Source organism: Telmatherina bonti (genome assembly GCF_933228915.1).
Source record: "Telmatherina bonti genome assembly, chromosome: 4".
Taxonomy (NCBI): Eukaryota; Metazoa; Chordata; class Actinopteri; order Atheriniformes; family Telmatherinidae; genus Telmatherina; species Telmatherina bonti.
The window spans coordinates 10051679-10123767 of NC_136622.1; the positions used below are offsets into that span (position 1 = coordinate 10051679).

The window sequence follows — 72089 nt, forward strand, 5'->3', positions numbered from 1 at the left end:
TGGTAGTGTGTGTGTGTGTGTGTGTGTGTGTGTGTGTACGAGGGCTGTGTCAAGACTTTCAAAAAAGATAAAATATCAGTGGAAGTTATTTCGAATATGAAAAACACGAGGAGCCAAAAAAAAACTAATCTTTAAATATCAAGAAATAATTTTAATAAAGCTACTGAATAAAATAGAAGAGAAAATAGAAGAATAAATACTTTTTATATATTACTGCTTTTTCCGTCACTGCTAATGCTAACACTTTTACACTCATTGTACGTGTGTATAGCGATACAGGCTGTCTATTCTATTCTACTGTATTCTATTTAAGGTTGAGCTGTTTTTTTCCTTCGAAGCAACGTTTCAACAAAGCAGGAGTTTGTTGGTTCAGTCTTGAGCGTACATATTTCTGACTGTCACAAAGTTACACGTCAGTTTGTCAGAAACATGGAAAACAAAGAGAAACACATTTGTGTTTCTTCTGTCCTGCCGTTCTGCTTCACGCTGTGACAGATTAACCGCACATACTTCGGATTTCTAAGTAATCTAAGAACAGTTGTCAAACAACAGAGGGGAGAAAAAACTTCTGCACAGATGATGTGTCCAGAACAATGTTCTTTATGCTTGCAAAAACCGTCCCAGCCTCTGCGTCCTGAAGCCAAACTGGGAGCTGGTTCCATAGAGAAGGGTCTAAACAAAGGTTTTTTTTTTTTATAAAACAGGACAATTTATGCAAGACTCGGCACTGATCTTTTAATGACAGCAATACAAGTCATTCATCTGTGGGTCTTTACTTACTTTTTATGTACTTCTACATGGTTGATCATCCATAAAACCTTGTGCATATGCCCAAACAAACAGACAAAGAGGCTGTGTTCTCTCCATTCAGATTGGCAGCTAATATGAGGCAGTTCCTGTTATGGTGTATGGACTTACAGGTTTTAGCCTGATGACTTGGGGTTAAGCAAACAGACCTGCATTGGATCTCCACTCGGTCCCTGCCAAACCCCTATAAGTATGGCACGTACAAAAAACAAAAACACACACTTTTCCACTTCTCTCTTTATAAAGTGTACCTCCAGCATACACACAACTACTTTCTGTGGTATCTGTGGTAATGCCTGGCTGGAGTTATATTTTTGGACAGCTCTGTGATGAGTTGGAGTGATAGCCTCAGTTGATGATGGATATCTGCTTCTACATGGTTTTCCTTCTGACTCATGCTCTCTCAGACTTGTTTACTCTGCCACAATGTGGAAATGCAGGCATCTCTGATGACATGGATCTGATACTGCCAGGCTTTTCTCCACCAGGCTGTGGACATCCTGACTGGGATCTTCAAAGTTGTCATCATTTCAAGCGAAGAGCATTTTTCTGAAATTGTTCCACAACTTCTGCGTTTGCACCCCTCATGACCTTCACTGCTTAACGCTTTTCTATATTTTTAACATCTGTTAAACCTTACATTTGTTCACTGACATTTACTTCCATCCATCCATCCTTTTAGACACAGTTTGTCTCTGACTGGTGAACGTTTGTCCATCTTTACATGTGAGAGACTGCTTCTCTGTAAAGCTCCCTTTCTATCCAGTCACATTAACAATCTGTTACCAATTCAACTAATTAGATGTCAAATGCTCCTCTAATTCCCGGTTCCTGCTTTTTAAAGGTGTGTTGCTGCAATAAAGTTGATGATGAGCTTATATCTCAATGAAATGGCAAAATGTCTCAGTTTTAACATATCAGATGTTGAAACTGAGTATTTAGTAGTTAGAAAACTTCTTAGAACACTGTTAAGAGTTGATTTTTAACCCTTTATGGGGCAAGTGCCTATTTTTGATCACATTGTTTTCTTTCATATTCAGCATGAAACTCTTTTCTTTTTTTTTTTGTTAACAACAGAACGGAGGTCTTGGTACATACCAGAAGGACCATTTTAGGTCCAATTTCAAGGTATTTCATTGAGTTACTTAACCCTATAAAGGGTCCACACTTACAGTTGCCGTTAAAAGTCACTCATCACTTTTAGCAAAGTGTAGAACTGAATCTTAAGTGTCAGGGTCACTACAGTACCTTAAATAAATTTTACCACATCGCTTCCAAGTCCATTGGACCAGATGGAATGGAACCATTTCATCTAAGAAACATCTGAAAGAGACATCTCAGTGTATTGTTAAATCGACAACGGGAGAGTACCTTTGATTATAATCAGCAAAATTAGACAAAATATTAGCAATGCACAAAAACTGTGGTACCTTTTTCCCATTAATGTAAATGTTCTTGTCCACACTTGGAGCAATACTCCTAACATGTCTGCCATCATTTGCACCAACTAGTCCCGGGAAGCCAGCTGTTCCCATGAAGGCAGGTTTACTTCTGTAAATTTAGGACTTAAATATCTCGAGGACCAGAGTCATTCTCATACCTGAAAAAAACAAATAAATAGCTTTTATTCTTAAGTTTGAGAGCAGGACTAAATTACACAACTTCTCAGCATTGAAGACTAAGCAAAAGGACATGTTTAATTTGAACCTAATTTCCATGTCAAGTCACAGGTCAGGCTGCTCCGTTTTCTGTGAAGCCGTTAGACACGATGATCCGTTGCTGCTGTTTCTGTCGCAGTCTGCAGCAGTGTGTGTTGGAAGAAGGACCAGGGAGAAATCTCAGGAGGAAGGTCACAATGCAATTTAATCTAGTCATAAACTGCATTCAAGTAAATTGCATTTCAGCTCAGTTTTGATTTTATTTGTCTGTACTTAGGCTGTTTATATTCTGCTGCTATTGATGAATATACAGCTGGGTTCTCACCAAGTGCAGAAGGATGGAGAATAAAAAGTGTGTGTGTTGGGTGGGGGGATAGTGGACCTGAAGGACCACGGTTGGTGATCCCTGGTGTAACCAAAAAAAACTTCCCCAATGCACAAGAAGTAGTTTTCAATTCAATCAACTGAAAAAACTTCCACTTATAATGTGGATAAGAGTCTCTCTTCTCTGATCTGGAGGTTGGTTTTTTGGGATGTAAAAAAACATAGGTGGAGTTGACGATGAAGGGAAACTTTGATAAGCAGATCTTTCTCGTACAAGCAGCACTGCTGGAATCTCAGGCTTGTTCTCTCTAAATGTGGCAACAGGTGTTGGAGAAAAAGACATGTTACGGCCTTGGTTCTTCTCTGCACCCCCAGCGACTGGCTTTCCGACTGGCTGCGCCGCCATTCATATCCTGCATGATATATCATCTTTGGCTGCTACCTGGATGTATACTGTCATCTTTATCAGGGGAAATTCACCCTAAATATCATGCACTATATAATCTCCATGTATAATACGAACCATGAGAGTCATTCAGTCACTCAAATTGAGAAAACCCCAAAATGTCTGCAGCCAATTTCCAAGTAATATAAGCAGCAGCTGTTGAGATGTTTGTTCTAAACCACATGGCACAAAAGGATTCAACAAGAAAATAATAAAATCAGTGTCCATGGAAACCCGAGCTGTGGTTGTTATGAAATGGGACATATTGTAGCTACCAAGTTGTTAACTTGTTTTGTCAGTGTGTGTGGGGAGGGAATACGTTATTTATGTGACGGAGACGTCAGAGTGAGCAGATTTTAAAGAAGATAAATGCAGTGAAGATGACGATGAAGATGTGAAAACAGTGTATCTGTTGCTCAGACATCAGTCTGTGGTTTCAGTTGAATAAATCCAGACTTAAACTGTTTCTAATGTTTCTGTATTTTAGAAAGTTCTTTAAAATCATTGATCATACCAGAGTCTGAAGCTCATCAATCAGGAAGCCAACACTCCGACATTCCAGCCCACACGGCAGTCAGCCAGAGGAATCCATGGGACTATGGTCCAGACCAGAAGACTTGGTGGATCCATGGATTTTAGGATTGGAGCATTCGCTGCATTCTTCTATGTCTGTTTTCCTCTGCAGATATCTCATTTTGTCTCTCTCTTTCTTTTCTTTCTGCTTTTCCATCTCTTTACCCTGAGTCTAGGTGGGTTTCTTTACATCCTGAAGGTCTCAAACACGCCACATGTCGGCCCAGCAAAGTTGTTTGTTCCTCCTCTCCTTTTTCATCCAGTTTGAGTGATGGATTGTCTTTTCTGTCCCACATAAAATAATCTGTTTACATAACTATCATAATCAGATATCTGGGAATTAACAGATCACTGTAAATAATCTGTATTTATGAAATGTCTTAGAGCACCATTTTAGTTCCACTCCTTAAGCAATTTTTTGTGTGTGGGACTTGATGAAATAAAAAATCTAATGTTTATTTATTTGTAATTAATTAATCTGTATTGATTACATTTTATTCAATTCTGTCCCTAAAAACAACTTTTTAAAAAAATGGATTTTAGTGGGTGACTGAATCAAAAATAACAGACACAAACATGTTCCCATGTTCGCTGTTCCCGACCCGAATCGACGGCTAATTCGGCATCCATCTTGCATCCTACCTGACCTGTCAGCTCTCTCCAGCCAGCAAAAGATGATCTCACAATGATTCTTGTTTTGTCTCTTTCTATATTTCAATCTTCTTGCGTTTCTTTGCTGAATCAGCGACGTTGTACCAGGAAGTTGTGCTGACAAACATTCTGCACTCTGCCATTAAATGCATTACTGTACATATAAAACACAAACACAGACACACCTTTACTTTTTTTCCCAAACACTTTGGTCCTCTTTAAAACCCATGAACCAAAAACAAACCAAAACCTGCGCTTCATGAGACTAAAGCTTGTTCCATCCTCCATAACGAGCTCTTGAAGCCGCAAGAACGTCTGGGCCATTCATCCTCCACGAGAAGCTTCGTCTGCTGTTTTATGTGAAATGATTCTGCTATTTCACGTTTAACGAGAAACTTCGTCACATGTTGAAAAAAGTTTGTATTTTCTTACCACCTCGATCAGCTGTTTAATCAAAACAATCCGTTTTACCTGTAATAGCAAAAATGCAGAAGTGGTAACTGTCCGCTGTCCAACCAGAGACACAGAAACATTCAGTCTGCATTATTTGTGACAACTAAAGTCCACACACACACACACACACAAACATAAACACACACAAACATAAACACACACACACATAAACACACACTCACACACACACACCTCTGCAGTAGCTTTGCCTTTATCTGCCGTGTTCTTGACATTGTTTATCATCAGGTTTTCTTCCTCTGAATGACAGACACTAAGAAAAATCTGTTCTTGTTTGTTTCTCCAACAGGAAACGTCTATTTATTTTATCTGTAGAAAAATGCTTGATGGTTACTTTCTTCTTTACTCTGCGCATTATGTTTAGATTTTTCGTTAAAGTGCATTCCGCATGTCCACTGCAGTCTCTTGTTATGCGTTCAGTAATAGCAGTTGACTGGGGTGGTTCCTGTGGGTGATTCCCCTGCTCAGCGACAGATCACACCACATTCATCCTCTCTGTCATCCCAGAAGTCCTGCAGTGTGTCTGGTTTGGCTGTAATCTGCACAACACCACAGAAATCTGCGGAGCTCCCTTCAATCTGTTTTGTTAGAAGCTAAAATAATGCGTGAGGTTTTTCCTCCCCATGTTTGGGATAAGGACCAGCAGTCCTTTCCACTTCATGCCCCACTGGCTCCCAGTGACAAGTGTTGTGTTTTCATAAGGTAAAAGGTGGCAGCACATTGGGAAAATGCTTCACTGTAGGCTGCTCTCCACTGGTGGTTCCAACTGATCAGATTTATTTCTTTTCCTTTTTCAATGGTGTAGTTATTTAGATTTTTAATCCTTTTACCTCTAAACAGTGTTCTTGTTTTATGCGTCTTGTTAATTTTGATTTTATTTTTTGTATTCAATAAATAGCTTTAAACTCTCCCTGTCAATTCAACACATCAGAAGCACATCTTCTATTTCCTGGGGCCCTACGCCCCAGGTGTTGTTGTCTGGCATAACGTCAAATAAAATATTAATTTTCATTCCAAACTTTCTTTTTTTGACTCCACTATTCATAATACCATATCACTCCGAATAAGATAATAAATGTAGAATCAAAGCATTTTTTAGCTCAGAAATTATGATTAACTAAATTAAGACATTAAAAATATTGCTTTTTTTTCACAGAACCAGGAATATTTGTCACTGCACAATTTCCTCCTACACCGATTACAATGATGCACACGGTAGACTTTTGCTAATAACCTTACAAATTTAGTGCCATGTTCAGCAATCTTTCAGACCCCTGAAGTGACTCTATTTAACGAAAGTAACATTAACAAGTCAAGTGACTTTTTTAACCATTGGTCCTTATGGTGATTAACTTGAAAGCTCAAAATCTCTCTGAGCTGTGAGCAGCAGCGGCTGCAACGTAAGCGTCTCCCTCATCTAAAAGAACACACAAGAAACTTCAGCCTCATGCAGCATCAAGCAGCAACCTCCGGCGGTTAAAAGTGAAGCCTATGCGGAAGTGCATAAAACTGCAGTTCCCCCTTCATCCACGAGGGGCTCCAAAACAGAGCAAATCTCCATAGACTCCCGTGTTAAAAAGGCCAACTTCACAGCAAAAATAAACATGTTTACAGCCTGGTACAAAAATCCATTTTCAGTTTAATAGGTCAGGTTTACCTTCATGACAACTGTGGGGGGAGTGAATTTTTTTCTAACCCGCACGTTTTAAAGTAATTTAATCTCGAAGTTTGGCAAATTTAGGGGCGTGTCCTTTTGATTGACAGGTATCAATCTCTGGCTTCAAGTCAGAAGAACGTAGAACAACTGCGGTTTTTAGCCGGTTAACAACGTGACTTAGCTTTAGCCCGCTTACCTCTGTTAGCTGGTTAGCTCCTGTTATCTCGCGGTTAGCTTGGTTAGCTTTTAGCTACAGAAAGCTTGGAGTTCGCTCGATGTCAATCATCCGCCATGACGCTCACGGCTCCCCTCTCAGCTCCACCTCTTTGCCCATATTTGTATTTTCAGGGGGAGACAACGCGCATGACTCTGCCAACATGGCGACGGTAGGAACCGCCCACCGAGCTTCAATTCAGCTCTTCAGAAACCTATGGGTGACGTCATGGAGACTCCGTCCATCTCTTTATACACAGTCTATGTGCAGCATCCAGTCAGGGCTGGCCACCCCTCCAATCAGGCTGGCCACCCCAGGTGTTACTTTGCGGAGTACGTTCTCGTCAATGTAGCCTCGTTGATGACAAATATAAAAAATACAAGATGGAGACTTGAGAGTTTGATTTAATCAGTTTATCTACAACACATAACTTGAAACCATCATCCATTCATGTTCATTAGCATAAAATCAGGGTGCATTATTATCACCTTTTCTGTTATTTATTCTTTGTTTTAATATATATTGTTGTTGTAACCTATTAAAACAGATCTTCTAAAAATCAGACACTGGATTTCGGTGGGATCACCTGTATACATAAAGCTTTAATACATTACTTAAATAAATACCGCAAAGCACACAGAGCGACCAATGTTCATGTCAGATGATGATATGTAGACGCAAAAAGTACTTGTTAAAACACAACAGAAAAGAAAAAGAAACAAGATTAATAACATTCATAAGAAAACTTTAAAAACAGCAGGTTTTTTTCTAAAATAAAAAAAACACTGGATAAGCAACCTGCAGACTACTCGTGCAAAGCAACATGGCTGCTGCTTGTAAATATTTATGGAGTTGTCATGGAGTCCATCCTTGCCTCAGGATCCTGTTGAAAGTGTTTCTATCAAAGCAGCCAGACAGACACTGTATCATTACAGTTCCATGCGGGTCGCTGGAATAACACCACACACAAAGCAAACAGTGGAGCCTGCATGGCTAAATATAGGAGAGCAGGACTGGGCTGGAGGCGAGATGGGGAGTGCACATCCAGGTTGGGGCCTAAAGACAAAGAGAGCTGGCTGGAAAGGGCAAGACAAGATTAGCAAACCAACGGCCCTGTTTCTGATTTAAGGTTTTCCTCCCTGGTTCTGGGATGAAAGGAACTTCTTGAGCCTCTGAAAATACTCAGTTTCATGGTACTAATGGTGTGTCTCAGGATTGGGTCTCTGCTTTTTGTGGATGACGTGGTCCTGCAGGCTTCATCTGGTCGTGATCTCCAGCTCTCGCTTGAGCGATCACAAACTCTATCAGCACCTCTAAATCTGAGACCATGGTCGTCAGTCGGAGTAGGGTGGATTGTTCTCTCCAGGTCGGGAGTGAAGTCCTCAAATGGAGGAATTTAAATATCTCAGGATCTTGTTCACGAGTGATGGAAGGATGGAGCGTGAAATCAAGGTGAATCGGCGCGGCGTCTGCAGTAATGCGGACTCTGCACCAGTCTGTCATGGTAAAGAAGGAGAAGTTCTTGATTTACCAGTCGATCTACGTTTCTACCCTCACCTATGGTCACGAGCTGTGGAACTGAAAGAACAAGATCTCGTATACAGGCGGCTCAAATGAGCTTCCTCCGCAGGGTGGACGGGCTATCCCTTAGAGATAGGCTGAGAAGCTCAGTCATCCGGGAGGGGCTCACAGAAGAGCCGCTGCTCCTCCGCATCGAGAAGAACCAGTTGAGGTGGGTCGGGCATCTGGTCAGGATGCCTCCTGGACGCCTCCTTGGAGAGGTGTTCCAGGTATGTCCCTGGGGGAGGAGACCCTGGGGGAGACCCAGGACACGCTGGAGGGATTATATCTCTCAGCAGCCTGAGAACACCTTGTGATCCCCCCCGCGCCTTCGCAGCTGATCGCGGCAACACCAAGTGGCAACCTCTGGTGGTTAAAAGTGGAGCCTATGCGGAAGTGCATAAAACTGCAGTTCCCCCCTCATCCACTAGGGTAGGGTTCCCCATTGCGTGGCTCGCAAGCCACATGCAGCTCACTGACTCTGGACTTGCGGCTTGTGAAGCAGCCACTGGCTTTCTGAAAATGTTATCTAAACAAGTCATAATGATCCTCAACGGTGCAGTTCTCTCCACAAACAAGAGCTGCAGGCCGTTTGCAAAAACGTTGCTGTCGTAACGGCCCTAACTGACCCTGTCAGAGTTCCCAGTTTTGGCTGATTTTTTTTGGCATTCTCATGCAACTTATATTGTTGCATAAGAATGCCATTACTCCGTGCAATATTTAGGATAATGATTTCTTGCTGAAAAGCTGAATTCTACTGATTTGGCAACGCAGCAGGATACGTAGCATGGGAACGCTTTTTTTGGGGGGGTGGCAGCTCTCCTCATGTCTTAGTATATTAAATGTGGCTCTTGTTGATTTAAAAATTAAGGTCACTGCACTAGGGGTTCTAAAACAGCAAATTCCCATAGACTCCCAAGTTTTTTTTACCAATTTAGTTCATTCATTCCACCTGTGTCTTGTTGTGTTTTCTGTATATATACTACTTGGTTTCAGTTTTGATTTGTCGGTTCATTGTTTGTAGTGTCCCCTGTTGTTCCCTCAAGTTAACTTATCATAAACATCTCTGCTCTGTATTTTACCTCCCAGTCTGCATTTGGATCCTCTTTACTGCTTCCATGACAGTAATTATATGCAGAGGTGATTCTATCACCGTTTTATTGGGATATATTGTCTCATAAATATTTAAATAAAATATTCATGTCTTTGTTGCTAAAACATTAAAATCTTCTAATTCAAATTTTGGATTTTCTTTGGAAGCTTCCACTATTTTTCCATTATTTTTTACTTTCATTTAATCAAAGAGTATAAATATTATTTAAACTAAGTATGCTGTCGATCAGTCAGTCTCTAAGGGCACATTCACATCAGGCTTTTTGATTGGTATCCCAGTCCATTTGCTTGGAAAGTCGCTTCGTTTGGGGAAATGAATTCTGGTTCAGATCAAAAAATTTGAGCCGAGTTCCAATCTAACTGAGTCTGGCGGACTATCCTGATGGATGGGCCATCACTGCGCCAACAGCTGTTGACAGGATATATTTGCAGCTAAAGTGTCTGGAAGTGCTGTTTCAGTGCAGAAATGGTTCCCCATGAAGCAAAAAAAATATGTTGTGATATGGTGGCCATAGGATAGCCAGGATTTAGCAGTGGGGGTCCACAGTCACCCGGTGGCTACGATGATCCTTTGCCATTGAAAACCACTCACTAGTTCACATTAGGCAGTGTTCACACATTATCAACTTGGGTGCACGCAACTTTTTCAGTGCTGAGTTGAGCTGGACAAACCTTTTTAACTTATTCTGACAAGTAGAAGAAGTAAGCTAAGTGTGGAAATGTTTCTTGAACAGCTGAGTTTGTAGCTTGCTTTCAAAAGTAGATAAAGACTCTGCAGATTCAATTCAATTCGGCTTTATTTGTATTGTTCAAAGACAGACCCAGCTTAAGGTGATGTGGTTATGTGCATGGCGTCGCCCAGTGACAAAAAACTTTTAAAAAGCTGAAAAAGTTTAAAATAACCTGGTGGCTAAAACCAGGTCAGGCTGTTAGCCGGCTAAAAACCGTGGCTGTGATACATTCTGTCTTCTCGCAGCGGCACATCTGGTACTTGTCAAGCAAAAGGACACCCCCCCACGTATGCCAAATTTTGAGATTAAAATACTTCTGAATGGATGACCCTAACAACTCACACACATACAAATACACACACACACACACACACACACACACACACAGCTGTCATGAAGGCACTTTCAGGGGTTTGTTACTTATATGTCCATGTTGAATCCAAATCCAAGTGAGGAAGATGCATCCCTTCAAACTCAAAAGCAATGTCTAGACTGGTTGGCAACCAGCTCACCAGAAAGGCTTTGACAGATTTAAAGATTCGGCAGGAGAAAAATGTTTTGGGCTGTAAACATGTTTATTTCTGCTGTGAAGTTGGTATTTTTAACATGGGAGTCAATGGGGATTTGCTCTGTTTTGGACATACCACAGGTGAGAGGTTGACGAGTTCTCTGATTTGTCACTGCTGCTGTCCACCATTGCTGTGACAACAGTAGCTCTTGCAGCACTCGTGCAGCTGTCGCTGCTTTTCCTAACTGAGGGGCATTCTTTTGTAATGCTAAACAACAAAGGCTACTCACGCCGTGATCTTAACGAAGGAGGGTGATTATGGGCATGCAAGTGTTTTGTTACAGAAGAAAACCAAACCCACCAAAAATCACTTTCTCTTTCTTATTGATGATGATCTTGACCATTCTCAACTCTCATATTAAGACTTTTTTTCATCGGATGTCCAGAAACTAAGAAAAAAAGAGTTCAGGTGAGTCGACTTCAGATCACACGTCCGAAAAATGAGAAGAAAAATGATCAGAGACAGGTAGACAGGTCTCGCAACATCAGACGCCCTCACCCAGGCAATCTAGCCGGGGTGATCAATTCCCAGCTTGCATCCCAGTAGCTACCCACGGATCTGCCCTTTTCAGCCAAAGCCACCATGAGGCTTTCTCTGCCGCCTCGCTAGCGGATCTAATGGCCCTATTCTTGGCTGTCCCTGTCACTGACCTGTAAAGCCTCTACAGCCTACTTCTGGGCTCGCAGAATGTCCTCCAGCCCCTGCCCCTGCACTCCTCCACGAGCTCCTGGTACTTTGAGCGTTTCCTCTCATTGGCTTCCTCCATTTTCTCTTCTCAGGTTACTGTCAGTTCTAACATGATCAGATGTTTTGATTCATCTGAGAAGATGATCGTGTCCGGCCGAAGGGATATTTCCACAATGTGTTGAGGGAACGTTAGCTGCTTGCCCAAGTCCACCTGAAGTTGCCAGGTGGAGGAGGCCTGTTGTCTTATGTAGACCTGCCCTGGGTCTTTCTCCAGCTTTAACAAAGGAAATTGCCTTCCTTGCGACATGTTGGTATTTGCTCGTATCAATGGCTCAGTGACTACTTTAAGTACCTGATCATGGCGCCAATGATAGCGACCATCCGCCAGGGCCTTTGAACAGCCGCTGAGGAGATGTTCCAGTGAGCCTCTTCCTGAGCAAAGGTGGCATGAAGGTGTCTCACTCTTTCCCCACACATGAAGGTTTGCTGGGCTCGGAAGGACATCATAAACTACTTTATCCTCCTTATTTATGCAGGTAGTGAGTGTCGGGCCAGGGGGATCGCAAACACCAACTTGTGGTATTTTGGTGTTGCGGTTCAAAAAGTTTGATAAAAACTTCAATAGTGGACATTTTCAAGAAGTCACTGTTTTCAACCCCCATGCTCATACAGAGGATGTATATGAAGGAGGCATAGGATCCATCCATCCATTAGTTATGCAGCCATGGGGACGAGCGTCTCTTGTGCTGGAGTCTGCATGATCCAACTGTTCAGGTTACTCTCTTATAGTTAGAGGTTGTCTAGCCATCCATTAGTTATGCAGTCATGGGGTCACTTGATGCACTGAGTAGTACCTCGCTCCTTTTTCCTAATGTTTAAATACATAATACAGTACTGCCCCCATTAACATATTTCTCCTTTTTCTGTAGGTCTGCCTGAATAAAAGCTGCTGTACATGTTGATCTGTATTTCCTGTCCCCTCCACTCCATCAAGCTGAATTGAAAACTGAAATAGGAGGCAGTACAGTAGATGGGAGTGGTCTGTACAGCCATTAAATACATTTCAGTTGTTTCATCGTTTTTTCTGTCCCTTTTTCTTTGTGCATATCAGATACTAATCACGACTGCCCCTACCATTTCCAGTGGCACTACACCATTTGCATCCATTGCATCTTGGGTAGGCATCCCATAAACTGACCAAATAACACATATAAATGAAACAGAAGATGAAGCCAAATAGGCCTTTGAATACCTTCAAAAGGCAGCGTCAGCATCTGTTTCTTGGCGCCATTTGTGTCTTTACCGTCCAACAATTTAACTTGTTGCTGTTATTGTATTAACTGTTTTGCGTTTGTTTTGTTTTTTTCTTTTACTTTGTCTGGACTCGTAGCTGCTGGGTTTACTTTCTTTCATAGTTGTGCAAGCAGAGGCCAAGAGGGTCACTGAGCAGGAGAGAGAGCAGCATGAAACCCAAGTGGGTGAAAGGAGAACACATCGGGATGTAATCCAGGGATTTGTCAGTGTTTATTCAGCAGGGCACATTAGTCTTAACGTTCCTTCACAGCCCAGCACGTAGTGTCCTGCCACACCAGCGCCGTTGTTCAAACCCACTCTCATCTGTAATTAGAGAAGTTGGGCCTTTCTCTTTCCAGTGGGTGGTTCAGCAAATGTTTGATATGTGACTCAGCCTCGTTTATCAAAGGCACACACTCCACAGTCCTTCGCTTGTTGTTTTAGTTTGTTTGTGTTTGCCTCAGACCTGGAGCAAAGCCATCTATATTAGCATTGAAAAGCCTGTTGATGTTCTCCTTGAACAGCTGGATCGTGTTTGATCAGTTCATGATTTAGTACAGACGTGTTGAGTAAACATTGACTTTTCTCTCCTCATCAAGACATACATTACTCCATCTATTTGTTTAAACATATTTTCTTATTGCACATAGTTCATCATCAAACTGGTGACCGAGTGCTGCCCAATGTTGCTTGTATTCTTATTAGGCATGATTGAATGAGTTTTTGTTTTGATGGCTATTTATTCCAATGCTTCATCATAAGTAAAAAGCTGGAATGTGGATTTTGACCGTTGTACCCTTTTGGTCCTGCAGGTATTTTTCACCAGAAATGGGAGGCCCATGGGCCTCTACGCCACCATGAGAAGGTGAGAGGTGCATGAGCTGAGAGTGGTTTGGGCTTTCAATGCCCTGTAAAAAAGCCAGGGTGGATGCAGACACAGCATGATTTAACAGACACTGTACAGTTCGGACAAGACTTTACATCATTTTGTCTTTTAACCGAATGGAAAAGAAGAGTTTGGATTAATTCATGTTCTGAAGTTGAATCACAGAAGTTCCCCAAGCTACGTATTTACACCCATATCATGATTTCTAGGCTATGTTGTAGTTTTACATTCATTTTATATGAATACATTGTTAGATTCCTAGATTCATTGATAAGACAGTGCCTTGGCTCTACTGTGGTGTTTGTGCCATGTTCATATCTTGATTTGTTCTCTTGCAGTGATAAAATTCCAAAGTTTCCCTATTTTTTCCTGTTCTGGATAGTAGTATGCTGAATTTGCCGCGATCCAGATCTAATTTTGGTATCTTGTAAAACCTGTTGGGAACATTTCCAGATTTTCTGGGCAAGCACCCTGACCATTTATTGTGGAGTTACATGCATATATGCTGAAAATGGCCCTATCTCACAATGATGAAGAATCCTTTAAATAATTCCCGGCTTCAGAAGGGGATCCGGATCATTTCAAAAGTTTAAGCTTGGACCAAGACCAATCCTCAGAAAAATAAAGTAACTTGCCAATTAACTTGTGTGAAGCTGCAATCAAACAGACTGAGAAACAAATAAATGTCAGCAAAAACACAACTTTCACCACCTCCTTAGTGGAGGTGAAAAGATGAGCATGGAAAGATTGTGGTAATGTGGGAGTTGCTGCATGATGCTGTCCATTAATTTTTAAAGACAACAGCTTAGAGAAAAAGTATTTAATGAAACTTTAAAATACCTGAATCTATAAAAACACAATCTTCCTGTATGTCTACTTCAGCTCCAAATCCCCTGGTTTGAGCAAACCAGTTCTGAAGAAAACACATGCTGGTCTCACTATTCTATTTTATTCTATAGTCATTTGGCAGATGCTTTAATCCAAAGCAACTTACATGTGATAAGAGATCAATTAACCTAACATGTATAACATGTAACAATCAGAGAGAACCAATGCATACACTGGGATCACATGGAAATTCCACACAGAAACACCACTGTTCCACCCGCCCCCCCGAGCCGAGGTTCAAACCAGCGAGCACTGCGCTGATACTGCCTTCATATCACCATGGTAGCCACATCTGTTAGTCAGGTGCCCTTATTGGTCCAGACCAGTTCACATCAGTCCATATTGATTTAAATTAATCCAGATGTGTCTACATCAATCCAGATTTTTCAAATTGGTCCAGATTGGTTCACATCAGTCCATATTGATTTAAATTAATCCAGATGTGTCTACATCAATCCAGATTTTTCAAATTGGTCCAGATTGGTTCATATCAACCCACATCAGCCCAGATTGATTCACATTGGTCCAGACCTGTCCACATTAACCCAAATATGTCCAAATTGGTCAACTTTAGAATGCCGACATAATTTTGAGGACATATAAAACCATGTGTTTTATGTCACAGAGTAGAAAAGGCTCAGTCCAGTCTTGGAGTTGTTGAAGCTCATCCCAGCAGCTCCTGGTGGACTGTTCAGGTTTCAGCGTACATGATGGAGGACAGGACTATTACATCAAACTAAAAACTTCTGAGTGACATTTAATCTCATGCAATCTGGGGCTTTTAAATTTCTCTCATGAAGTCTGACAAGTTTATTTAATTTATCACAACCCCTTCTTTATCACTTTCTCTCATGCGCCAGGTCTCAGCTGGTTTCCTTGCTCTCTCGTTGGATGATGACGCCCCCCTCTGGAGGATCAGGGACCTGTTGCCCCCCCACCTTAGAATCAGACACACTTGGTCAATCCAGAGGGAAATTGTTGCATTGCAGTGCTCCTTAAAACAGTTTTCTACAGCGACACACAAAAAGAGAAAAATAAACAGGAAAGGGACAACAACAATAAAAGTAAGGAGTACATTAAAATACAATACTTTAAAAGACATTAACAAATAAAAGAAATATTTACAAAGGACTTTGGTTCAGATCTGCAGTGCCGTGTTAAAGACTTTCATGTCCACAGGAGAGAAAAACTGATGTAAAATACAATGCCGTTGAATCCTCCTGCACTGTAAAACCTAACAAGTTGGATTTACTAAAAAAGAAAAGTAAAACCTAATATTTCTTAAAACAAAAAATAACTTTTCTTCCTATTTTTGATGGGTTGGGTCTTAAATGCAGTTTTCTCCTGATGGATATACATTTTGGAGGCAAGGCAGCAAAGGAAAGGTAGATTTATGACTGTTTTACACATGTGAAGCATTAATCCAGCCTTCCTCTGCCTCTGGTTCAGTAAATCTTGGTCAGGGCAAAATGAAACAAGAACTAGAAGCGTCATTTGTTTGTGTAATTGTAATCCAGTGGACATGGGGAGTCATCATTTGTGTTTATATATGTTTTCAAACTTTGTTTACCTGTGTTTGGTGATCATCAACATTTTACTGAGCTGTTAGCTAAGATCCTGGACTTTCTGTCAATATCACACATCTATATTACAGACCTGACAGCTGTGTTAACCCCGTAATCCCCAGGGCTGGTGGGAGGGGCATGAAAACATGAAAAGCTCAAAAGTCAAGTTAGTAATGAAAAGTTACATCTTTAATAGGCTATAAATCTGAATAATGTGCCGCTAAATGTGCATGGATGGAAATTACTGTGGAGTCTGTAAAGGTTTATCTCACCTGCTTATCTAGAAGCTCAGAGATTCTGATTCAGCTTTCTATCGATTCATTTGATGGCTAAAAAAATTCATCAGGATTTATTCTCTCTGTGTTTAACAGGAATGCAGATTCACACAGTATTAAAACCACCCTGCTGATTTGTTACCTTTTAATACATCCAAAAATGTTCATACTTGACAGATATAGTTGATTTTATTACAATAACCTCTAAAATGAGCTTTACAAGAACTATTTTAACTGTTACTGTGTAAACAAAAACCAGTGTTGAAAGCTATTTATTCATTCAGTGTTTGGAAACTAAAAGAAACAGCATTATATTCATAGCAGTCATTTTAGAGGGAAATTATATTATACTATGCGGCTACTTGGTTATGGCGTTCCACGTATTCTTTGCCTATTAGTATCTTGCACCCTGCTGTGAGCTGCTGGATGGATACTGTGTCCTGCCTGGTGTGGTGGATCTGAGACTCGATGACCCTGATATTCAAGGCTTGCTATTGTGCTACCATGATTGGCGCCAATGTGCTGTCCTCTCATTGGTAGGACTTGTTCATATCAGCCACTTTAGCACTCTGTTGGTGGTTCATCTCATGCAGGGACTTTTCCTCCCATGATGATTCCTCCGTTTGTACTCTTGTGAGATATTCCTGTATATTTAGACCAGTGGTGCCCAAAGTGGGGCCCATGGGCCAACATCGGCCCGTCAGCACTTTGCTTTTAGCCCTTAAGTCATTGTATAGATTAATGGTCTACAGAGCTTGATGAAAAGACACTTTCAGTGTCATGAACCCCAATAAGACCAGACTCAGAGGGACCCTGACTGACCTTGTCAGTGAGCCAGCTGCAACCCAACATGGAGACTGGTAATGTCCGAAGATCAACTTCATGTTTCCCACTAAGTAACAACAACTTGCCTTGTTCCACATGTTTCTGGTTGTTGACACGTTGCACTTGGTTGCAGTTTAGTGGCTGTAAATATTTTTTCTTGCCCCTCTAACTATGGCTTTATTGTTCTATTGCTATATTGATTTTTTTTTTTTATGTAACATTTTATTTGCCCAGATAGGAAAAACATATACTGTATTTGGTATTGAACAATAATTAAAGTAACTTTGTGCATTTTCTTGTGTTTTATTCTTAAAGCTGCAGCGTTTGGCCCTTGGAGGCAAAAAGTTTGGGCACCCCGGATTTAGACAAATGTCTTTTCTTTCTATGTATTTATCAGCGAGGAACACAGATAAACAGATGGTGTAATTCAGTATGATGGTGCGGTTGCAGATGACAGTTAGCAGACTCCTGGGTCTCCATCCATCAGTTTGTAAAATGTCTGCATGAACATTTAATGTCTGATGGCTTGTTGTAAGCAGAAAATGTGACTTCATTCTGTAAAGGAAGGAAATGGTTGGAAATTCTGAGGATAAGTCAGAATCTCTGTTATTATAATTTATGTTTTACAGAACATGTTACTGCAACAGTGTCACATTTATCTTTCTTTTCTTATGATGATGAATGTGCCTTTATAAGTGAACAAAAGTGAACACAGGGGGATGAAACATGATAAGTTATACTAACACACAAAGAGAGAGTGGGATATTAAACAAAAAGGGAGCAGGGAAGTGTATGATTTAGGAAAAGGACGATGCAGATAAAGTAGGGGTCAATAACAGAATTTGACTGGTGGCCAAATTCTTTGTGACAAACTGAAAGCCTGGCCAAAATGAACTGTTTTTTCCTTCCACACAAACATGTTTCATGTCAAAACTATTATATATTGTACAAAAAAAATGTAATTTAATAGTTGTTTATTCAAAATCAAATGAATTTGCTAGAGACAGTTATTAAGGTGCTTTGGCTCCTCTCTGTCTGATGTACCTATAACACCTGTAATGACATCAGACATCACTCCGAGTCTCCAGTTTCAGCATCTTTCATCTGAGGAGCGTCACAGCAGCGACGACTTGGTCGCTACTGCCATCTACTGGTAAGACAGCAGCACTAACCTGACCTGAGTTCAGGTGAGTCAACTTCAGATCCCACGTCCGAACAATGAGAAGAGAAATGATCAGAGACAGGTAGAATCTGCTGGATGAAGCTGTGCGGGTTCCCGTGTCTGGACCGACTGGCCATCTGTGTGTTCTGCAGAACTGCTGTTCCGCGTATTCTTTGCCTGCCAGTATCGTGCACCCTGCTATGAGGCGCTGTAATGACCTCTCTCTGGACTACCTTCCCTCTCTTTGTTATCATCCTCTCACATTTCTGCAGTTCCAATGTCCCTGCTGTAGATCCTGCTGGTGTGGATCAGTGAGTCCATGTCTCGCTCACTCCTACCAAACAGGATCCACAGGAGGTGACTGATGGTGGCCCCATTCCTCAGGCGCCATCCATAGCCAGTCTTGTTGATTAGTTGGCTTAGGGGGTTCAGACCTCTACAGAAGAGGTCATCTCCTTGGTATGTGCCACATTTGATGGAAACTTGTGCAGCTGGCTTGAAGTTGGCCTCATTGCGTTTGCAGCAAAGGCTCTTACACTGCTGTGGATCTTTTACAGCTTCAGACATGTCAGGATCCATGGATGCAGCATTGAGTCATGGGCTTTCTGGTAACCAGTCATCAGAGGTTTGTCTGGCTTTCCAGTCCCGGGCAACAGTTCTGTCAACCAGCAGCTGGTGATGGAACATATAAAACCTGAGAGTAGGTATCAGCAAGTTTGTGTCGTTAATATTTGTGACAAATTTTTCACTTTCTGCACATGACAGCAAACCTTGTGCCCCACAACCTAACATGGGGTTCTGTGTGTTGCAGTTTGGGGTTGAGCCACTGGGTTGATTGAGCAATCAAATAGAGGATGACTGCAGGATGGCCCAAGTGTGAGGCTTGAAACTATCAAACTTCCGAACGAAAAAGGATGAAGTGGTTTCTGGTGGATTCGTTTCACCACTTTACAAAAACACATCATGCTCAGAATAAGAAATAACTTCATGTGTAAATAAATAAAAGGGTTGATTTTACAAATGCATCTCTCTGCATGATTGTGTTCACTTTGACAGCCCTAATAAATACTTGATAAATGTAGGATATATTTGTGACCCCATGGCATTATCTTAGGACCCCAAACAAAGCCGGGATCCCAAGTTTAACAAACACTGCAGCTGTTAAAGTTGACCACTGCATTAAAATGAGCAGAAACAAGACAGATATGAATAGAACTATTTATTTTTAACCATTCAGATCATTTGGTCCCCTGCTTTTAAAAACAAAAGAACATTTTATTACCATGTTATAAGCATTTAACAGAGTAGAATGGATGGTAGAAACTAAAGTAAATTATAAGTTCAGAAAGGTGGAGATGCTGAGTTTCTTCGTGTCAATTCGTACACTGCTCATCCCAGAGCAGCAGATGCTTTCTGTCCATAAGCGTGAAGGTGGTTTCCATGACAACGCATTAAGAAATGAAAACAGGAAGATTGCAGGAGGCACCTGCGTCACGATTCGGCTTAATTTTAAAAACTTTAATGTAGAAGTTTAATTCCGTCTAAAACTGGGAACAGCTTGCATGATGAGATCTGAGTTCCCACTCCACATGTCTGCATCTGGAATCCTCCTGCTTCAGATGTTCTCCTCCTCCTCCTCCTCTTCATCCTCATAGTATCGGTTTCGTTTGATCAGCTCCTCCACTGTCAACATGTCTCCCTCCTCTTCCTCTTTATCTTTATCTTCCACTTCATCGCTGTCCCAGAAGCCCACATCCTGGGAAGACTGACTGGCCTCCACCCCACCCTCCGGAGACGAGATGGTGGTCGGCTCTGTTGGACTTTCCTGACCCTCCATGGAGATCACCCCCCCGTCTCCCTCCTCCATTTGCTCCTCATCTTCAGCATCACCTCCTGCTGTGTCCAGGGCTTCTGTGGTGAGATGATGCTCCTTCGTGTCCTTCATCTCCTTATCGTGTTCGTCCTCCTCCTCACCTGAACGGATGTCTCTTGTGGGGGTGTGCTGGTCCAGCTGCAGCTCCATGCTGGGGGGGTCATGACTGAGCTCGTCCATGGCGGGAAGGGGGCCGCTGTCGGCCTGATCAGGCACCAAGAGGGGCTCGTCTGGCTCCTTCAGAGAGGAGGTCTGGTCCAGACGGGGAGAGCAACCAACCTGCTGGGGGGGTGAGGATAAAGAGTCCCTCTCTGGGGGCCACTTAGCTCTAATAGGCTTACTGGCAGAGCCCGCCTCTGCAGTTACTGGGGCTCCAGAACTGCTGGGTGAATCCTCTGGCTCTGTCCGTGGGGGCCAGGAGATCTTCAGCCTGCGGGTCTCTGCCGGTCGGTCGGGTTTCTCCGACGGTCCCTGTCCCAGAGACTCCATCGTAGCCGTGAGGACGTTGACTTTAGCCAGCGGGGAGTCCTCCACACTGGGGCTCTCCAGGTCTGACGACGGGCTCCCCATCTTTGGTTTTGCCCCAGAGCTGCTCTGTGGGGACGTTCCTCCTCTCTCAGCTTTGTTCTCCCACAGCTCTTTGTGAGGTCGGCGACCGAAGCCCTCGTCGTAGTTTCCTTTGGCTTTGAAGAGCTGGCAGAAGTGCGGCTTGCAGTAGACATTGTTGTGCAGAGATGCATAGTTCGCCAAACTAGACAGGAAAGAAGAGAAAGAACATTTAGATAGAAGTTAAGCATCCTGAAAAGCTTTTCTGTGATCCTTAAAAATGAGCATCCATCCATTTTCTTAGCCGCTTAGTCCAAGTAAGGGTCACGGGGAATCTGGAGCCTATCCCAGCAATCACTGGGCGAGAGGCAGGGTACACCCTGGACACGTCACCAGACCATCACAGGGCTTAAAAACTAACATTTCAATGTTTATGCAAACAAATGAGTAAAATCATGACTTTAAAAGTACGACTTTAATCCCTTTTCTTCTTCAGTCTGTAAAAGTGTTCATCACAACACAGATCTGTGCTCCGTCACACAGTCAGCAGGTCTGAAACAATTTATTCACATTTAACCACAGACAGGTTTTCAGTGAGACGGACGTGAATGACCCAAGAAAGAATGATGTGTAAATGTTAAAATGTAATATTATCATGTTTTACAGAGTTCATTGATAAGATTCAGTTTGTTGGTGTAGTTTCCTTCAAAACAAAAGCTTAGTTTGACGCTCTAATCTTTCACTGTAAACCACATGACTCCACGGGATCAGAGGGATTGAGTTGAACAGTTCAGGGAAAAAAAACATCTGACTTAATGGAAATATGCATCGAAAAAACAAAACAAAAACAGTGAGGAAATAGTTTCATTTTCCCAACAATCTATGGAGGAAATATTTATGTAACGAAATGAGGGATAATATTAAATAATTAAAATGATATGCAAAAGAATATTTGGAAACAATGCGCTGTAAAAATCCAGGATGGTAACATGAGACAGACTCCCATTTTTCCTTTTTCTTTTCTTTTGTTACAGGAACATGAATGTTAATTTGTTGATGTATAAACACGGTTACAATTTTTTAGTGGAATATTAACTTACTTATGTACAAGCATAAAATAGTAAAAGAAGATTGGCTTCAGAAAGTTTGCACATCTACCCGTTTCTTTCTATGAACCGTGAGAATTTAAAGGAAAGTCCTGGAAATTTTCAGTTTGAGTAATGTTTTTCTTTTTTATGGTGTGATTTCTGTTGCCGTTATTCAGTATAAGTTATATCTATTGCAATTTCCTCTTTTTTTTGACAGTTTTTGTTGCTTTGTTTTCTTTTATTATAATCAAATAAAAATATTAGGGGTGGAACTTCATACGTTAATTACAAATAATTAATTATTGAAACTTTAACATGTTAAAAAAAAAAAAGACATTCAATCACAGAACCTTTGTCATGGCACAATTTCCTGGTACGCCGATTCCACCGATGCACGCGGTGATTCTGCTACTAATTCAGCTGCATTGACAGACCCTTCAGTAAGTCTATTTAAAGACAAAACGAGCATCAATAAATCCAGCGTCTCTTGGCGACTAACAATAAAAGAACGTGTAGTTTTATGTTCAGCTGCGAAGCTCCCCATCTCTCTCCCTCTCCCACCTCCCCCGTCCAGAAGAACACACATGTAGCTTGATCCTCATCCAGCATCGAGCTGCAGTCACAGCAGGAGGTGATCACCTCTGCTGCATGATCAGACAGAAGTTGGCGCTGGTTGATTCGTCAGATATTAATGTCTATTAATGAAGAATGTGGATGAAAACCTTTATAAAGTTAAAATTACTTTAACACGTAGACTTAATCAGAGAATAAGTGGAGCTGCTGCTGTAAAAGTATTTCAAATGACACTGAGTCTGTCCAGTTTTATCCAGGTATGCTTTCTATTTCCTTTTTACTGTTTTAAAATTAAATGCATTTTTCCAGACATTAATAGAGTTAGAGTTTATTATATTAATCTCTCTTTCTATGATTTGATTTAATAATCTCTTAAAATCCATTTAAATCCATTGGGGCAAATTTTATCATGCGATTAAAATGCAATTAATTACAAAGCCTGTAATTTTTTTTTTTATTTTTTTTTTTTTTTTATAAATCAAGTCCCACACCTAAAACCTTCTAAACCAACTTGAAACAGGCTGGGTCCTCTTTCATTCTGGTGAGAGGCTCTGAACAGGTGTGAGCATGCATTGTGGGGCTGACTCCGGTGGGAAAGAGGTTGGCCTCCCGTCGCCTCTGGGTGGGGGGGCGGGTCTTAACTGTTGTATGCAGTTCAGAGTCCTGAATGGACTACCTGGATGGAGTGTCAGAAAGCACTGCTTTCAGGGACTCCCTGCTTGGGAACTTGCAGTAGGACAACCCTCGACGTCTGCTGTCCTACAGGTTTTTGATGTGTCCTGCTCCAAAACACCTCCAGATAAAAGTTTAAAGATTTTTCTTCAGGATTTAGAGGAGCTGGTTGTTATGAACCAGGACCATCTGTTAACTTCTGATTCTTAACCATCTACCTGCATCATCTCCTGTTTCTACCAGTCCTGGCTGTGCTCCTCACCTCAGTTTGGTGTTGCAGTGTGAGCAGCGGAAACATGAGCTGTGGTAAACGTGCTGATTGGCCACCAGCCTTTCCAGAGGATAAACCGTCTTCAGACACGACACACAGGTCTCTTTCACCGGCAGGCGGAAGCTCTGCACACAGAACATGCTCTCATTCATCCACATAGAAAAAAAGGAAAGTTCTCAGTCTGGTTCCTGTTAGGACTCTCACCCTGGGGGTCCTGGACTGAGAGGAGTTCCTCTGACTGGAGGATGTAGGAGTTCCTGGAGCTGAGCCTGATGGAGAAGCACAAAGAAAAGCAGAGATGAGAAGTGCTGCTGGAAGGAGTTGTTTCCAAGTTGAGAAAAAGAGACTAAAGCTTGATGTTAGTTGTGAACAACCAAATAAAAAGATTCAGGTTTGAAACTTCTCAGACATTTGGCCACATAAATAACATCCACTTCCACTCTAGAAAATAGAGTTAAAGTTACCGTTGCTCTCCAAGTTAAAGTCTCTTCTGTATGGTTCCGGATCTGGACTCTGGAAAAACAAACAAAACTCCATTAGAAACCATCTTCCATAGAACCATCAACCAAGAACATCACCACCCATCAGGAACTGTAAAAAGTCCACCAATAACTACAGAACGTCCACCAAGAACTACAGAACGTCCACCAAGAACGACGGAACGTCCACCAAGAACGACGGAACATCCACCAAGAACGACGGAACGTCCACCAAGAACGACAGAACGTCCACCAAGAACGACAGAACGTCCACCAAGAACGACAGAACGTCCACCAAGAACGACAGAACGTCCACCAAGAACTACAGAACGTCCACCAAAAACTACCGAACGTCCACCAAAAACTACCGAACGTCCACCAAAAACTACCGAACGTCCACCAAAAACTACCGAACGTCCACCAAGAACTACCGAACGTCCACCAAGAACTACCGAACGTCCACCAAGAACTACCGAACGTCCACCAAGAACTACAGAACGTTCACCAAGAACTACAGAACGTTCACCAAGAACTACCGAACGTCCACCAAAAACGACGGAACGTCCACCAAGAACGACAGAACATCCACCAAGAACGACAGAACGTCCACCAAGAACGACAGAACGTCCACCAAGAACGACAGAACGTCCACCAAGAACGACAGAACGTCCACCAAAAACTACCGAACGTCCACCAAGAACTACCGAACGTCCACCAAGAACTACCGAACGTCCACCAAGAACTACCGAACGTCCACCAAGAACTACCGAACGTCCACCAAAAACGACCAAACGTCCACCAAGAACTACAGAACGTTCACCAAGAACTACAGAACGTTCACCAAGAACTACAGAACGTTCACCAAGAACGACAGAACGTTCACCAAGAACTACAGAACGTCCACCAAGAACTACAGAACGTCCACCAAAAACTACCGAACGTCCACCAAGAACTACCGAACGTCCACCAAGAACTACCGAACGTCCACCAAGAACTACAGAACGTTCACCAAGAACTACCGAAAGTACAGCAATAACTACAGAACGTCCACCAAGAACTACAGAACGTTCACCAAGAACTACAGAACGTCCACCAAGAACTACAGAACGTCCACCAAGAACTACAGAACGTTCACCAAGAACTACAGAACGTCCACCAATAACTACAGAACGTCCACCAAGAACTACAGAACGTCCACCAAGAACTACAGAACGTTCACCAAGAACTACAGAACGTTCACCAAGAACTACAGAACGTTCACCAAGAACTACCGAAAGTACAGCAATAACTACAGAACGTCCACCAATAACTACAGAACGTCCACCAATAACTACAGAACGTCCACCAAGAACGACAGAACGTCCACCAAGAACTACAGAACGTCCACCAAGAACTACAGAACGTCCACCAAGAACTACAGAACGTCCACCAAAAACTACCGAACGTCCACCAAGAACTACCGAACGTCCACCAAGAACTACAGAACGTTCAACAAGAACTACCGAAAGTACAGCAATAACTACAGAACGTCCACCAAGAACTACAGAACGTCCACCAAGAACTACAGAACGTCCACCAAGAACTACAGAACGTCCACCAAGACATACAGAACGTCCACCAAGAACTACAGAACGTCCACCAAGAACTACAGAACGTCCACCAAGAACTACAGAACGTACAGCAATAACTACAGAACGTCCACCAAGAACTACAGAACGTCCACCAAGAACTACAGAACGTTCAAGAACTACAGAACGTCCACCAAGAACTACAGAACGTTCACCAAGAACTACAGAACGTTCACCAAGAACTACAGAACGTCCACCAAGAACTACAGAACGTTCACCAATAACTACAGAACGTCCACCAAGAACTACAGAACGTCCACCAATAACTACAGAACGTCCACCAAGAACTACAGAACGTTCACCAAGAACTACAGAACGTCCACCAAGAACTACAGAACGTCCACCAAGAACTACAGAACGTCCACCAAGAACTACCGAACGTCCACCAAGAACTACAGAACGTTCAAGAACTACAGAACGTCTACCAAGAACTACAGAACGTCCACCAAGAACTACAGAACATCCACCAAGAACTACAGAACGTTCACCAAGAACTACAGAATGCCCACCAAGAACTACAGAACGTCCACCAAGAACTACAGAATGTTCACCAAGAACTACAGAACGTCCACCAAGAACTACAGAACGTTCACCAAGAACTACAGAACGTCCACCAATAACTACAGAACGTCCACCAAGAACTACAGAACGTCCACCAAGAACTACAGAACGTCTACCAAGAACTACAGAACGTCCACCAAGAACTACAGAACGTTCACCAAGAACTACAGAACGTTTACCAAGAACTACAGAACGTTCACCAAGAACTACAGAACGTTCACCAAGAACTACAGAACGTTCACCAATAACTACAGAACGTCCACCAATAACTACAGAACGTTCACCAAGAACTACAGAACGTTCACCAAGAACTACCGAAAGTACAGCAATAACTACAGAACGTCCACCAAGAACTACAGAACGTCCACCAAGAACTACAGAACGTTCACCAAGAACTACAGAACGTCCACCAAGAACTACAGAACGTTCACCAAGAACTACAGAACGTCCACCAAGAACTACAGAACGTTCACCAAGAACTACAGAACGTCCACCAAGAACTACAGAACGTTCACCAAGAACTACAGAACGTTCACCAAGAACTACAGAACGTCCACCAAGAACTACAGAACGTCCACCAATGACTATAGAACGTCCACCAATAACTACAGAACGTCCACCAATAACTACAGAACGTTCACCAAGAACTACAGAACGTTCACCAAGAACTACCGAAAGTACAGCAATAACTACAGAACGTCCACCAAGAACTACAGAACGTCCACCAAGAACTACAGAACGTTCACCAAGAACTACAGAACGTTCAAGAACTACAGAACGTTCAAGAACTACAGAACATCCACCAAGAACTACAGAACGTCCACCAAGAACTACAGAACGTTCACCAAGAACTACAGAACGTCCACCAAGAACTACAGAACGTTCACCAAGAACTACCGAAAGTACAGCAATAACTACAGAACGTCCACCAAGAACTACAGAACGTCCACCAAGAACTACAGAACGTTCACCAAGAACTACAGAACGTTCAAGAACTACAGAACGTTCAAGAACTACAGAACATCCACCAAGAACTACAGAACGTCCACCAAGAACTACAGAACGTTCACCAAGAACTACAGAACGTCCACCAAGAACTACAGAACGTCCACCAAGAACTACAGAACGTTCACCAAGAACTACCGAAAGTACAGCAATAACTACAGAGCGTTCACCAAGGCGTCGCAACACACAAACACTGCTGCAAAGCGCCAAAGTAGGAATTTTACAAATGCGAAGTACAGGAAGAAAGTTTGTTTAGTTTGAGGAAATGTGAATACACCAAATGAATTCTGATTCGGATCAAAGAGGTGGACTCAGTCCGCCTACAAACGCAGATCTCAGTTCGTTTTAAGCGGACCAAATACAGGAAGCGGACTACAAAAAAAGGCACTTCCTGGATTTGACATAGCATTGCATTGTGGGTAAATACATAGCGATGGCGTTAAGAGTACTCTGCCTCGTCCATTGTTGCAGTGTATTTCTGCAGTATTCTTGCATAAGAAACAATAAAAAACCCAAAACAGCCATAGTTTCGTCTCCATGTTTAGTTTGCAAGTGGAGGTAAGACTTTTCTTCTTCACACAGGTCTTCTCCTCTCTTTGGCCAGATACCAGTGCAGCGCCACCTTTGGTGAGAATGGGAATATATTATTCTAATGGTTTAGCTGGTTTGACCAAAGTGAACACGATCTCAGTCCCCATGGATGCACCCCCCTACAACTGAGCTGAATCCTCAATGGGACTGAGTCTAGCGGACTATCCTGATGTAAATGCACCCTTAAAAAACAGGCCAGTAGGTGGGTTAAGTAACGATGGTGGGAGGAGGTGGCACCCCAGGAGAAAAATCCTGGTAATTGTAGAGTTAAAGAGCAACCATCAAAACTACAGAATGTCCACCAGGAACCATGAAACATTTACTAAAAACGAAAGACTGCCCAGAAAGGGCTGCAGAACATCCACCAGGAACTACAAAATGTCCAGCGTGAACATTATGAACCAAGAACATCACGTCATTCTCCAAAATCATGCTCAAATTATTTTACATTATCCACAAAAAGCATTTATCAAGAATGCCACATGATCCATCATTAACACCATGCACCAAGAACGTTGCATCATCTTCCAAGTACTTCACATCACCCACATGATGAAATGAACTGCAGACACTCACCGAGTCCAGACTGCAAGGCGGGACGTTCTCCTTCTGCTTCCCACAGAAAGCATCCAGCTGATCGCCCTGACAGACAAGAGAACAAGGTCACACACAGAATACTGACGAGCTGACTAGCTTTACCGACTACATGCATAGAAGCTTTCAGAAATCTCCGTTTTGAATTAACATTTTACTGACAGCTTTTCTTTGTTTTTTATGTATCCTGCTGCAAGCTTCGCTTTTCTTAGAGGAAAAATGCAAAATCTAGATAAATCTGTTGAATCATGGTGAAATTTGAAAGATTGAAATCACAGGATTCATGTAATTCGGAATCCTGGATATTGCAGTTCCAATAACGCAGCTCCTGCCCTGATGAAAACTTAAAGATGGAATTTAAGCTCCTCGGTACAATCTGGCATTGCTTGTTCAGGAGAAGGACTCTTATCTGACACGAAACTGACCCGTGTGAGAAGCATCCCTCCTCTGAATGAAGCAACATTCATCTCAGAGTTTAGTAGGTTACTGTAAAAATGGCTAAAGTCAGACTGTCCCAGATGTGGAGAGACCACAGAAAACTAGACAGATGTTTACCTTCTGAATCTACAAGAACAATAAAATGAGTAAAAACACTCACAGAGACTTCCTGTTTGGAGATGGCAGCCTGGTAGAGGGCCATCCTATCACGGAGAGTCGCCGACTCGGCAAGACCTCCATCTGGGAAAAAACAGAAGATATGATGATAACCAGCAGCAGTCAGTGGTAACCATGGTAACCTCTTCATCTGTTGTACGGGGTCAGCGTAGAAACATGTGACTGAAGGTCATCTCTCCCGACTCTAGGATCAATCTGAGGAAAGTCTGTTTCTATAAGCTGGAACCATGAACCATTCAGTCAATCTCATCAGTTTTCTGCTCATTTACCTTCACTGTGCTTTTTAACCATTTAATATCCAGAACATCAGTTTTAAACTGCCAAGTTTGTTTTACTATATCGGTTTATCTTAATATAAAACTGCACGTAGAAGGCCAACAAAAACAACAAAACAGGATTATTATAAACAATACTTATGGAGAAATAACAGCTCAGCAGTGACCAAGCCTTCCTATATCATTTATCAACTGAGATGTCAGAGATCCGGTTAGGTGGTCTCAGGATTGGGTCTCTGCTCTTTGCAGATGATGTGGTTCTATTGATTTCACCTGGTCATGAAATTCAGCTGTCGTTCGAACAATTCACAGTCGAGTGTGAAGTGGCTGGGGTGAATATCAGCCCTTCCAAACCAAATCATGGTCCTCAGCTGGAAAAAGGGGGAGTGTCATCTCCGAGTCGGGAATGAGGTTCTGCCCCAAGCGGAGGAGTTCCAAGTATCTCAGGGTTTTGTACACGAGTGAGGGAAAGATGGAGCATGACATTGACATGCGGCGTCTGCAGTAATGCAGACTCTGTCCTGTTCTGCTGTGGAAAAGAAGGAGTGAGCCAGAAGGCGAAGCTATTTACCAGTCAACCTGTGTTCCTACCATCACCTATGGTCACGAGCTGTGGGTCGTAGAACGAGATCGTAAATACAAGCAGCTGAAATGAAATTCCTCATTTCCTCACATATGTGTGTGCACACACACATACACATACATATATACACACACATACACATACACACACATACACATACATATATATATATATATATATATATATATATACATATACACACATACATATAGACACGAACACACATACATATATACACACACATACACACACACACACACACAGATATATACACACACACACATACATATATACACATACACACACACACATACATATATACACATACACACACACACATACATATATACACATACACACACACACACACACACACATACACATACACACACACACACACACACATATACATATATACACACACACACACACACACATATACATGTACACACACACAACTATATACACATACACACACACACACACACATACATATATACACATACACACACACACACACACATACATATATACACATACACACACACACACACATACATATATACACATACACACACACACACACATACATATATACACATACACACACACACACACATACATATATACACATACACACACACACACATACATATATACACATACACACACACACACATACATATATACACATACACACACACACACATACATATATACACATACACACACACACACATACATATATACACATACACACACACACACATACATATATACACATACACACACACACACATACATATATACACATACACACACACACACATACATATATACACATACACACACACACACACATATATACACATACACACACACACACATACATATATACACATACACACACACACACACATACATATATACACATACACACACACACATACATATATACACATACACACACACATACATATATACACATACACACACACACACACATATATACACATACACACACACACACACATATATACACATATACACACACACACACAGAGCAAGAGAGAAAATTTCCATATATCACAAAAAGGGGAAGCCATCCATCACAGTTCACTCCACAGAGTACTGCTGATGATGGAAGAGATAGCGCCTCCATTCATCCATCTACATATTCATCCATCATCCGTTCATCCTGATGTAAACAGGAAGTTCATTTACTGATTTTATCAGATACCCACAGTCAGCTTTAATGTTTCTGCTTACTTTGGTGCTGTTCCATTTCTTTGGATCATCACTAAGTCCAACAATATCTGCTGCAATGTTGCAGTTTTATTCTGCTTCTCGTTATAAACAATGAACATGTTATCTGAGCAGACCAGCCAGAATGTCCGTGGTTGTGGAGGGAAGCAGGACTCGGTCTTTTCCTGTGTTTTTTTAAGCTGTCTGCTGATCACAGAGCGGCTCGAGGTTTCACCTCCGACCTCCTGACTTGTGGGGAGGATGTAATCCATCCAGAGGAAACCAGGCAGATTTTCACATTGTTACAAAAAGGATGAGAAGAAAAAGGTTCCAGGCCATGTGAAAGACAAGATAACACACTGCATGATATAAACTGATACTGATCTGTGAGCTGGACTCTAACAAGCAGCATATTTACCAACCCTGTCTTCAGTTAGAAACAGACGCAGATAAACTCTGCTAGACGAGAGCACAGAGAAAAACCTGCTCATTTCTTAGAAATCAGTCCGGAGACATCGGGGCCGCTCCTCTGTGATGTCTGGGACTCAGAAAAGCAAAGTTTCTTACTCGATTTTATTCTGATAAAACTGATCTGATCATCGTTACATCAGGATAATGTAATCCACAACTGTCTTATAATAAAAAAGTAACATTTAAAACTTCTAGTTTCCTTTCAGAAAGCAGCGGATCATAACGGCAACTATGTGCAGCAGCTTCCATTTCTCTCTACATTTTCCTTTCCGATTTTTCTAAGCTGGTCTGGAAACTTCAGGGATTTCTTCTCCGTCTTCCGGCTCTTCCTAAAACCCAAGTTACAGTAGAATAAACTGCAAGTTCCTGAAGAGCTGAAGAGGAAACATGGTGGATGTTTACACCGTTCATTCCCTTCGTTGGATCACTCATAGGAACACAACAGCAGTATCAGGAATACAGGTTGTTTTTGTGTGTTTTAGAGGGTCTGTCCGAACCAGAAGCTGAAGTAGAGGCAGATTTCTGAGGAAATTACTAACAGAGTAACCGTATCCGTCCTCTACACAGCCCGTCTTCCCTGAAGAGAAGTTTAATTACCTGCTAATAGCTGCTCCATGTTAGCACGGCTGCTTCCACTGCTGCTCTGCTCTCTGGATCCCTGGAGGAAAACAAACACGCAGTTGGACATTTTAGACAAAAGGACTAAATATAAGTGAGGAAAGTCTTCTGAAGCTCACATGTCTGAATGAGCTGAGCAAACATGGAGGAATCCGTTCTGTCCATCAGCAAGATTACAGCAGGAGCAGACAGGAGAGTCCACAGGAAACAACAACAGAGGTAAAGTCAAGTGTGTGTCGGGTGTCTCGTCCAAACCACTTTAATCCCATTATGAGCTCAGAGAGACACCCCATCTGTCCAGAAAACAAACCATCCCGACACTTCTTCTGTTGCTAAGCAACATCAAACCCTCGTTTTACCAGAAAAACTACAACATGGACGCGTCTGAGACCAGACCAAGTGGAAACTGGACCCAGTCCTGGGACTGGACACAGACTGGAAACTGGGAGAATAGATATGGTCTGCAGACTGGTCACAATCCTGAGACCAGACACAAGCTGGAGACTGAAATAGAGCTGGAGACCAGACACAGACATGGTCCTGACGCCGGACACGGTCTGGAGACCAGACGCGGATTAGATACGAACTTGAGACTGAGATCCTGAGATGGGACACGGTCCTCAGACCAGACACGCTCTAAAGACCTGACATCCAGTGTTTGTTTCCCATCATGAAGGACCCGAGACTGGAAACAGTGGCCAGACCAGAGACGATCCTAAGACTAGACTCATACCTGAGACCAGGTACGGACCAGAGACCAGACACAATCTGATTGCCCAGAGAATATACATGCTCTGAAGACTGGATACGGTCTTGAAACCAGACATGGTCTGAAAACTGGACACCAACATGGCCAGAAACCACCTGGAGTCCTGACACTGGACACAGATCTGAGACCGGACATGGTCTTGAGTCCGGATATGGTCCTCAGACATCTACCTGAACAGGTTCTCCACAGTCAGAGCTGTCATGACAGACAGCAAGAGCCGTCGCAGTCTTACCGCTCCCCGTTACTGCTGCGCATCCTGGACTGGTTCCAATGTTACGGCTCAAGCCACCCGTCAGGGAACAGATTACACAACAGGTCAGAAGGTGACTTCCACACCTTTTCCTCCTCCCACAGTCTGGCAAAGCTTCAGCACGACTCCCTGATCTCAGGTCCTACACGTCTGAAACGTGTCAGCTTTGGATTCATCTCCACACCGTCAGTGGTTGAGACGCGGCTCAGATTCTGTCATATTTCTGCCGGCTTCAGCAAGTCCAGCTGGAAAAACTAGAGCTGACACGGAGCTCGACGGAGGTTTGACACGATGAAGGACTGAGAACTTCAACGTGTCTAAACTAAATCTTTTCACACGCTTCCTTTTAGTTACAGCATCAATCACTGGAGCTGGTCCCACCCAGAGCAACCAGCTCCATGTTGGGCTTTGGGAATCTGACACCGTCGCTACTTTTCCTTTCAGATCAGGCTTCAAACCTTCCTTTCTGATTATAGTTAGGTCTGGATTTGTTACCCTTATTCATCCCTTTAGTTCTGCCGCTCAAAGCCAAGGCTGCTGGGAGATGTCCCATGATGCTTTGGGCTCCTGCCTGCTCTCTTTAGTCTGTGTAGAAATATCCGACATGTTGTCGTCAGATATCATGTTATCTCTCTTCTTTCTCAGCAGATTTCTCTAGCCTAGAGTTATTGTGTCTAGTGACCCATCTTGTGACCCATCCTGTCCACTCTACCCCTAACCAGTCCAGGCAGATAACCAGCATTCCCAGTTCTGGTTTTATGAAGGTTTGCCTTCCTGATTCTGGTTTGGAGTGAAGGCTAAGATGGAGGATCAAATCTAAAAGATTTGATCAAATCTGTTGGTCTATTTGACCAGGTAATCATTTTAACTGGTCTGCATGAACATATTAACTCTAAGACCAGACCCGTGAAAAAGGGGTTGGGAAAGTCTTTTTTTTTTGTTTTTTTTTCTTTTTTTTTTTTTAATATAATGTCTAAATTTGTCCCTTTTAACAAAATGTCAAAGAAAAGGCAGTAAAACTTTTTAGGAATATTTACAATTTCTCACCATGTCAACATACTTATACTGTAGTCTTCTGCTTTCTGGTGTCCATTAAGAGGCAGAAGACAACAATCAGGTTGTGTTCAACATGATGTTCAGCAAAGTTTTTACCATTAAGTGATGCCAGATATCCCAGAAACTGTGTGTAATCTGTGTTACACAGAGTTCTTATTGGACATAAGCACTGGACTAATGTTTTAAATGGATTATTACTGAATTTAATTAGATTTTAAAAGTACCTTAAGATGACTTTTGTTCTGAGCTGGTGCTGTTTCAATAAAAGGTTCTTTTAATCTGAAATCTGGAGATCAGACGAGGCTTGAAGATCTTCCACAGGACTACAACAAACTGAGTTTGCATAGAAACATGTTTAAAGTCGTGTCCTGGGACTAACAGCAGCAATTTAATCAATGGAAAAATGAAAATTAAAGTCAAATCTGTTAATGCCCAAAAAATTCATCTGCAATGGAAACTTCTCGTGGCCTGAATGACCCAAATTTCTTCCTCCGTCAGTGAATGCAGATGTAAATGTCCATCTCTCCACATCTCAGCCAGACAGTTCTGCAGGACCTGTGCAGACCGGTCTGAGGAAGACCGATGCGGTTCCAACATTCATCCAGTTCCAAAGCAGTCGGCGGCGTTGTGAGCAGCTTCCTAACATGTAGCTAATCTGTTTGTCTGCTCTTTGATGAGCAGGAATTACCACAGGGATACACACACTGCCAGCTAAACCTACCACATAACACACACACACACACACACACACACACACACACACACACACACACAAAACATCACTGTTAACGCTGAAGAGGAAAAAAGAAGTGTCTTCATGTCCAAGTCCTCATGTTTATTTCCTCAAGTCCATGTCTTCATGTCTGCAGGTCAGTGTCTTCAAATCAATGTGATCAATCCAAGTCCTCATGTCCACACATCCTCGCCCTCACGTCCACATCCTCACATCCTCGCCCTCATGTCAGTGTCCTCAGATGTCGCCATGCTCTTGTCCCAGATTTGTCTGTGTATGTTGATGAGTATGGTGAGTCAGCATGAGATCATGTGTGTGTGTGTGTGTGTGTGTGTGTGTGTGTGTGTGTGTGTGTGTGTGTGTGTGTGTGTGTGTGTGTGTGTATATATAAGGTGGGGGCAGTGGTCCTCTGGGATGTAAACATATGTGAAGCCAGGCAGAGTCTCGGGAGACCAGACAAAGAAATCTGCTGCTAATCCTGAAACTATTAAAGCTCCCATGCAGACGGGCCTAAGACCCCCCCCCATGACCCCACCCGGTCCCCAACCCAACCTCACACAGACAACAGCTTGTTTACACGGGGCTCCACCAAAACACACAGATGGACTCCAGCATCCTTCAAGACTTTTTCTGAAATCTTCCTGGAAAAACATTTTTTTCTCTCCTTCAGTAAAAACTAGAAACAGGAAATAAAATCTGCAGATTTGGCTGTTAATGACCAACTCCGCCTGCAGTTTTCCAGATAACCAGGTATTCCAGCTTGCATTTCTGACATGATTACATGCTGGGTGCTCGGTCAGTCCTGTAGACTCAGACCAGACCACCAGGCTGCAGGAATCAGGAGGAACTTCTGCTTTAACAGCTTCAGACTTTAAAACCAACTCATTTCTTCCAGAAAGCTCTGTGCCGTCTCTCATCTGGACTCAGATCAGTCAGACATCCTCCAGCTGATCCAAAACTCTGCAGATGGACTTGTTAATGGGAAACAAGGGGGAAGGTATCTGCTTCCTGACAGGTGGAGTCCTACTGACTGTTTCCAGATTTATGACAACGGACAAAGAGATGAAGAAGATGAAGAGGCTTTTGCCATTAGAGCCCCGACAGTGCAGAGCTCCCTTACAGCTCTACTCTTTCTCCTTTGTGGTCTTATTCTTCATCCAGCTCATCTCATCAAACCTTCTCTGATGTCACGTTTACATTTCTCCAGGACGAAGTGATGAAGCTCCAGATGATGATGGTTAAATAGACGTCAACATTTCCAGATAAATCCACAACGTTGTCCCAGAGGAGCAGTCTTACATTCAAAAATAAAAACATCTTTATCTAGCAGACTTTGTAAAACACCAGCATTAGGAGTAAAAACATATCTACCTCTGGTGAAGATGAAGCTGAGGAAGAGGAGCTGAAGACTGAGGTAAAGTCCACCCTGCAGGAGTATGAATGAGTTTTTTTACTCCAGAAGGAGCAGCGTGGGCAGAGAGGAGGCTCAGACTGGGGGAGGAGATGTGGGGAGTAGGAGGGACAGACTGGGAGCAGGTGTGGGGGTTCAAAGGGGGGTGTGGCTGCATAAAGATAGGGATGACAACAGCAGCCAAAGTGTGCCACAGTGATACAGATGGGTGGGGAGGGGTCAGAGGATATTCCCTCCCAACACACACATTTTATTTCTCTCCTAACTGTGTCACCCAAACAGGAGGGTGGGGGAGAGCAGCTGGTGCAAGGAGGATAAATGAGCTGGTGGAGGGGGGTTACTTCATGATGAGCTGCTCCATGACTGCATCTGTGATGAGGGACATTTCAGTCGGCACAAGTACAATGTAAAGAGAAAACTAACTTATTACCAGAAAATGTTCAGACACTTTTCATCGTGGTTTATGAGCAGTGAACTCAGTTATTTCATTTTAACAAGAAACAACTTTTCACTTTGTGTGTGTTGGTTGGACCAATCACACGATACTTCTCAAAGCCTCACGAGCAAAAAGTTCTGCAAGTCTGACGTGTCGAGAACTGTTCAATACGTCAAGAAGAACAAAATGACGTAATTTTCTTCTCAGGACCTTGAGGGCAAGAAAAGAGTTCCTGCTTCTCATGGAGTATCTACAGGTTACATACGCCATGAGAACTTTTTTCTTGTGAGCTACTGAGAAGTGTGGCGTGATTGGTTGGACATTTGAGTTGGACGCAGTTAACATGGAAATAGAAGTTTAATGTTTTTCAAATTTAATGCACCTATCTGAAATCAGCCCTAAATTCCTGGCAGTGAGACTGGGTGTTAAAGGCAGGGTGGCAAATCTGATAGAGTTAAATACATTTAGTTTTGTCCTCATTTATGTGTTTACTGGGCTTCAGTGGCAGATAAATTTGCATATCATCTGCGTGACAATGAAACAATAATGTGCCCGCCTATAACCTAAGACTGCAAATAAAAAGATGGGCGGAGCCTCTGTGACGTCACCCATAGGTTTCTGAAGAGCTGAATTGAAGTTTGGTGGGCGGTTCCTACCATCGCCATCTTGGCAGGGGCATGCGTGTCATCTCACCTGGAAAATACAAATATGGCCAAAGAGGTGGAGCTGAGAGGGGGGCTGTGAGCGTCATGGTGGATCATTGACATTGAGCTTTCTGTAGCTAAGAGCTAACCTGGAGATAACAGGAGCTAACCAGCTAACGGAGGTAAGCGGGTTAAAGCTAAGTCACGTTAACTGGCTAAAAATTGCGGTTGTTTTATGTTCTTCTTACTTGAAGCGGGAGATCGGGTACCTGTCAATCAAAAAGACACGCCCCTAAATGTGCTGAATTTTGAGATTACTTTTAAACGGGGGAGTTAAAAAAAAAAAAAAAAAAATTCACTCCCCCCCACAGTTGTCATGAAGGTAAACCTGACCAATAAACTGAAAATGGATTTTTGAACCAGACTGTAAACATGTTTATCTCTGCTGTGAAGTTGGTCTTTTTAACATGGGAGTCTATGGGGATTTGCTCTATTTTGCAGCCCCTAGAGGATGAAGGGGGAACTGCAGTTTTATGCACTTCTGCATCGGCTTCACTTCTAACAGCCGGAGGCTCCGTCCATCTTTCATACGGTCTATGCCTATAACTCACCAAAGTGGTAACGTGCAAAATAAACAGAACCAAGAATTTTCTACTATTTTATTCTACAGTCATTTGGCAGATGCGTTTATCCAACTTACATCTGAGAGGGGATCAGTTAACATAACACACACCTCTTTGATTGGTTGGAGGAAGCCGGAGGACCCAGAAAGGAGAGAACCCACACATCCACAGGACAAACATGCGAACTCCACACAGAAAGGCCACTGGATATACTTGTTGCTCATTTTGAGGACATAACATCAGGCTTTTTAAGAAGAGGCCGAATCACAGCATATTTAAAAGCAGCTGCAACAGCTCCTAGACTATGGCAGGTATTAATAAGAACTAAAAGACCTGGCCCCACAGCATCAAAAACCATTTTCAACACTAACAGGAACAACATTCTTAGGACAATTTATAGGCTTGAAAAAGATTTCACTAAGTTACAGAGGGACCGGAGCGAAACCAACTCAATCTACCCAAACAGAGCAGAGAGCAACAGAAGAGCCCTTATTAAAATTCATCCTGGTAATTAGTCAGACTTCGTCAGACAAATTCACTTTGTCAACAAAAAAACTGAAGAAAATTTTCCACAGGTGGTGATCGATACATCAGATTTAGCAGAAGGGAGAGGGTTTACAAAATATTTGTGTTAAATAAGACCCTAAGACAATGACTGCTGCCAGAAATGATGTTAAAGAGAAAGATATTTTCCTCCCTTGCAGCTCTCTGATAATTCACTATGACAGCATTTCCAGAGAAACATGCAGTTTGTCTTTTTTCCACCTCCTTTCAGTCTGCCTGCAACGTCGCCTGATGGCACAGGGGTGTCATTTAACCAGGGATCCGTCCTCGGTTTGGCAGTTTTTTTTTTGCTGAAGGGGGGCAACAGAATCCAGCAAACCAGAGGAGGTAGTGTGGAAGGAAGAGAGACTATTGTCTGGGCAGAGAAAAGTCCCTGAATGCAACATGAAATCATTTGCTGTGCAGGAAATGATTCAACGCTGACAGGATGGAATATTTATTGTGTGTGTGTGTGTGTGTGTGTGTGTGTTACATGGTGATCTTTTTAAAGGGAGATCAAGACGTCTTCTAAAAACTTTGACAAATTATTTAGACGGAAAACAAACATGGACATTAAAGTCCCCACAAATCAGGAACTGATGATTTTTTGGAATCATATCGGCCAAAAACTCCAAAGTCCTCCTTATAAGAGGGTGATAGACGACAGCACTTAACGCAGAACTCGTAAGCTCAATTATAAACAAAGACGGCAATATTTAAACTTGTTTTTAGAGACGGAGGGAGCAGAAGTAAGAAAAGCCGGAGAGGAGCTCTGCCATCTGGTTTCAGCCAACAGCAGATGATCCAAGAAGTAAAAAATGGCATTTAGGTTAAAAGTCTCTTGATGGTGGCTCTGCGAGTTATACTCCATCTGAGACAGGAACAACCAGGTGGAGTTTTGGGACAAATTTAATATTTCTATTGTGAAGAGGATCCGATCAGATGTCCAGATGAAACCATGACCAGACCAGACCATTACGTCATGCAGCAGCAGACCAGCTGTGCAGTGGAGGACATTGTTCAGATGCCGTTCCTACTGGGAGCTGTCCATGAACAATCCTTTATCGAGACCCGGATTGACCTTTTAGACGAGGAGGGTGTTACAAAGTCTCTCCTTGCCTTTACGTGATGAAAAACTTCAGGCTGAAATATGATGGAGCAGCTTCACATCCCACACAATTCTGAAACCAGCTTTGTCCTCCATAAACTCTTTCCTCCAGGGGTGCCAAAAGTCGGTCCTCAGCCGCTGTCCTGCAGGTTTTCCATGTGTCCCTGCTCCAACACACCTGGCTTAAAATTAAATGGATCCAACAGTCAATGACGTTCTGCACAATTAGTTTGAGTCAGGTGTGTTTGAGCAGGGATTCATCAAATCAAACTTTATTTCTATAGCACTTTTCGTGCTTAAAAAAACAATACAAAGTGCTTTACATCAAATAGATAAAACACACGCACACATACATCCACAGTCCCCTTACACCCACCCACAACCACCCTCCCCCATGCCCTATTAGTCCCTATAACAGTTAAAAGAAGACAAATGGAAAACTTGCAGGATTGTGACCCCTGAGGACCGGAGCTGGACACCCTGGTTTATGCCGTAAACACAACCGCACAGCAAATCAGCAGGAAACTCGAGCTCTTCTGCTAAATTAAAAAACTTTGGTAAAAACTATAAACTGGCTTCGTATAATGATGTCCTGTCACCTTGTCAAGGTGCGTGTTGTTCCTTCATTCCTTTTCTAAACCACTGTCGTATTCAGGCTTGCGGGGAAGCTGGAGCCTATCCCAGCATTTAGCCGACGAGAGGCAGAGTACACCCTGGTCAGGTCGCCGGTCCATCACAGCATGTTGTTCACATTGTTTTCTCACCTCTGCTGTGATTAATCTAAAAGACTAAGTCTTTCTTTATTTCCTGATTTCAGCGAGTTTCAGAAAGAAAAAAAAAATCCAGGAAGTGCGGCACAGAGCGACGCTGCTGGCTGATAAAATACTGATTTATTACCACGTACAAGTCAGTCAACACTAAATACATGATCCTGCTGTTTCCGCCTGCTATAAACTCACATTTGTGTCGACAAAAAAAAAAAAAAAAAAAAAAAAACCTAATGATGGATGAACCTCTGTGGGCTGAAGTTTCCTCTCAGTCATGTCAAACAGCACGGCTGCGTTACTTCATTTGTTCGGGATACCTCAGGATTCAGGCAAGCGGGGACTCACAGACCAGACAGATGTGAAAACTGATCAAGTTTCTCTCAGTCCAACAGCTTCTTTGAGCAAAACCATCTTCAGACTGAACATGGAGCTCCTTCCACCCTGTGATGTCGGCTCTAAATCCTGCATCGACCCAGAACAGATGCATAATACAAAACTGTCCGCAATGCTTTTATTTTGAAAGGACATGGTTTACTGAACTGGAGACAGAAAATGTTTATATCAGAGTTCCTGACTAGGTTTCTGGGTGGTTAAGCAGCCGTTTCATAGACGGATGGTTGAAAAAGAGAAAATTCTGCCTTTCTGTGTCACTGGCAGAGAAATATGTTCATTGTTGGGTATATCTGATATTTTGCTCACTGTTGTGTAAAATTGAATGTAAACAATCGTAAAAATTGTACCATTTTCAAAATGCACCTTCTTTGTCTCCTTTTAAAGCTTTATAGCATCACCTCCATGTTTCTGAAAGTTTTAGTCATTTTCAATATTTTGTATTTTGTCATAATTATTAAATTTCACCTCTTCTGAACATTTTCACCAGAAGAATCTGGATTTTATCTTTTGTTAAAAGCTCAAGAACCAAATCAAATCCATCATGAAAATTTCCCATCCACAAAGTCATGAGATCCACAGTCACTATAAACAGCATGTCTGAAGAGCTGAAGCCAGAAATCCAGCTGATTTTCAGTCAGAAACACGGAAACATCCGCCTCATAATGCTCATTATTGCGTCCTAAACGGGAAACCAGCATGTCCATCATGACTGCATCACACGTCCAGTACGAGTCCGTTTCATTTCACGCGGCTCGGAGCAAAACGCATGACAGGACGCTAAACTCCTCCACAGATTACCGCTCAGTGCCTCAGGCAGCTCAGGAGCAGAGAGACGGCAGGGATGCTGCAAGGACGTGCAGCAGTCAGCTGAGTGCTCGTGTGTGTGCTCAGAGGAGGGATGTGCACATGGCCGTGCACCATGTGACTGCAAGTATGATGGCGCCGGAGGGATCTGACCTCTGAGAACAAACGCTTCTAACAACTGGATGTTTAATACGAAATGGAGGATGTTCTGGTCCAACACGTTACAGTGGACAGAAAACGAGCAAAATGTCTCATCAGCAGAGACATTTCATCCTCTGGTGGACGTAGAACGTTTGCTAACGGATCCAACAGTATCCATGTTTCTCTCGGAAAACTTTAAATCAGTGAACATTGAAGCACCAGAGGACGTCCAGAGTCTTTTACTACATAAAACATGCAATAAAATGTCAAAACCACAGATTTAAACATGAAAACACAAAGTTCAGCTTCATGCTCCATTGTTTAGGCGCTCCAACCGGCGTCGAGGTTGGGTCCGAGTACTCAGACCACTAAAGCCTCCTTTCCACCAGCAGGTCTGATATGGTATGGCACAGGACGGGACAGGTCAGTAACGGACAAGCCAATCAAAACCCAGATCAGAGTCGCATCCCAAGTCGGACCCTTCGGTGGAGAGGGTGTTATAGAATCCCAGATCCCAGGACCAAAGTGATCTTTGTGGCACATAAAGAAGAGTTAAAGAGGCAAAAAAGTGCAGCGATTTAAAAGCTAATAATAAAACCTAACAGTGTCTGCTCAGCCTGACAGGGAACTGATGAACAGAGGCGAGGACTGGAGGGATTTAGGTCAAATTCACGCCGAGAAGCTGCAGGCTATCCCAGCTAGAGGTGGTCATGGCTCAGCTGTTTTATGTCTTTGTAAGGGGAGTCACAACAGTCCAGATGGACAAACGGATATGAATGACCCTCTCAGGGTCATCAAAACATAAAAAAAAGTTTCATCCATGCATGATATCGAGGCTAGCTGTGACAACGGTGTTAATCTGGGTCTGTAAACTGAGGTCTGTTTACACAAGGTTTCCACACAAGTCCCAACATGCTTAAAAACTCTCAGAATCTGCATAAATAAGTATGAAAATGTTGTTTTTTTCCATATGTGGCTCGCCGGTTTAGCGACGTACTCTAAATCTGCTTCAGAATACACGAGGACGAGTAAAAACGTTCTTTTCATGCTAAAGAAGAAGGCGGCGTGTTAATCCTACAGAATCATTACATTTAACAACTGATTAAAACTTGAAGACCTACAAAGACTTTTTATGAGATTTTAATGCTCAAGGCACAAAAATGTGTCATGGTGAAATAGCTGGTGTCTCAGGCCTGTGGGTCCAGGGGGACCCCGCTCATCCACTTATTTAAACCTTTTTTCATAGAAGGTACATTTTGGGATTACCAGTATAAAAATTGCATAAAATACTGTCGTTTCCAAAAGGTAGTATGAAACCAGTAAAGAACCGTGAATGGACCCCTGAGGAACCCCACATGACAGGAAAAACTATGGCCAGTGCTGATCCAGAACTAAAACTGATCAAAATGAATAAAGATGGAGGACTTGCCCTGTCTGGACTGTCTTCTCTCTCAAACATCATCTTGAGGCTATTGAGAGGGATGCTGGACTTTTCAACGCCTGTGACATCAGCAGGAGCCGTCTGACCGTCTGAATCTCCGTCAGCCTTCGTCTCCATGTCTGTCGGATCCCCAGACCGAGCAGACTGCTTGTTGCTGGTCTGAGGGGACGTTTTAGGCTGGATGTGGACCAGTGAGGAGGATGCAGGTTTGTTGGAGACCTGAGGGAAGGTTGTGTGGTTATGTGACGGCTGCTGATGTTGCTCCCAGCGTTTCTTTAAAATACTCAGATTTCCCGTGCAGAGCGTGGAGGGAAGCGGTTCCACAATCTGGAACAAAACCACAACACATGATTTCAGACATGTTCCCCTGTTTGCAGGGCAAAGCAGCCCAAGCCTTTACGGAGCCTTCAGCAGAATCTGATCAAAACTGCATCAGATTTGTCCTGAACTTGAGCGAATCTCGAGTGAACCTCAGAGATTCCAGATCGCTCCATGAAACACAAGCAGCTGACAGATGAAGCTCCAGGATCCTTCACTCTCTACTCATTTATACACCTATTTATTTTATTTAGCTTCAAAAAATTCTATAAAAGATACATGAAATAGTACTAATACAACACTAAAAGAACATTTTAAAATTGTCACTGATGTCTGAAAAGTAGGAAGAAGCCAAGTTTATCAAGCTTTACCTCTTATTGCTCTATTTCAGTCATTTAACTTTTACTTTACTGTCATGTTCAGATCCCAAAAAGACAAGCAGAATAAGATCAAAAAGAAAAAGCATAAATATATAGGAGACAGAACACTGCAAGGAACCTATAAGACAACACAATGCTCTCCTACTGGATTTACACTTCAAAAACTTGTTAATATTTTAGTTAAATTGAGTCAAATTTTCCCCTCGGTGCAACATTTTCCTCCAAGTTATTCCATGAAGTCATCCCGCATGCAGAAGGCATGTAGAGCGAACAGCTCGTCTAAAATCCTTTTTTCTTCTCAAATGCATCTCCCCTTTTCTCTCCAGCAAGTTTTTTTTTTTTTTTTTTATAATAAGGTAAATTTTCACATTCAACCAGATCCAGACATATTAAAACATTCAGGAGTTTCAGTGTGATGACCAACTCACCATCCTGAAATGTTTCAACTTCACATCAAAACGACTGACTGCGTCGGAGTCAGCTGAAGAAACCAGCTGTGTAACAGTTTGCATGAATCTACCCACCGTGCTCCAGAAAAATGTTACTTTTAAATAAAAACAATGAATTATTTTTGCTTGTCTGAAGGTTTTCAGCTTAAACATATCGTCCATTACAGCCTGGATGTCACCGGATCAGTTTATCACGTGCAGCGAGAGCATAAAAATCTGGATGAATTCACACTGAACAAATAAACCAAGATGACTCACCCTAAAACTGAATCTGGTTTTAATAAAGCTAATAATGTCAATCGATGCTGATTTTAAGCACGGTTCTCTGATTGACGTTAAAACACACAAACTAAATCCAATCTCTGAACCTTAGTCTTCACTTCACTGCAGGAAGAAAACACTTTAAAACTTTGTCAAAAAAAACTGAAGCTGGAAGTTAAATCCACACCTGAAAGTGTGGCAACGGCAGAAACGTGGAGTTAAAAACCTGAGAAAGATGCAGATGAGCCAGTTGACGTGGTGTGGATTCGGTCGTTCCGCTGGACACATAAAAACCTACGAGCTGCCCCAGATGTTAGAGCTGCGAGGAGCGATCGAAACGAAGCGGCAGAAAAGTAAGCGGCCGACCCCCAACAGCTGAGAGGAAAGGAAGCAGAGAAGGAAACAGAGACAGAGTGAATGGTGAGGGGGTGGAGAGAGAGAAAATGAGAAACAGACACTCAGAGAGGGAAGGGGGGGGGTGCATCCAGAAAAGGAAAAAAAAGACCCATGACAGAAAGCTTGAGAAGAATGTCCTGGGAGCAGTTTTCAGGTTCTGACAGGAGCAGACTGAAAGAGGGTTCAAGCTGCTGAACAACAGAAACTTTACTCAGAAATGTCCAAACGTTGTCAGAAGGATTCTCAGAGCTGCGCTCCATCCAACGCTAAACACCGCTCATCTGTCTCAGTCAGGTTCTAGAGGGCCAGGTTTTCCACGTTTCCCTGCTCCAACACACCTGGCTCAAACGATTCGGCCATTGTGCAGAACTACATTGGCTGTTGGATCCATTTACTGGAAGGCAGGTGTGTTGGAGCAGGGGTACAGGGAAAAGCTGCAGGACAGCGGCCCTCGGGGACCGACTTTGGACACCCCTGATCTAAGTAGTGGACTTCCACATCATACATCTTATATTCTCCAAAACTGAAGCTAATAAAGTCCACATCCATGATGCTCAGAAACACATCAAACCAACATGCAGCAACTCTTACAGCAGTTTGCATTTTCCTTCATCATGTTCAGTTGGATAAAACTCCACCCAGCTGTTTAAAAGTCCACATTTCAGGACTTTTTACCAACATTTCACTCAGCATGTTTGATATTTTCATTTTGCAGGTTGAACCAAAACATTAACAGAATATATCAGGTTCGACTAAATCTGCGTTCTGGTTCCTCTCCTAACAACAGCGCCACTTTCTGGACCGCCAACATAAAACCGTTTCTGAATGTCTTTATGAATTCTACGTCTCTTCTCGTTTCCACAACCACAGAAGATATGAACCAAGTCACAAAGTCGACTTGCTGAGATTCAACCTGAGCAGCAGAATGGGGAAGAAACAGGATTTAGGTGATTTTCAAAGTGGCATGGTTGTTGCTAGATAATGGGGAAACTGGTTGGAGATGACAAAAGGCAACAGGAAGTCAAATAAGCACTGGTTCCAACAAAGTAGAGCTGGGCAATATGACTATTTATATCCTTTGGACGATAGAAAATATCTATTGTTTCATATGAGGCTTCCTCGTTTAAACCACGAGGTGCTTTACTGCAGTATTTTACGTCAAGGGCATGGACGCTGCAATATATAAACAAACATGGAGAATAAGGCTGAAACGATGTGTTGACAAAGTCGACAATGAAAATTTATTGACGTGAAATTTTATTGTTGATGCGCCGGGTTATAATCGCCCGTAATGGCTTTGCAAATAAAACGCTGCGCCAGGCAACTTAACACCGTTTACCAACCGTGGCTTTTCAGACAGTATAAGAACTCTAAACACCAAACAAATGACACAAAGCACCACAGGAAGTGCTGGGGACAGTAATGTCATCTTGTGCAGCATCTTTCTTTAAACAACGAAAAACAAACTGACGATGGCGCAACCTATTTCCAAAGTTTGGGGATATTTCACCCTAAACAAAGTGTCAAACAGGTGAAATATTTATCTGTTTGTTTGGGTTCAAGATAACTCAAAAAGTTATGGATTGATCTTCATGAAATTTCAGGAGTTGTTGGAAACGTGAAAAGGAAGAAGTGGCGGCGAAAGCGATCATAATAAACTCCAGATGCAAACGCTGCAACAGGCATTTACCCATGTAACACCATAGTTCCCCCAGATGGAAGGAAATCACTGCTGCTGTAGCCAGGCACATCTGACACATGACTGACACACAATTACACATTTTATATTGTTATGTATGTTGTTATGGGGAAATAAAATGAGCTATATCGGGATATGAAATTGAAGCCCTACAATGTAAATATGACGAATATCATCTCTGAACACACAACCCGTCCAGCCTTGAAGCAGCTGGTCTCCAGCAGCAGAAGACCACACCAGGTGCCACTCCTGTCAGCTAAGAACAGGAAACTGAGGCTACAATTCACACAGACCCACCAGAACTGGACAATAGAAGACGGAGAAACTGGTTTGATGAGTCTCCAGTTCAGCTCCACATTCACATGGTAGGATCAGAATCTGCTGGAAACATCATGACAACATGGATCCATCCTCCTGTCAGGATCGGTGCTTCAGACTACTGCTGCTGCTGGTGGAATGGTGTTGGGTTATGTTCTTGGCCCAGTTTGACCCCCTTAGTACCACTATGACATGGTTTAACCAGCACAGCCTACCTGAGTCCTGCTGCTGACCATGTCCATCCCTTTCTGAGCACAGTGCAGCATCTTCTGATGGAAACTTCCAGCAGGATGATGCACCATGTCACAAAGCTCACATCATCTCCACCATGACGATGAGTTCACTGTCCTCCAACGGCCTCCACAGTCACCAGATCTCCATCCACCGGAGCAGCTTTGGGATGTGGTGGAACGGGACATTCTTATTATGGATGTGCAGAAACTGTGTAATGCTTCATGTTAACATGGAGCAAAATATTTGAAGAATGTTTCCAACACCAGGTTGAATCTATGACACCAAGAATAAAGCAGTTCTGAAGGGAAAAAGTCCAACTTGACACAAGTGGACTGTGTATGCAAGTCATCATTCAAGCAGAATTCTGACTGCTGATCGATGTTATGAAGCTTCTTTCAGAGTTTAAGACAAACTATGAACACTTGAATGAACTTATGTCAGACAAGACCTGCAGACTTCTGACCGCTGACAGGCAGGTCAGTGACGCCATCTGAAGGTCATTATGTTGTTAAACCACCTTGTCCTGAAATCTGATGCTGACAATGGTCAAATCAGAAAGCAGATGTTTCATCACTTTCATTTGCTACAGAACATGTGGAGTTAAACTGTCTTCACAGTGATTGATAGTCACAGCAGATAAGAAGCCAATGTTCCAGTTATTTTCCATCAGCAGAAGTTCCCCTGGGGCCTGAGTTACAAGCCAGTTACGAAACCACCGTGAGGGCAAGTCTGATCAAATACGTGGTGAAGATGCTGCTCAGTTCAAACTATTTCACTGGCAGCATAAAACAGGAATAATAAGAAAAAGGAAAACTTGCAGAGAAAAAAAACCCAGATTAGAATAATTTACTGATAAGCTCTCTGGTACCTAAATCACATGTTTGTTTGGAGAGTCCGATTTAAACCAAACACCTTCAGACCATCCTCAAGTCTCTCCAGAATATTCTGTCACAGAACCTCTTTGTGTGGTAGTTGGGATGGGAATGCATCAGGAGGCTGCAGAAATAATCAGACACAGAGTTTGGACAACTCCTCGTCATCCTTTACGGTCTCTGAGGGACAGGGACAGTCTGTCTCTCAGGGACAGAAACAACATTCGGCGTCCAACTTTTACCACATCAGTTAAAGACGGCAGTTATAATATCCCAACTGTACACTGGACCAGATCCAGTCTGTCGATCAGGGTTTTAGTTCAGGTTTTATTAGTTCTGGTTCCTCATCCCCGTAACACCCGATCAATCTTCATCCGGGCTGGAAATATCTTCCTGATCCTGAACGACATATTAACACTTAGAATCCAGACAGAAACATTTCAACACTTTGAAGCTGTTGAAGTCTCCTGGTTTTAGATTTGCTCTCCACCCTGGTGTTTTACTCTCCACTGTAGTTCCTCCACCCACAGCTGGAGGCTCAGACGAGAGGGTCTGTGGGTACTTACCATTCCTTTCTTCTCTGCATTGCCCTCCTCTGCTGCCATCTGGTACCTGTGGAGGAGAAAGCCCAGTTACTAGGACTCTTTGGAACTGCGATTAAGTGGTTTCAGACTTATTTAAAAGGACAGGGACTACTTTGTGTCTGCGAGTAACAATAATTCTGAGAAAACTAAAATAGCCTGTGGAGTTCCCCAAGGCTCCATCTTGGAGCCACTGCTGTTCAACATCTTCGCCCGTAATGGCTCCCACTCAAATTTCCACTTCACTCAAATTATGAAAAACAACTAAATACGTTACCATAGTTATGCTGATGACACTAATCTACATAAGCATCTCACCAGGAGACTCTAATCTGAACCAAATTTATCAAATACATCAATCAAACTTAAGATTGGATGTGCCAGAAGTTCCTTCAGCTAAATGAATATGAAGCTGAAATAATAGTCTTTGGAACCGAGTAAGAAAGGTTAAAAGTCTGCAACCAGCTTCAGACAGCTACGTTAAAAACTAATGACAAAGCCAGAAATCTCAGTCTAGTCCTGGACTCCGGCCTGAACTTCAGCATCACATTAAGACAGTTGTGAAGTCGCCTTTCATTACTTGAAGAACATATCGAGGATTAAAGGACTGATGACTCAGCAGGATTTATAAAAATTTGGCCATGCATTTATCTTTAGTAGACAAAACTACTGTAATGCTGTCTCCCAAAAAGTCCATCAGACAGCTGCAGTTAGTCGAGAACGCTGCTGATCCAGTCCTCACTAAGACCAAGAAAGTGGATCATATTAGTCCAGTCCTCAGATCTTTACACTTCCTGTCTGTCAAATTCACTTCTAAATACTGCTGTTAGTTTATAAAAGCACTTAATGGTTTTGACCAAAATACATTCAGGATCTTGTTGATATTAGGAACCAAACGATCTCTCAGGCCATCAGGATCAGGTCTACTTTCTGTTCCCAGAATCAGAGCTAAACATGGTGGCAATGTTTAGTTTTTTTGCTCCTCGTACGTGGAAAAACTCCCAGTCATTGCAGGACTGCTGAAACTCTCAGATGCTTTAAATAAAGATTAAAAACATTTTTATTTGCTGTCTTTTATCAAAATAACTTAATTCCTCACACCGTCACTTTTACTTTCATTTAATTTCTGTATTTTTAATTAATTTTCCTTTTAAAGTTTGTTCATAATGCTTCTTGAACCCAGCTCTTAAGCTTTTATGTTTTTATTTAAAGCACTCTGAACTGTCTTGTACATGAACTGTTCTATAGAAATAAGCTTGCCTTACTGATGAAGGCCAATCAAGAAAGACAACAGACTTTCTGCTCCCTTCAAAAAACATCAACACTGCAACAGTGATTTGTTTTTCTGGCTATGACCTCACGTTACATCGGTTTTCTCTGACGCATCTTCACTTTGTTCTTACAACAGTTCGGCCAGATATTTCCAAGCAGCAACTTTGAATCGACAAAAACTGGCCAGAAGTTGGAAAATATGGCAGATTAAAATAACAAAAATGAAAGAAAAAAAGTGCTGGTTGAGCTTTTGTCTGTGCATGGTGTTACGTCAGGTCAGCTCTATCTTGTCATTTTGACACATGCCGTTTATGATACTTTTCATTTATATGTTCATTTTCATTATAACAGGCTCCTCTGTGGGAGGACTTAGACTGGTCCAGTAAAGACTTACTGGGCAGAAATGGGACTGATGGCTTGTCAAAAATAAAAATTAAATGTCGGAACCATAGACTGTATCTAAAAAGATGGATGGAGCCGCTGTGACGTCACCCGTAGGTTTCTGAAGAGCTGAATTGAACCTCTGCGAGTGGTTCCTACCATCGCCATCTTGGCAGGGGTGTGCATGTCGTCTCGCCCGGAAAATACAAATATGGGCAAGGAGGTGGAGCTGAGAGGGGGGCTGTGAGCGTCATGGTGGATAATTGACATCGAGCGAACTCCGAGCTTTCTGTTAGCTCAAAGCTAAGAGCTAACCGAGCTAACCCCGAGATAACAGGAACTAACCAGCTAACGGAGGTAAGCGGGCTAAAGCGAAGTCACGTTGTTAACCGGCTAAAAACCGTGGTTGTTCTACGTTCTTCTGACCTGAAGTGAGAGATCGGGTACCTGTCAATCAAAAGAACACGCCCCTAAATATGCCAAACTTCGAGATTGAATTACTTTTCAACAAGCGAGTTAGAAAAAAAATTCACTCCCCCCACAGTTGTCGTGAAGGAAAACTGAAAATGGATTTTTGAACCAGGCTGTAAACATGTTTATTTCTGCCGTGAAGTTGGTGTTTTTAACATGGGAGTCTATGGGGATTTGCTCTGTTTTGCAGCCCCTAGTGGATGAAGGAGGAACTGCAGTTTTATGCACTTCCGCATAGGCTTCACTTTTAACCGCTGGAGGCTCCGTCCATCTTTCATACGGTCTATGGTTGGAACACACAAACAGCAGGAGCTGTTTTACAAAATTATATTTCAGCCTCAAACTGGGTAAAATTGTCAGTAATCCTTGCACTTATGATCACTGACATTCTTTATAATGTGGATTCTAAGGACATAATGGAGCTTTCTGTGTAAAAGAGATAAGGACAGAGCCATGTTTGGTGAAAGCATCTGCAGGTTTTCACATGTTGTGGCTGCAGTGCCTGAAAAGTCATGTTGATTTCTGTTCAGGAAGCTTCACAGGGTTGTTTGATCTGTTCCTGCTGCTATTTATTCATTCATTATTGTATTCAATATTGTTCATTATAGTCATGTTTTCAATATGTCAATTCCACTAATAAAGAAAACCTCTGTAAACCTGGATATTATTTTCTGTAATGAGACTTGGGACATTTGGAGGACGGCCTACAGAACATCTCAGCCCAGGGGCCCAACAGTATTTAATACTAAATGTCAATGTGGCAGAAACACAGTTTTGAGTTGGCCAGTCAGCAAATTACTGACATCTGGTGGTAAAGTCAGGTCAGACAGGTGACGCAAGAAAGTCTTCAACAACCATCTCATCATGTCTTTTTTCTAAAGATATGAAGGACTAAACTGATGGACCGCCACATGTGACATGTTCCTGACCACCTCGTAGTCGAAGGAAATTACTGCGGAGCGGGAAACCACCTGCCACCGCACCTCCATAGCATTTCACTAATTAGTTATTTGATCTGTAGTGACAGGAAGGTTCTGGGTCACACGGCGCCTCTGAAAACTAGTTCTGTGGATTCTGCAGAGTCCGGCTGGAGTTTAGAGCTGATGGAGATCAGACTAAGAAACACAGTGAGGAAAAACTCACCTGGAGAAGCGTTCTGCTATGGTGTTGTTTTTCCCTCGGGCGTACACGATGGACAGCTCCTTGGCGGTGACTCTCAGAGACTGAGAGGACCACTGCTTACGGCTGAATGGTTGAAGAGAGGCCATTTTCTCTGTGTTGGGCAGCTTTCCTGGAACACCTGTAATACCTCAAAAAGAAAGAAAAAGCATATTCAGCCACAAAAGCAAAGTGAAACAGATTTGATCTCTTTTTATTTGTCTGAATGTTTACATCAGAAGAACAATCAGCCGCCGGCGTATCTGCCAGGTGAGCGTGGAAACGCCTGCCATCTGTTCCCTCTGGGACATTTCCCAGATGGAGCCCAGAGGGGGAAGCTGATACAGGTGGAGGAAAACTCGGTTTACTACGGCGGCCTGCAGTGTGAGGACAAGCAGCCACACGCAGCGACATCTCTGACTCTGGATTAGTCTGGAGCCGGCAGACGCTCCGGAGCCTTATAAAGTCCTTTGTGTCAGAAACCCCAAAATATTTCATCAGTTAAAGGACTTTAACTCAAACTGATGAGATCTAAAAAAAAAATAAATAAATAAATTTAAAAAAAACATGAAGATTTTAAATATCCAGCTGCCATCGTACCATTAAGGCAAAGTTAAATCATCCAAGTTGTCATCAGATTGTGGACGGTGCCTGAAGTTCACACTCATCTCAACTTTCTAGAGTAATTTCATGTCCTGAAATGTCAACAATGTCCTAACTGAAGACAAAGAGCAGAAAGCATGTGAGATAATCCAGCTTCCTGCAGCAGCCGCCTCAGTCGTCACATACTGGAGTCCTGAATGACCGGACTGTCGCCGAGTCCAGATCCCAAACAAATGAGGATGTAAAACAGCTCATGCAAATTCACAAATGTTAAGTTTCAGAGAGCAGCGTCGCTCCTGCAAGTCGACACAAGACGTCTGAGATGTCAGAGATGAAGCCAGGGGTGTAAAACTCCATTCCTAGAGAGCCGGTCTCCGGCAGGTTTGTTGTTTCCTTCTACCAACACAGCTGATCCAGCCGCTTCTTGTCAGCATATTAATGGATTTCGGTCAGGTGCGTTGGAGCGTGGAGACAACAAAAACCTAAAGGATACCGGCCCTTGAGGACTGGAGTTTGACGCCCCTGGATTAAGCTTTCATCTAAACTCCAACAACACTAATACAAACAGATCTACCTTCCTCAGATGATTCTGTCCGAGCCACGTTTTCCTCAGAGCTCCTCTGTCCGTTCGTTTCTTCCTCTGGAGTTGATGGCCAAGTTAAACTTCCTGTCAGCTAATAAAGCAGCTTTCAGCCCCACCTGGCAAGTACAAGCAGGTATTCCCAGACTGACACGGCAGCATGGAGCGCCAGGAGAGAGGGGGGATTCCAGGCAACTGACTCCACAAGGTGACGACGTTACAGGATGTGAGTCATTCACAGAACCAGCCGACACTGGTGGTGAATCATTTAACATGTTGGAGTCGTGTTTAAACGTTTCAAAGTGTCACTTTTGTGGCTCATTTTCAATAAATCAGACATTGAAGGTAACGTTGTTTACTTCTGTTTGACATTATTTCAGAGGGTCAACTTGTAAATATGGCCTGCGATGGACTGGCGAGCTCTCCAGGGTGTACCCTGACTTTCACCCAAAGACTGTTGGGATAGGCTCCAGCCACCCTTCATCGGATTAAGCGGTTAAGATAATGAATGAACGAACTTCTAAATATGCCATATTTAGCCAAAAGGCCAGTTTTCATCTGTTGTCCCAGGCCAGATCTTACAAAGCCTCCCTGGAAAGAAAACAAACTACAAATCAACTATCTGTGTTATTTAGGGGGAGGAATGCTGAGTAAACGGGATAAACATCAGCATAAATGAGCTTTGATCCAGATCAGGATCTCTTTAAGAGCCTTGAAACTGAGGAATGATGAAGAGCAGTGCAAACAGCGTTCAGCGGAGAAGGCGTTCTTTGGAAAGGGGGTTGATGAAGTGAAAGTAAAGCTTGTTACAAGTGTGGATGAGTGGAGCAGAAACAGCTGCAGGATTTATCCGGAATCCAGAAAGATCTGGTCCTGAACAGAAACCTGAAACCACGCGCAGCCTTTCCAGGGAAATTCTCTGGTTACTGGGAATGTTCAGGCAGAGATTAGGTCAGGCCTCGGCTGAAGCATCGTGGGAATCTTTGGGATGAGTCAGACTTTCAGACCACATTAAGGAGGGTTGCAGGTTCCGTTATTGTTATAAACTTGTTAGTTGAGTTTAAAGATGATTTGTGTGACTGTGGGAATACCAGCCAAAGGGAATTCCCACTAAACTGAGTTTTTTTCATGGAAAAGTGTTTTAACAACAGTCTCCTGATGTTTTCCCTCCAAACTCTTCCAGAACAGGACATGCTGGTTAAATATTAGGGGTGGGAAATCGAATATTGGGAATTTTTGCTTTACAATTTTAGAATTGATTTTTTTTTTTTTTTTTTTTTTTAAACATTTTTTTAAATAAAAACAATCAATTGTGAAATTTTTGTCTTTTTTTTTTTAACTTGTCTTCTTGGGCATTTTAGGGTCAGAATGATGGTCTGGCAACTGTGTTGTTTTTTGCTAATATAAAATCAAGATAAATGACGAGCAAAAAGTTTAGCACATTTTCTTTTTTCTTTTTTTAATCGTATTTAAATCTTTTTTTTTTTTTTTTTGCATTTTAAATTGAATCGGTACCCAAAAAAATTGGAATTGAATCGGGAAAAAAAACATATCGTCACAGCCCTGTTAAATATTCCAACATGTGGACCTAAAACAACAAGCTGTGGATTTCCACTCATCTGTGGATGCATCCAGCTGGAGTAAAAAATGAGTCTACAAGTTTCCCTAAGTTGCGACTTAGGTAAGTTTGCTGCTGGTAACCAGTTCATAAGACATCGCCACAGGGACTGGACTGCTAAGGAAAACACCGATACCAGACGTTCAAGCAGGGTTGTGCAGCTGCAAAACGGCTTCACATCTGGTTTAGTTAAACCTTCAGCAATCCATGTAAAATGATAATGAGGGTGTATAGAGTAGGGCTGTGACGATATGCTTTTGTCCCAATTTGATTCGATTCCGATTTTTTTGGGTACCGATTCTATTTAAATTGCCGTTCTCACAATACTTTGATATTGCTGATTTCTCTAGATTAAAAACAAAATAAATGCATAAAACTTTTCTTTTGCTCGTCATTTTTCTTGATTTCAGTAAGGAAAAAACAACACAGTAGACAGACCATCATTCTGCTGCTATAATGCCCAAGGAAACAAGTAAAAAGATCAACAATAAAAATTCCAAAAAAATTTATTATTTGAATTTATTTGAAATAAAAGATTTTTTTAAACAAAACACTACTCTAAAATTGTGAAGCAAAATAATCCCGATATTCGATTTAATTTTCCCACCCCAATATATAATCAAGAAAATAGTGTACACACACATATATATATACACATATATATATATATATATATATATATATACATATATATATATATATATATATATATATATATGCTCTGTCCAAACAATCTCATCTGTATCAGCTGTGTCAAACAAAGCCAGAACATCCTTCCACTCCTAAAGTCCACACATGTCCCTCTCACCTTTGCACCATCTTCTGCTGCAGGGTTCTCCAAATCCAGTCCTCAAGGGCTCCTGCAGGTACTGAATGTTTCTCAACTGCAACACACCCGATTCAACTAAAATTCATCTCTACAGTTTGTCGTCCAATTTCTCCACAAGTCTGTTATTGACCCCTTCATTTAAATCATGTATGTTGCTGCCATGACTCAAATACCTGCAGGACACGAGCCTCTGAGAACGAAGTTTGGGTGTCCCTGTTCCACAGGCATCTCCTTACCAAGTAGGACACCTCTGGAGGTCTCCTAAATAACCCGAGGAGCTGGAGTAATTTTTATGCTTAAGAAAGCTGACAAATGGTCTTTATTCAGAACTTTGAGAGTAGGATTATATTCCACAAGTTCTCAGCACGGAGGACTAAAGTGGAGCTTGGGACACTTGGTTTAACAGAGCAGCAGCTGCCGGTCCAGACAGCAAACAAGCTGCAGCTGCGGCAGGATGCATGAAAAACAAACTGATCCACTCAGATTAAATTCCTCTCCGTGACGCTTAACATGAAATCTGGCTCATCTCAGACATAAAACTTTCCCGTTTGTCAACAGTCTCATTGGAAGATGTTTCATTCTGGGGGGGGGGGGGGGGGGGGGGGTTAGACAAAATAACCACAGAAAATTAGTTTTAGATGAAACCTGAATGTCAACCACTTGCAAAACTGCAGCCTATGTTTTGTTCTTAAAAAAAAATTATATACATTTTTTTAATCCATTGCTAAATATTTTGTATCATTTTTCTGCAAATTGTCCAACTATACATCCCCACTGTCCATTTAACGAATCCTCTAAGATGTGTCAACATTATTATTAGGTTAATTATTCCATTCACTGACTGTTTTTCCACTGGACTTCGAAGTGAGGTCATCCGAGATGCTGTTTACGACACCGGGTACTGTCGTAATCCCACTCTTCAGGATCCAGTCCTACATTTGTGCAAACTGTGAATAAGACACCCGATAAGTAACTTCTAACTGCGGCTTTTGGCAAGGACCTGTTTACTCACAAGTCAAGTGTTTAAGAAGTTTGCTGAACATGGCTACAGCTTTCATCCGGATCAGCTGATCCTTTCAGCATGTCTTACACTCACCTTAGGTCTGACAAGAGGTTTTCTGGCTCTCGCGCATCACACCTGATGTCCGATCAGCGTTAATTTACTGACTGATATCCCTACGCCAGACGGCAGACACCTGAGAGTCTCAGCCCGGAGGGGTTAATCGGGAGGACCGGGATAATTCCCGGTGGGCCGGGCCTATGTTTGGGCCGCAAGGGCCGGTGATTTTCCTTTTTTTTTTTTTTTTTTTTTTTTTAATATTTTAAATTTTGGGCACTGGCTGAATTGATCATGTGTGCTGCTACCACCATAGACATCATATATACGTAGATGCCTCATTGAGCGCTGGAGAGTGAACCAGCGTCGCCGCCATATTGGATGGGTCTACGCTGTCGAGTTTTGCTGCAGCGTCAACGTAGTTTCCCCACAAAACTCTTTTATGGAACAACCCGTATATATTACACACTATTAAAAAAACACTTTTCTACATAATTTGTTGATAAATAATATTAACACAGTGAATAATCTCTTAAATGCAAGGGAATTATTAGAAATATTATGATATTATAATTAGAATTAGTCCTGCACACCAAGAACCCAGTAGGGGCAACACAGGATTAAAAAGTAGAAGTAGAAAAAAAGCGTAGCTTCATATATGAGTAACGAAGCAGAGCGCTGGAGGATTTAATGTACTGCACAAAGGACAATCATGAGACAACAAGTGGGGAGAAGACATTACATTTAACAAAGAATGAATGAAGAATAAAATAAACCTAAATTAACACTAATACACACACACACACATTGTATACATATATATATATATATATAAATGCATTGGAGGCGCATGGGTGACCCATCCAAGATGGCGGCGCGATGAGACGTCAGCTCGTATAGGCGGCGTGATATAATGCGGCGTCTACATATATATGATGTCTATGGTTACCACTCTCCCTGGGTCGCCTCCATAGACTGTATATAAAAAGTCGCGACTCGCCTCCCACTGGGAGCTCAGCCTCTCTCGCGCTCGCTTTTTTTCTTCTTCTCCTATTTTTCAGACGCAACCATAGACCGTATATGGACGCAAGGACGCAACACATCCGATCTCGCTCAGCGGGTGGTTTGAAAGATGGAAAGTAGAAAGAGCAAGGGTGGTGCGGAGAAGGTCAGAATTAAAAAGAGGAAAGCTCTGGAAACAGATGCTGCTAAATGTGCCAAAATTGGCAACTTTTTCACCAAAACAAGCTCGCAGTTTGCAATATCAAACGATCAAACGGGTAAGGCAAGATGTTAAACTTTGTCCGCAAACCACCGTTTACCTAATTTATTATCAAGACATTGACACACACACACAACAATGTGGCGTTGTGGGATGTAACATAATGTAGCAATCCCGCATAAACCTTCTTGTCAAGTGACTGTTAAAAATGTTATAAGTTAACGGCTGGAACGCGTGAGATGCGCGTGCAGCGGAGAGTTCTAGAAAGAGTCGTTTTGGTTGTTAAGGTTACAGGAGAGTAACCATTAAAGGTTAAAAAAAAAAAAAAAAAAGCCGTTGGAGAAACAGCCGCCGTCAATTCTTTAAAGCGCCCTGTCGGACGCTACAATATATTAGTTATAGTCTAATTTAAATAATACTATACGACGTCATATAACTGTGAAACTGTCTATGTAGCAGCTCATTGGGAGAAGCGAGAAGCAGCACCGAACAGCAGCGATGAGCCCAAAAGTCCAGAGAGGGCAGGTAGAATCACTCTTTGTGTGATTATTGTTAGAATATAATGAAGAGCAGTCTATGATCTAGATTTGCTCTATATGAAGTGCCCTGAGATGCTAGAGGATTAGGCAGCATATTAATGAAACTGAATTAAACTGATCAGGAGGGTTAGTCAGGAGAGTTTTGTGCTGAGAATTCTGACTATTTTTAAAATGTGCTTTAGTGTCAGACGCAGAGCCAGATGCCAGGAGTGATGAGGAGATTGGTCCTGTCAGTATAGAAGGAACAGGTGAGCTGTTTGAACAGTGTGTGAACAAGCAAGCATTAGTTCCAATATATATATTTGAGTCATAACCACTCTCTCTGCCCAAACAAAAGTAGTGAATCATTTTTTTTTATTATTTTTAAAAGTAAGATAGTCAATATACAGGGCCCACAATTGAAAGGAAATGTTATATATATATATATATATATATATATATATATATATATATATATATATATATATATATATATATAAATGAGGCCTGCATATTTTAACATTAAAAATATCTCAATAAGTTTGAAAAAAAAGTTTTTTCTTTATCAAAGTGCTAAAGCTTTACAAATAATTATTTTTCATTGTGATCCAGGTGAAGCAAGGGAAACTGGAGGAAGTGTGAAAGGGAAAGAAGCGTCTACTCAGAGACTGATTACAGAGACAGCATCTCAGCAGCACAACCCCAAACCTGTTAGGAATGAGACAGATAAAGATGAGTCTGTTGTTAGTTTTGATTACTTTGCTCGCCCTCTGTCACAGGATATGCACACATTTTTTTCTTATCATCCTCATCAAACCTCTAATATTGCCATACCAAAAGTTTTTATCAGGAAAGATGGAACCAACCGCAAGTGGCTGACATACTGTGAAAAAAATCAGTCTCTGTACTGTTCTGTTTGTCTGGCATTTTCACCTGTGTTTAGTGATGGTCCTTTCATAAAAGGAGGCATGAAAGACTGGAAACACATCCACCAAAGAATAGTGGAACATGAAAAAAGTAAAGCACACAAAGAGAGCGCAGTTGCTTACTTTTTGAATATACAAAAAGCAGATGTGAAAAGCCTGTTGACTTGCAACCAAATGTCGATGCACGCTGAGCAAGTGAAAAAGAAACGTCAGGTGATGGAACGCATAGTGGATACAATTAAAGTTATCGGCAAATGTGGCCTTAGCTACAGGGGCGATAAAGAAGAGGCAGGTTACAGCCTAGAAAACATTGCTGCTAATTATGGCAACGTCTTAGAGTTGATTCTACTTTTGAGTAGTTATGACATCTGCTTACAACAGCATGTGAAAACTTGCATAGAAAACAGCAAGAAGCAGCATGAAACTGGTGCAAAGGGCAGAGGCTCTCTACTCACACTGCTGTCAAAAGACATGTTCAATAAAGTTGTGGATGTCATCAGCCAACTGATAAAGACGACTATAGCTGAAGAAGTAAGACAAGCTGGCATGTTTTCAGTCCAAACTGACACCACCCAAGATGTCAGCAGCAAAGAGCAGTGCTCCATCATCCTAAGATATGTAACTGATGTCATTCATGAAAGACTAATTGCTATAGTGGACTGTGAGTCATCTACTGGCCAGTATTTTGCAGAGCTTCTGAAAAAGGTTCTACTAGAGCTCAATATTGATATTGGCGCATGTGTTGGCAACTCCGCAGATGGTGCAGCCAATATGCAGGGACAGTATCAGGGTTTTTCTGCACTCCTCTCTGAGCAGTCCCCCAATCAGATTCATGTTTGGTGTTATGCACATCTTTTGAATCTTGTACTGGCAGACACAACAGGCAGTGTTGTGGAAAGTGCATCCCTTTTTTCGCTGCTTAATGATATAGCAGTTTTTCTTAGAGAGTCATACAAGCGCATGCAGAGGTGGGAGGGGATTAGTCACCACAAGCCTCACAGACGACTGCACCCAATAGGGCCAACAAGGTGGTGGTCTAAGGATCAGGCGCTAAGTAAAGTGTTTGGGTGCTTTGGGAAACCTCAGGGATCCTTGTTTCTTGAAGTGCTTATGACTTTACAGAGCATTGTACATGACAACACACAACCGCCAACTGTGCGAGCCAAAGCAAAAGGATTCATAGAAGGGCTTTTGAGGTATGAGACGGTCCTCACTGCTCAAACTTTCCTTTGCATTTTTGAACAGACATCCCCTCTATCAAAATACCTGCAAACAAAGGGAATGGACATCATCGCAGCACAAAGTCTGGTTGAGAGGACAGAGGAGGGTCTCAAGGAGTGTGCCTGGAGTTAAGAGTGCAGCTGACGAGTTTGTGAGGTGGGCTACTGTAAAGTTGGAAGAGGAAGAAGAATGTGAGTTGGTAGTGCAGACTGCTCTTCCTGAAAAAAGGTTCAGAAAAGCGAAAAGAATGCCAGGAGAACTTGCAGAAGATGAGCAGCTAGCATCAGCCGATACTGGTTTCAAGATGAAAGTTTATAATGTCATTGTGGACAGAGTAACAGACAGTATCCGTAGGAGGTTTTCTGCCAATGCAAAACTTTGCTCTGATTTTGCCTGCCTAGACCCCCGAAACTTTGCTTGTGTGAGAGAAAACAGACTCTCCAGCTCAGCTCTGGAAGAAATAAGCAAATGTCTGCTTAAGTTTGACAGTAGAGCTACAGTTGGCACATTATGTAGTGAACTCTACAGCCTTGCATGTCAGTGGGACAGATTGAAGATGTCCCCTCTGGATAGTTACACTGTTAGGACAGCAAGCGAAATGCAACATGGAGGTGAGGAGGATCCTTCCATGGAACAGCAGGATGTTGAACTAGAAAGCAAAATTTGTTCCTCCTGTAAAAACTGTGTCATTTGTGTTCATGTCATCCTCTCTCAGTACAACCTGCTAACTGATGCCTACCATGGGATTGGACTAGCCTACAAGTTGCTATTAACACTTTCCATCACACAAGTAGCCTGTGAGAGAAGTTTCTCAACTGTAAAATATATCAAAAACAGACTTAGAAGCACTTTGACCCAGAAGAAACTCGAGGCATTCATGCTCATGTGCACTGAGAAAGAAATTCTCATGTCTTTGGACAATGATACTGTAATAAACAAAGTCGCAGAGACCAGCATGATGAAAGCCATTGATGTTTTAGGGTTGGCCATCATTATTTGAAACAACTGTCATACAGAGGAAAAAGGGATGATGCATTATTAGAAAGTTATGTTACACTGTTAATAACAAACGTGCAGAGAGCAGAGCAATTTTTTTATTCTTTATTCAAAATGATTAGTTATCTATGGGCACTAATTGGACATTTGATATTTGACATTGCAGAAAGGATATTCTGATGTAAAGTTGGAGAGTTGGAAATTTCCCCTTTAACTCGTGTTTTTATTTTTGTGAAATTTAAGTTATGATGACACTGTTTACTTATTGTGAAAAAAAGTTTGTGTTATTATAAAGTGCAACTATTTTTATTATGTTTTATTTAATGTTTATTATTTTATGTATTACTTTATCTTTAAGGTTTGGACATTAATAAGTATTTATTTTCATATCCATATTACATATATATTAAATATCCTCAAAAAATGTAGATTCTGATTTTGTTCTAAGAAAATGTGTTGGAGATGTTGAGTTGAAATAAATCTGAATAATGAAACAATCCTTACTTGCACTAAATTAGAGATATTTTAGAAAAATAGACTGGATTAAAAGGAGTCAGGGCAGTGCGCAAGTATAGACTTAAGGTTATACTTCCTTGAATTTGAAAATACTAGGTCATGATCTAAAGTGGGCTGGTCTGAGGCATGAAACTCCAGGGCTGAAAATGAGTCCCACTCCAGCCCTGGTCAGACCTATTTTGATGTTTTCTGTTATAGTTTTGGCGAAACTCTAGGGAACCATAAATGCTCGGTGTTGTCGGGGACCAAGACCTTGTTGCTGAGAACACAGAGTTTTGGGGCGTTATACCGGTTGGTATATGACTTTAAGTGTACTGTCATGTTTGAATAAATCCCAAACACAAACAGCCTCATATCACCACACGTCCTTCCTCCCCTGCAGGTCCAGTATTTGTGTTCCTCTTTTATTGTCTGGCCCTCACCTGATGGGGGTTTCTTTGCAGCATTTTGATCGTGAAGGCCAGATTCAGCCTCCTCCTTGCTGTTCATGTAGAGATGCATTCATGCTGGTCGCTTTTATTCACTTATTTTCTGCATTGGAGGCGAGTTTCTGTCTTTCTGTCATGGGATGGTCCTGATGCGAGCCAGATCCATGACAGCATGTGATGGTTCTAAAAGCCTCTAGGATTCTATTTCTCAAGGTCTTTCATACTGACTGAGCTTTATGTCTTCAGCTGATTAAAAACTGAGGAATTCATATCTGCTTGTGTCCTGATGCAGTTAACAGGAAAGTCTGAGGCAGCAGGTGGTGGAGGACGATACTGAGGACTGGCAGAGGAGCCTGGACTTCTCAGACCTGGAGAAGGTCGGTGGGGTGGACCTTTCCTTCATCAAAGGAGATGATGTCAACGCTTGCGCCCAGCTAGTTGTCCTCAGTTACCCTGATCTAGAGGTGAGCTGACACAGTCACACCTGGAAACATCTGTTGGGCTGGTGCCTGTCTAACCCTACTGGTGACCATGAGGAACAGCTGCAGTATGGACTGGAAACTATTTCTATGACATTTTTCAAACAGAAGTACAGAAGAAGAATTGTAAAATGTCCCTTAATTGGATAATAAATTAATGAATGAATGAAATATAAAATATTATCTATCAGTATTTAGCGACATTTTGACGCCTACTGAGCTCATCTGATGTGAGCAGGTAAATGAAAAAACACTCCTACTCGAGGTGGGATTTATTTCAACTGGTGGAGCTGCTGCTACATGTGGTGATTGCTTTGTTTGTTTGCCAGTAGTTTTTTGTCCCCTGTAGCTTCACACAGTAATACAGTTTCTTTCATTAAACAGGTGAACCTTATGGTCTAATGGTAAAAGATACCTCTCTTGAATACGCTGGATTATACACTGCCGTAGCTAATTAGATCAAAATGTGACTTCAGTAGTTTCTGTACTGTTGTGTTTCTCTTTACATTTTCTCTCTATTATGTAAAGCACATTGGATTGCTGTTCTAGACAAAATGCTCTATGTAACAACCACAAAAAATGAGATTATTATGAAAAGATTCAGTCAGATTTCTGCGCCCTCGTAGAGCCGCTGATGTGGACCTTTATTTTTTACACTCAGAAAAAGCTCCATAAGTTTTCATGGCTGTGTCATTAGTTGAGAAAGTGTTTGGCAAGATGTGTCCTGAAAAATGACTTCATCACCAAACTTCTATTCAAATGGTGGAACAAAAAATGTCTTTGATTTTAGGTAATGCTACTTAGCCAGATGTCGATCCCAGTTCATCAGTCCCTGTGGAAGTCGTTTCTCTGTTTCATTGGACTGAAACAAAAGAAAAACAAAGTTCCAGCATCAGCTGCTTGTCCAGTGCAGATTAGTGATCTTCATCCCATCATCCACAGTCTACGATGGCTTCTCTTTAACAGACTCTAACCTTGTTTTGATCATTGTTTGCCTCCATTTGCATTTTGTTTTATTTTCTTACAGTTAAGTCACAAACACCATGATTGGTTGATTCTTATCTATTTACGTTTTCTGTCCTGATGCTTTGGCACCTTCCTCCATCGAGCTGCATGTTTTCGTTCGTTCTTACTCCAGATTTGTAAATGATACATTTAAATGCATGTTGTAATTGAAGTACCAAAACTGTTTAAAGTTTGCATCCTCAAATGATTTAACAAGTATTAATATAATATTTTTGAGATGTCATGCATATTTTCAGATTAATCCACAGTATACCAATAAATAGGAGGTATCATATGCAACTGTTTGCTTAGACTTTAAAGACACAAGCAGTCAAAAATCAGAAGCACTTTAAAGGTGGACTCTGAAGCACTTCCAGGCTCTGTGTGTTAGCTACTCTACCAAAGCCTTAACCTCCATTCAAAGATGGCATGTACTATAGTGGTGGTTATCTATATTAACTAGGCTTTACTCTTCTGTCTCTGTGGTTGTTCACATGAGAAAAGCCATGTTATACACAATTTAAAATGCTGTCTCTGCACAGATTATACACAACAAATTTGTTTGTTACTCTGCGCTGCTAAAAGTTCAAATCACTGCTCAAACACTTTTCTAACTTTATACTAAAGAAGTGAATTAGCTCTGTAATTTTAATGCCATGTAATGACATAAAGATTATGTAGGTCTCAGCTCAAGGTAGTGTAATCTTTATTAATTGCATATACCTGATATGTAGAATCATTTTAATCTTTGTGTTAAAGTTGGTGTTAGCAGTAGAAGTGATTGTAATTCACAGGAAAAAGGGAAATTCACTTTGATTTTTCTTCAGGTTTCCAGCAACTTAATGGGTTAAATGCTTGAAAGATTTGAGATTTTTACAAATGAAATTTGGTGATTAAGACAATACGACCCCCACCCCCAACAACAGAATAAAAAGTGGCTGTTAAGTAGTTAGTTTGTCTTTTAGTGATTGACTATTGCACTTCCATTCAGCTGTTTGGTTTTAATGTCCAGCAGCAGCAAACTTCCAGTAGTTCTGCAGGATGACACTAAAACTTTGTGTCTGATATTATTGACTAAAATAATTATCACCAGGAAAAGAATCAGTGAAATAATGGTTTTATTTATAGACGACTGAATCCTGAACTACAACTCGTGAGCAGATGATGGGTTCAACATAAGTTAGCACAGTGATCTGACCAGGCTAAAAGAGAACTGTCTTTAAACGTCCAGGTGAAACGTACCTCACTGAAGCGCTGATCTAAGTTTATAATGAACCTAGCTGCACCTGATGGACTGCTGGCTGCTGCAGCCGTTGACAGAGTGAGCGTTGTGCATTAAACAGAGTAAACCTCCCCACCCACTCCAGGGTTGATCTGGCTGCATGGTTCTGCATCATGAGCACGAGTCATGCACACACAATACACTCAGTTAGTCTCTGGCAAACTGGGGATGGTCAGGTGCTGCATACATGTGAAGTTATGTGGACTGTGAATGTTGTGTCCACCATCACACTGACTGAATCTTTCTTTTCTCTCAGGGGTTCGATGACCAGTTCGGAGTCGAGCCACAGTGGCTTCTCTCAGCTCAGTGCCGCCGCCACCTCCTCTAACCACTCCCAGTCCAGCTCCATGATCTCCAAGTAGAAACGGATTGCGGAGGACTTGAATCCCATTCAGCCCACCCCATTCACTGCCCTAACCATCAACATGGAGACCAACTCTTCTCCCGCCCTTTGGACTCTGATCCTCTTGCACAGCCAGTTTTTGTGGAACTGATGCATGCTTGCACAAACAGAAGAAGAAGAGTTCTCAAAGACTGAGGCAAAAAGAAAAAAATGAAACCACATGAACAATTTAAGGGCTGATTTTTGCACAAAGGTTGTCAAGTTTTGTTGTGCCTAGCATCTCTGCTGGGCAGCAAGTTGAATGAGAACGTAAAGCAGAATATTCTGGTCATGTCCCGTCTCATGCTGGGTGGTGAGTTCAGATGGAAGAAGCAATATTTTCATCCTGTGAGCTACGGGACCGGATGGAGAAACTGGAGGCGCTGTTACATGTATGCATTTACACTCCCACAATACTGAGACGACGCATGCCTCATCAATGCGTGATGGCCGATGAAAGTGGATTTTTTGTTACATGCAAACACGCACCAATGTTTAACATGCACAAATTGAGAGTGTTTGCCATATTGTTACTGGATGGGTGTGTGTGTGTTTCTAGAAAGTTAATAGGTCAAATGCTGGAGGATGGGCAGGAAATATCTGAACCAGATCTGGGTCCAACATTGCCTGCAAACATCTGGAGCTTATTGTAGCAAAACAAATAAGATACCATGAGCAAATTTAGGAGTTAAAAAGATAAATAACTTTCAGATTTCCTATAATATATGTAGAAAAACCTTTCTGTCTTAGTGACACCTTGAAAAGTGGTTGAATAATTAACCCAGGTCTAAAACTTACCGAGGTAAAGTGCTCATAGCAATAACACGAGTTATACTTTCTACTGTGTGAAATGTTTTTATTTATCATTAATATGTCTGTGGAGGATCATGGATGCGGATTGCAGATGAGCTTTCTGTTGTAAATTGTGTTCAGGCAGACAGAAGAGCAAACCGAACCAAGAAACAAACCAACTTCTCTGGCATGACGTGGCGGTTTGCTTCCTGTCCAGCGTCTGCACAATTAAGGAACTCAAAATCCAGATCATGTCGTCAAGGAGATGCCTTGCCACTGATTGGTGAATGTGCTACTGATTGACTAGTGCCTGCTAGCAAATGAGAGCCCTGACTCTGAAGGGATGCGATGTTAGTGGGCAAAGACGCCAGGATTATTTACTTATTCAGTGATGTAGATAGGAGTGTGCATAGAAGATGAATGTTTTCTGGTTTATCTTTTGACAGTGCACCAGTAGACAGACAGATGCTGTACGTGTGCCAGTGCTGGTTTGGGACTGTTTTGGAGGCGAGTACTTGATGGGTGAAGCAATGAGGCCTGCACACTCGAGCGAGTTTATGGATTTATTATTTAAGAATTAAGATGATAGCCATTTAAGAGCCATGTGTCAATAAATACCATTTTAGCCTTTGTAAACATCTCTTAGAAATGTACCTGCTTTTTTTCCAAGGTGACCACTGTAGTGATGAATAACCATGTCACAACGCAGGAGATTGTTTAATGCTTTCACTGAGCAGCGAGGACTTCACTTAGATCTGATTCCCTGACATCAGAGTTGCCAAGAGTGGTCTGGTGCTGTTGCCATAGTAACTAAGTGCAGCTGTCAGGATAAAAAAAAAAAGTTTGGCAAGTTTGGAGGTTTTATTACTTAAAATCCAGGCCTCTGCATGTTTTTGTTACATGAAACTGCAAGTTGTGAGCCGGAAACAGCCAGCGCCTGTCTTCTTGTCATTCGCTGCAATGCTTTGCGGAGAAAAAGGACCCTCTCAGACTGAGGGGCTAAAAGTGTGTTTGACTGTGTGTGGTGTGAAAATGAATTTCTGTAAACAAGCGGAGATATCTCTGTAATATGATGCACATTTAGAACCACGACTAACTTTGCTTCACCTTCTGGAGACTTCATTCAGACGGATTAAGCTTCAACTCCAATGGAAATGCTCCGTTTCCTTCTTTCCTTCACGTTGTCTCTTGCGTACTCCAGTTTTGTTTTACTTTGTTCTGTTTTTCAGAAAGTAGAGTCGACCTATTGATTGAAGCCATAGGCACGAAGAAGTGTACTTGGATGTGATGTTTTTCTGTTAGAAATACCAGAAAATCTTCATGCTTTGCCGACTCCCGCTGACTCAGCATGTACGCTCTTGATGGCGATCTCATTCACAAATGAGGGCTATAACTGTTAGTCTTGTCTGTTCAACACATTTGTCTGTCGGCTTCCTTTTTCTGACATCTTTGCATATCTTGATGTGAGAAATGATGTATAAAGTATATTTGGATTAATGAGAATATGGCGCCTTTACATTTTTGGAGATAATAAACTTGAATTATGAGGAAAGCATCAATCATTTGGTCTCATTCATTTTTTTCCCCCTGTGAAATTTTAGTCAGAATTTTACTTTTTGTTTTGTGTTTGCTGCTTTGCAGACATGGTTGGAGCTTATCCCTCCAGACATCTGTGCACTGGAGAAGACAACTTTGTTTCACATGGGAACTTGGGACAACCATTTGTATTTGCAACTATAGATTGCTGAAAGCCTTACGTGAATATTTTAAAAGCAAAGTTTTAAAACAAAAGTATATAGAATAAAAACAATTACATTTTTCATTAAATAATAAATTTAGAGTAAATAAAAAACCTTATAAAAAATTTGTTCTACATATTGGGATGTTATATTGATGATCACATCTTTTAATCGGTCCAAGAAGTACAGTTGATGCAGCACCACATATCTTGCCATGAAAAACTTAAAGTTCCCTTCACTGCTTCCAAAGGAGAGGTTCAATTTATCTTAATTATCCCAGGGTGGGGTGATTCAGATTGGGACTAGATTAAAAAATGTTTAAATCTAATTAATTACAGTCTTTGTAATTAATTTGGATTAATCGCATTTTAATTCCATCATAAAATTTGCCCCAAAGAGCAACATTTTTTTATTTAAATGGATTTCAAGCAATGACTAAATAATAGTAGAAGATATTAATTTACTAAACTCTAACTATTAATGTCTGGGCAAAACATAATTTAACTTTGAAGCAGTAAAAAAGAAATAGAAAACATTCTGGCCAAAACTGGACAGACCCAAAGTTAAAGTGTCATTTTAAATACTTTAACAGCTGCAGCTCTAGTTATTTTATAATTAAAAGTCCACAGCATTTTACAGTAATTTTAACTTTATTAATGAAAAATTTCAAAATATTTATAGACATTAATATCTGACAGTAAACCAGGATGAATTAACCAGCGTCAACTGCAGTCTTTGCAGTCTGCAAAGAAATGATCATCGAAAGTTGATAGGGCAGACATTGGAATGAGACGTCGTCGGCTCGGAGGGCCAGCAGTCGGCTCGAGGTTATCTAGAGAGGTGATCATCTCCGGCTCTGACTGCAACGTGGAGCTTCATGAGGAGTGTTCTTCAGGACGGGGAGGGAGAGACTGGGCTTTGCAGCTGCTGCTAATGGAGAAGAGAAAACTACACAATATTTTGTTATTAATTCAATTCAATTCAACTTTATTTGTATAGCGCCACTTCACAACAATGTTGTCACAGGGCACTTTACATACACGAATCAACACACTCATCATTTCGAGCCAATTCATACATATCCTATAATAGAAACCAACTGATTGCATCGAGTCATGACTTCGATCCAATCCCCCATCCTGAGCTGCACGCGGCGACAGTGGGAAGGAAAAAACTCCCCTTTAACAGGAAGAAAACCTCCGGGAGAACCCGGCTCAGGGAGGGCAGTCATCTGCCTCGACTGGTTGGGGCGGAGAGGACAGGAAAGACTGAACAACATCTACAATTGCACTTAATCAGGAAGACCTGCGGAAAAAAGGAGAAATAAGTTAAAGACGGAAATATTGGCATATATTTATATATGAATATATTAGAGAAATAGAGCGAGGTACTTCTCAGTGCATCAAGTAACATCCCCATTGCTACATAAGTAATGGTTGGCTAGACTACGCATAACTATAAGAGCAAAGAGCAAAACCTGGACAGTTGGGTCCCGTACATGCAGCTCAGGAGATGCTCATATCCTAACTATAAGAATCATGAAAAAGGAAGGTTTTCAGCTCAATCTTAGAGGTGTGGAGGGAGTCTGCCTCCCGAACCCACGGTGGGAGCTGGTTCCATAAGAGAGGAGCCTGATAGCTAAAGGCTCTTCCTCCCATAGTACTCTTTGAGACTCTGGGAACCACCAGTAAACCTGCAGTCTGAGAGCGAAGTGCTCTATTTGGAATATATGGAACTATAAGATCTTTTATGTACAATGGAGCTTGGTTATGTAGAGCTTTATATGTGAGGAGAAGAATTTTAAACTTTATCCTGGATTTAACAGGGAGCCAGTGTAGAGAGGCTAAAAGGCATGGACTAATTTTTCTGCATCTTTCTGAGACAAGATGCCCCTAATTTTTGCAATATATGACTCACCAAGAGTTCTGATACCACCAGAAAAAGACGCTAGACTTGTTGATTCTCGTTTTGTCTTTAAATGAACTTACTGAAGGGTCTGAAACAGCGCTAAATATAGCACCAATGCGGCTAAGTTAGTAGCGGAGGTATTGTGTGCATCAGTGCAATTGGCGTAGCAGGAAACTGAGCTCTGACTAAAGTTCTGCAATTAAATGTGTTTTAATTTTAATGTTTCTGAAAGTAATTAGTTGTAATGAACACGTTAAAATACCATCCCTAATCATTATATTACATGTATATTGTAACCAAATAGAAACTTTAAAACATGTTATTTGTATACCGTGTGTGTTTACCATTGTGTGGGCGCCAGTGTGCTTTATTGTTCCAGTAGAAACTGGTCATGGACATGTGGGAACTGATCCTTATGGGCTCGACAAACGGCAACAACAGTGGCAGTCTCTCACATCACACCCTCGGATGGCCTGTCTCTTAGAAATTTGATTGGTTTTCATACTGGAGAGAATTTAGGCATTTTCACTGCAGTATGTAACAGATAAAGCATGAAGACTGACAAGTAGGGAGATTTTTCTCAAACTAACAGAAATCTTGCTGTTATTGCTACTTCACAAAAGGGAAAAACAACCTTTTTTTTAAAACAAGATAACATCCAGGTGAAATGAATGGAGCAGAAGTGAAGTGTCAAGCCCTTTACACCTGGCTTCTTGTAATGAGCAACTGCTTTACCAGGTGAACTATAAACATACATGAGCATCCAGCTTCAACAAAACCAGTTATTTTCCTCATCTTTCCATCTGGTATTTTTGGTCCTGAAGTGCAAAATTTCTTTCACGATGATACACTCTCAAAAATAGAGGTACAAGAAAAGGACATTTCTGTACCTATAGGTACATTTTAAAGAAATGTTCTCTCAAAAGTACAATACTGGTCTTTAAGAGACCAGAAGCACACCTTCAGAGTACGAAAAAGGGTTCAAAGTGACATAAAGTACAAATTTGTACCATTTCGACCATAAGGGTACCTGCAGCATTGAAAAATGTAATGTTAATGGCTGTAATGTTACAAACTAGAGCAGAGTTGAGTGATGACAGTAGTACTACTTAACAGTCATTTACTACACCAGACAATGAAGGTCAGATGCTGCAAACTAAGTGTATGGCTGGTCAGTATTTTGAGTTTTTGAAGATTATTTCTAGATTAAAGATAAGATAATATTGCTAAGTGGAATGGACCAGGCCTAATGCTGTGGAAAACATAAAAAACATAACTTGAAAAGGTGAGGTTGAACTTGATAAGGTACAAAAATAGACCAGAACTGAAGGGTACAGAAATGTCTCTCAAAAGAGTACACCCCCAGCGACAAGCATTTGTACCTTTTTAGGTACAAGCTGGTACCTCTATTTTTGAGTGTGTACACTGCTCTCGTTTGTTGCCTCCACTGTTTAAAAACTCCACCACAAAGAGCTGAAAAACTTTCCGCCTCCATGCCGAGAGGAACAGCAACTTCTCCCTCACTCAGGAGGCTGAGAGGATGAGAAGCTGCAGCTAGCATCCTCTGCTCCCGACATGTTGTGCTTCTCTTTCTCTCTCTCTGGCTGGACTATTCTCAATGGGGCCACGCTGTTCTTTTAACTCTTGCCATCAGTTATTATCAAACATAATCTGGCGGACCTAACATTATTGTCTCTAGATCACATGTGTCAAACTCAAGGCCTGCGGGCCAAGTGTGGCCCTCCAAGTCATTTTACGTGGTCCGCGAGAGCTTAAAACGTCTGAGTGTCTAATAATAAATAGCTCAAGAGTGTGCTTTGACAAAAAACTACATTTCCCACAATGACTGTCAACTATGATGGCAGTGTTTCCACATCAATGCTAACGGGTGAAACTGAGAAATAAATTAAGATCCCAAAATTTCCAGGAAGCAAAAAGTTGATTCAGACGGAAGATTGTTTCAAGAAAGATGGGAAGGCGAATACTTGTTTGTGCTACAAGGAGAAAGACCGGTATGTCTTTTGTGTTACGAGTCAG

General features: G+C 41.8%; 1 protein-coding gene across 2 annotated transcripts; it reads right to left on the minus strand.

Annotated features, from left to right (window-relative positions):
* Positions 1–19604: 19604 nt before the first annotated feature.
* On the minus strand, positions 19605–56811 carry lima1a (LIM domain and actin binding 1a). 2 transcript variants are annotated; one of them, XM_079239509.1, is made up of 11 exons: positions 56678–56811; positions 51937–52102; positions 48655–48700; positions 43150–43488; positions 32022–32082; positions 28834–28913; positions 28218–28283; positions 23842–23890; positions 23582–23646; positions 23369–23502; positions 19605–20978 (listed from the first exon to the last, which is right to left on the minus strand). In XM_079239509.1, exons 2-11 carry the CDS (start codon positions 52059–52061, stop codon positions 19970–19972), a joined length of 1974 nt encoding a protein of 657 aa, XP_079095635.1. In that variant the 5' UTR covers positions 52062–52102; positions 56678–56811; the 3' UTR covers positions 19605–19969. The 2 variants fall into 2 exon arrangements, with proteins under 2 accessions (XP_079095635.1, XP_079095634.1); XM_079239508.1 differs by lacking the exons at positions 48655–48700; positions 51937–52102; positions 56678–56811 and adding an exon at positions 44796–44932.
* Positions 56812–72089: the final 15278 nt, after the last annotated feature.

Coding starts and splice junctions, on each gene's coding strand:
- lima1a (XM_079239509.1), bottom strand. CDS start 52,061: ATGGCCTCTCTTCAACCATTCAGCCGTAAGCAGTGGTCCTCTCAGTCT. Junction 48,701..51,936: donor ATAGCAGAACGCTTCTCCAG/GTGAGTTTTTCC, acceptor TCTCCTCCACAG/GTACCAGATGGCAGCAGAGG. Junction 23,891..28,217: donor CGCCTTGCAGTCTGGACTCG/GTGAGTGTCTGC, acceptor TTGTTTTTCCAG/AGTCCAGATCCGGAACCATA.